Source organism: Lepidothrix coronata, unplaced genomic scaffold (genome assembly GCF_001604755.1).
Source record: "Lepidothrix coronata isolate B3197 unplaced genomic scaffold, Lepidothrix_coronata-1.0 Scaffold66, whole genome shotgun sequence".
Classification (NCBI taxonomy): Eukaryota; Metazoa; Chordata; class Aves; order Passeriformes; family Pipridae; genus Lepidothrix; species Lepidothrix coronata.
This window is the reverse complement of record NW_016690246.1, coordinates 3,571,012-3,642,295: the sequence shown is the minus strand read 5'-3', so window position 1 is coordinate 3,642,295 and position 71,284 is coordinate 3,571,012. Positions and strand designations below refer to the sequence as shown.

Genomic DNA, 71,284 nt, shown 5'->3' with positions numbered 1-71,284 from the left:
AAATCACTGGTAGGTGGAAGAAAAACCTGAAGTAAAAATACACAAACATAAAGAGTGTAGGTTGAGTCCAATGAAACAGAAAAGTGGTGGTGGTGGTTTCAGCTTCAGGTTTTTTTCACATCAGAGAACAAGATAGAAAACAAGAAAACGAAAATAATCCTATAGATGTGCTATATCTTAAAATCTTGAAGGAACTGAAACCTTACAACATCGATGATTAGAGCAGCTTATAAAGAGCATCAAACAATAGCACTGTGGGATCTGCAAGGATCTGTCTGTTCCTAGGTTTTGGCAAGAATTTGAGTCACTGTGAGGAGGGACCAACCTGTAATGAATCATCTCTTTCTACAGCTGTTGTCACAGAGGGGATCCTCTAACACTTCCCCTCAGTATGTGTTCCAAGGCTGCTTACTGTGAGATCTTGGAGGCACACAAGTCTGCTGCCCTCCGAATCTGAAACCATCTAGATTTGGTAATGCACTGAGTGAGGGTCCACATGAGACAGCTGGAGTCTGCCTCTGTTCTACATGACTTTGGAGGGGCCTCCCAGAAATCCCAAAGGATATGACATGGTATCCAATTGATCTTCCCCTTACTAGTTTTTGGATATGTCCATTGCATTATTAAAAACTTGCTGGAGTGTCTCCAGCTGTATGGGCATTTCTGTCTTTTTAATAATACTAATCAATACATTTTCAGAAAATCAATATAACAGCATCAAAATTTAACAGCCCAAACTTGCCCATTTGATGAATATGTGCAGTCCCTAGGTGACTAAAAACTGTTCAGCCTGATAGTCTCTAAAAAGGGACAAAAGAATTACTTTTCAAACACAGAATCTGTAAGAAATGACCGATGTTTGCATCAAGAAAAAATTCATGTCAGCTTTCCAATATCTGATACAATTATGTCAAGCACTAACTTTTTATCACGTGAAAAGGGCCTTCTATGAAAACATGCCCATGCACAATTTTAATCTGAATGACAAGTAGTGTTGCAAGCAGTGATTTCTCCAACCTACCAAACCTGCTTGGTATTTGGGGCCATATTTATGGTATCATCCCACAGTGCAAGGCAGAGATTTGAAAGAGAAGGAAAAAGCAACTTAACAAGGAACTGTATAGTACAGTTCTTTTTGCCAGAAATGGCATTAATAGTAGTGACATACCTGGCCTGTTAAAGTGCAAACATTTCCTTACAGTCAAGCTTTACAAAACACGTAAGATAATCTGCCTGGAAATGAGATGCCTGGGAGCAAGGTGAACAACTGGCTTCTTGTCTGTTCTTTATATAAGAGGCTTTATGTGCTCTACTTATTAAAAAAGTAAAATTAATGGATTCTGAAGCTGGCAATTGCATGCTTTAATTGCAGATGTTTGTTTAAAATACAAGCAATAAACCAGGAAATCCTTACATAAGGGTATTTTGAAAAGTTTCTGGCATTAAGAAGATAAACTTAAGTTACATGATATTGATGTTTTCTTGGGTGCTTTACAATCATGTTTTCACAGAGATGTTTCATTGATCTATTGAATTACTCTATTTTTTCCAAATTTTAAATAGTATTTATCTTATCTTTATCTTTTAAAGTATTTATCTTCTCCTGATTCTTATTTCCTACCAAAAAAGTGCTAACTGGATTTCACAATTCAGATTTACTCCTCCTCAGTGAATGCAACAGGGCACTGTCAGACAGTAAGGAAATTAGAAATATGGTGCCTTGTACTTTGATCTGGTTTCATTTTTGAGCATCCCTGATTTTCATGACATGTCATCAACAAGAACATATATCAGAACAACTCTGATTTCCAGTAAATTCTTCATCACTCCCAGGGAAATCTGTGGCCCAGAACGGCCAAATCATTCCTTCTTGCATTCTCAGCATCTTCTCTGCAGCCTAGAACAGTCAAAGTCCATGTGAGACATGAACATGTGCCTGGTCTGCTATTTCTGACATAGAAAATGTCTCTTACTCCCTTCCTCTGCCATAGAACATTGAATGAGGTAGAAAATGTCCATATTACCAATCCCTTTTCCCAAAAAGGAGATGAGATATTACTAACCAACAATGTACCAGTAACTTAGTACTTGCTGTCTTTCCAAGTATTTACCAATTCACAAATCCCTCTAGACACTAATCTCATTTGTCTTAGAGATAGAACTGCTACTTGCCTTACTAGAAAAACAGAAAGATCAGGTCTGTGCAGGCTGCCATTCTCATGTTGTACAGGCTTTTTCCAGATGAGAACTGGTTTAGAAATGACTGATCAATTCTGGACATCTATGATTTTTATTTATTTGTTTATGTTAATTTACTGCCCCTGTAAAGTCAGTAATCTTCTCTGAGCATTTGAAAGCCATCTAAACTGCCTAACAACGAACACATGAGAAAAGGTGACTGTGTCACTGCCTCCTATTTCTCCTGTGTACACAAATGAGTACATGAAAGATATGAATCTCTTCAGAGCAATGTCTGTCCTCTCAGGGCCAAGCTTAAAGTCAGTGTTCAACAACATTACTCCTTGAATTTGCTTGTATCCTACTGCTGCACAAAGAATTTCACTAAAAGGAAAACTTCTTGCTTTGCCTGTAAAATTCCTGTTTCCCAAGAGCATTGCCCCAGCAAGCAGTGTACTGCAGCAGAGTGCATAAGGGTACCTCTTGAGATGAGACCTTTGGTCTTCTGCTTTCTAAAATGCCTCCACATGAATAAAAGCACACAACTATAAGCTTAAGGCATACTGTTCAGTAAGTGCAGGACAACTAATGCAGAATCCAATAATTCTACTGAAGCTTATTGTAAACAAAATACAGCTGAAATGTTCCAGAAAACATAGCAGCGTACTTTCAAGACCAAGATTCTCTTAACAGGTTAGAATTTCTAACACATTTTCAATCAGCAGTTACCCTCGCCTCTTCAGAGTGTGTAACACATTCCTGTGATACAGAAAATAAAAATGCATGATTATGTTTAGCCATATTCTAGTACGAAAGCTGCTGCATGCCAAGGCAAGGCCTTAAGAACACTTGACTGGTCTGTCACATCTGTTAGTACTCAGTGACTATTGTTTAACATTTGGTTATATTTTTCAAGAGGTTTCATTCAATCCTTCTATGAAACAGTGGTTTGACTGGTGTCCACAATGGGTACAGACTCATCCAAGCTGGTAACCACAGTGAGTAAACCCCAGAAGTGGCATGCAGAGATGCTTCAGTCAGCTCTGTGGGAGCCATCACTGCAACCAGAAGCAGGGTTAGCGACGCCAGCATGTTCTCTTCCCCAGCTAGACAGATTTATATAGGACTCACCAGCTGAGATGTCTGTGCTGGGTTCCTCTGGGTTTCTGCTTCTGGCTATGCCATGGTTCTTCAGTCCCTTTTAAGTGGAAAACAACCTCAGGAATGGGTGAGGGAAGGACAACTGCACAATAGGAACTCATACCACTTCATCCCAAGTGCCTCCACTCAGCACAGCTTCAAATCAGTGAGTCCAGCTTTAGAGTAGGAATAGATGATGAATGATGTACAAAATCTCTGGATACAAATGTTAGCTGACTTGTCCTGAAATGGCTGGATAAGGCAGTGAAAAAAATCACTGTGTTTTGTCTCTGACATAGTGGGACTGAAATTAAGTATTCACCTTCCTTGCAAACAAAGACAGATTGCAATGCAGTGGCTGCCCAGTGGCAATATCCCACACTCTGTGTTTGCTCCTGTAGTTGTTGTTCTTTCCCCCTCAGTTTTGCCTCAGACCTAAAGTGTGGCTATCGTGTACCTCAGTTCCTACAAGTGACCATGTGTGATTAAATACAGGAGTGCAGGATCTGCAAATGTAGACAACTCTGATACCCAGAGAACTGCATATTGGGCATCCTAAAATCATGCCACGAGACAAGTGAAGACAGCAATTTGATGCCCCACTAAACCTTTTCTTCTCCAGGCTGAACAAAGCCAGGTCCCTCACCCTCTCCTCATATATCATGCTCTCCATCTCCTCAACAAAGCTTGCTGATCCTCAGTGAGATGAGTCACAGTTTGTCGTCTCTTGTCCAAAACTGGACACATCCCTCCCAACACAACCTCATGAGTGCCAGAGACAAACAATTCGTCTTCTCTTTGGTCCTGCTGGCTACAGTTCTCTGTGGTTGTCAGACTAGGGAAACTCTTCCAACTTTTAACTTTGGAAAATTTGCCCTGAGGGAAAAAAAAACCAAAACCAGTTTGGTCCAGTTGGTCAGACTGACATCTGCTCTCATAAGTGGCTTACTTGGAGTCAACATCCCAGAAAATGGCATGTGTCACAACCAGAGAGTCCTACATTGCTACTTTCTACACCCTGAACTCAGCCATCTCCCTTAAATGCTGTTGTGGTTCTGCAGACCTCTCCTGCCATGTGCTTACCCCTTCTGACTTGCCTCTGTCTCTCTCTAGCTTTCACTCTGCACAGACCTCAAACTCTCCCCAACAGTGGGTTTAAAAACATCTTAATATCTCTGAGTGGGATAGTGGTATGTCATGGAAGAACCATCATGTTGTGAAATGATGACAAGTGGCAGATAAGAAATGGGACATCAAGATACTGGTTATTTACTTCAAACACACCCAGTCCCCAGAATCTCTCAAAATTGCCTTTTTATCTCTTGTTTTACCCAATGTCTTGCCAAATCTGAACTCAATTGTGGAACAAAAAGCTGTCACATTATGTCTTGGTCTTCCACAGAAAGTACAAACCTGAAGTGCCCTGGAAGTGATTTTTTTTAAAGTATGTGGGCTGTCTTCTTAATATTGTAAAAACTAATGACTTCTGGACTTCTGGATCATAAGTGTTAATACAAGAGTACTGAGGTCAAAAAACATGAAGGCTTTGGCCTCAGTTAATGTGTGTTTAATGAAATAGGCATTTTCAATAAAAGTACAGCCTTAGCAAAAAGTTGATGATAGCACAATTCATAAGACAAATACTCTTGGGAGTAGAGTATCCTGTAGAACTACAAAGGGATGGTTTACCAGCTAGGAGTAGAAACCAGAAAATGTGATGGTTGTGAGGTTGTAATTATGTTTTCTTTAATGAATGGGGAGGGGAAGAAAAAAGGAGAAAAGGTGTAGTAAACCCTAGAACTGTATTTTATATAGATTTTCCAATCTTAAACAAAACTGGAAAAAAAATCCAAATTTGTCTTGGATTGGGATGTATATTATAGCTAAGAATGAGACTTGCAAGGCATCTCACAAACTGCAGGAGTTAGTGCTATTAACAGAATGGATATAAGTATTTGAAATTCTGTATTAAACATTAAGGTTTGTTTTTTTTTTTCTTTTGGGTCAGAACAGAGCAAGAATTTGTTCCAGCTGATTATGTTGCACAGGTGGCTGTGCTAAGTTATGTTGATTATTGGGAACTCAGCACTGAATGAAACCACTCTCTGCTAAACACCCTGACTGTAAACATAGAGTAATAGAATAATTTAGGCTGGAAAAGACCTTTAAGATCATCAAGTCCAATCATAAACTTAACACTGCCAAGTCCACTACTAAAGCATGTCCTTGAGTACCACATCTACATGTCTTTTAAATACCTCCAGGGATGGTGAATCAATCACTTCCCTGGGCAGCCTGTTCCCATGCTTGACAACCCTTTTGATGAAGAAATTTTTCCTAATATCTAATCTAAAACTCCCCTGCTGCAACTTGAGGCCATTTCCCCTCATCATCTCGCTGTTACTTGGGAAAAGAGACTGACACCCACCCTGATAAAACTGCTTCTCACGCAGAGTCTGTGCCCCATCAGAGCCAGGCAACTTGATGAAGCCAGGCAGTAAAGATGCTTCTCTCCATAGTAGGGCTTCTGTCTGAGCAAGGAGAGCATAGGGCTCTCAGAGAGATTTCCACAGCACACTATGCAGGCAAACGTATCAGCAGCCATATATCAACATCTACGTATATATGTATCATATATAAGATATTAATGCCACCTTCTCTCTTCCCATACCCAAGTTAACAGGTTGTGGTGGGGAAAAAAGTGTTTTTTCCCCCTGGAGTTAAAAAAAATGGTAACCCCCAAGGGGGTGGTGTCTCTCTTGGTGTTGACCCAATCAGCGCTCCTGCAAAATTAAAACATATCACACCAAACCAGAAAAGAAGGAGGATGAGGTAGTTGAAGAGGAGAGTGGCCATGTTGTGAAGCCACAAGGAAGGGGCAGGAGCCCCAGCTGGCAGTTGCAGAAACTCGAAAACAGTGTTAAACTGGACCAAGGTCTGTAACTGAGAAGCTGGGAGTTTTACTCCACTGTGAGTGGGCAGCAGGAGCGGCGGAAGAAGCAGCAGTGAGCAAAGAACTGTGGCAGAAAGCCAAGAGATAAGAAAGACAGCAGCAGAAACAAACATGCAGCTAAGCAGAGAGACAGATCTCTAATGGAGAGAGAGAGAGAGAGAACTAAGCTCTACGGACAGAGTTTTGGGGTAAGAACTGAACCAAAAACCCCCCAAACCCCTTTTGAGACACCTCCTAGAGAGGAGGGGTGGTGGACTCCCACTCGAGGGGAGTCTTGGAACGTAACAGTACCGGAGAGAGGAGCTAAGAAGCTCAGATGTCCTGGAAGCTGGACCAGGACGACCAGAAGAAATGCGGGGGAAGTGGCCTGCCCCCCCCTGCTGCTGCCCAGCTGGCAGCCTTAGACAGAGCACAGGAGCTCTGTTAGAACTCTTGAGGTAAAGACTTTCAACTGAAAGCTGCCCGAGACGTTCTGACTCAGAGGTAAACCCCCTGAGGAAAGGGACTGTCACAAAGACCCCTGCGCTTTGTGGTATGACGTGGTGAGGTGAGCTTTTGTCCCAGCTATCGCAGTCCACAGAAGAGAAACCTTCGCTTGGAGTCGAAGGGCTGAGAGGGGCGAGAGGAGACCCCCTTGTGTGTATTGGAAAGAGATCCAACTACAACTTTTGCATTGAGGAGGAGAGACTGCTGTCTTGAATGTGGAAAGGATCTTTTCCTTCTTCCCTTCTGGACTTTTATTGGATGGAGAAGAGATTTGATCCAATGTAAATACTGCTTCATCATAGGAAAAATAGTTAAGATTATGTATATGACGTATTATAATATTTATTTGTATAATAATACAAATATAATTCCCTTCCCCCCATATTGAGTCTTGTGTTGTGTCTGGAAAACCCATCTTACACTGGGGTGAGATGTGGGAGGGGGGCTTGGACTCGGGAATTGGATTTTGGGGGTCTCAAACCACCACACAGGTTCACATGGGCCCTGGGCTTCATGGTTTCTTTAAGCAGTGTCTGACCTTTCTGCCACCAGCAGGGCACAAGGACTGGTAACAGAGCACACCACAAACTTTCTGTGGGCTGATATGTGACATCTGATTAGTGTCAGATGCCTCGACCATGAACCCTTCACTGCACTGGGCAGGTCTGCATGGCCTTTCCAGGCTTTGGAAGGATGAGTGCCCTCAAAGAAAATACAATAGTGGCTGATTCCTGGTGCTTTCATCTGCACTATCCTTGGTGAAATTGTTCATTTTCTAGTAGCTGTCTTGGCCTTTTCTGTGGAAAAAGGACAGCCCTGGTTGAAAACCTGAAGATGCTGTCTGTGTTTCTGCCACCTCAGTCATAATGTCTAATGGCAGAGCCTGGGGCCAGTGATATACAAAGGTATGTGCACACACTACTGTACACATGCACAATCGTGCTTTCTATGCTCATGTGTATAGGTCTCCACTAATAGTGCTATAGAACAAAAGAACTTAAGGACCCTACTTTTGCGGAATAAATTTTATTTAAAGTTCCTGATGGCTTACAGCTTTGTGCTCACCAGCTCTGGAAAAGAGTCCCAGGACTCAGTATTGTAATAATTTGGATCAAGCTAAATATGACATTTAGGGTGTCAAATGCTTTTTAAATCTCATTTGAAGCAGAACAGTATGCATTGAAAACATCTATACACAGGATAGAAATAATCAATGTGATATAAGCCAGGGGAAAGAACAAAAATATTAAGTTCACAGAAATGTAACAACTAATAAGGACCTGACCATTGTACTACAACGTCATAATTAAAAGCTGGAGATGAAGCAGCATCAGGGGAATTACATTAATGAAGTTTAGATGGTACCATTGAGAAAACTCTGAAAAACAAATGGCTTAAAGGCAAGCAATGCTTTTTTATGATAGAAGTCTCTGTGGGCAAGCTGATTAATCTGTGTTTCATATCATAAATTAGAAGCAAACAAGATATTGCACAGGGCAAACTCTGAGAAAAATAGTGCTGTCCTGTTTTTTTAAGGGTGAAATATGTAGGAAGCACTGGAGAAATCTTACTGGCTCCACTGTCAGGGACAGAATGGTGCTTCAACACCATTGCTGAGCCTCCTGAAAAAGCAAAAGAACAAAAAGTGTCTTGAGCCAAAAACTGAGTAATGAATAAATGTGAATGTCATAAGTACACAAGGAACATCACACAGAATGGAAATAAAAGATGACATCCCTGACACACTGGAAGCATGACATATACAACATATGCTAGAAAGCTGGCTTTGAAACAGCACTCACATCTTCATTTCTACTTGTTAGTGACAGCTGTATTAACCAGGTGTATGTCTCAATGGCCTTTACCAGGAGACTTAAAATTAATCTCTGTTCTGCTTTCAAACTACGGGGCTCATTTTCTGGGAGTTTGATTTTCTACCTCTACTCTCTCTAGAAAACATCTGATGACATATTTAATTTCTGATGACTTTGCTCAATGGTACCTTCTAAACTTTATTAACTAAATTATTAATGTAATCACTAGAACTGGTCCAAACCCACTTATTTCCTTGTAAAGTAATTAGTTTAGCTTCTGCCTAAGTTTCCCTGAGTATTATCATTCTAACGAAACAACAGCAACTACAAACAATACCATCACGACAACAAAGATGATATATGCAGGGTGGGGAGGAAGGGCTGTTGCTTTGGTAAGAAACATATCTACTAGAACAATAACTTCTGGAATTATTATTTAATTATACCTTTCTGCCAAATTTTTCATATGATTAAAAAACATAAAGGTGACTACTAGTGCTAGAAAACTACTGTTACTAAAACCAGGCAGATCAAGACACTTCTTTTCAAAAACATATCCAACAAGGAGCTCAGACCTGGAAGGACTGCTTGACTCCTGGGATGTGAAGCTAGAAAAAGAAAGAGGAGTTGGTTCAAGGGAACTCCTAAGGCAGCAGAACACTAATAACTGAGATGAGAGTTACAGATAATTACGCTCCAGGCATAAGAAGTGGAGTTACAGAGGTAGGCGGAAGGGCAAAATGGACAAGAAAGAGTGAACATGCCACAGTGGTGGAAAGTTTTGCAATATTAATGAATTTCCAATTCTGCTTACTCCCTAGTCCTCCTGGTGTTTCCTTTAACAGTTTCAGTGAGCAGATCTATTCAAAATTATGAGACAGGTATATTTAGCTGTTGGATTTGTCCTTTACTTTCATTATTATTTTGGCTGAACTCTGCACTGAAAGTCAAGGTGCTACTGCATTTGGCAAGCCTCCACCTCTATCTCTTCTGAAAGTTTCTAGGCAAGAATGACAGTAGCTGGGATTACTGAAACACAAGCACACTATGCCAAGTAACATGACATAATACTCCAGCACAACTACTGAGAAAAGCAAACTAAAATCGCATATTGAACAGAGTGAAATTTGTGTGTTTGAATCAAATAGAGTTGAGAAGAAATATGTATTTTTACCATTTTGGAGCATAATGGGTACATGACCAATGAAGTATTAACTACAGTGGTCAAAAGTCTTTTCAGACTAAAAGAAAGTATTGAATTCTATTAGTTGTGTGACTTATATTTTAAGTTCCGGACCAATATTTTGTGGTGCTTCAGAACAAGACTGTGGTAAGACTTCTTAGGTGCCCAGATTTTCCATGGATATGCCTTTTTTATTGGAACCCAAAACATTCAATTGGGAAAACACTGCATTTCCTTCTCAGTTCCTATGCCACCTGATTTATCAAAATCTCCTGTAGGTTATTGGATTTAAGAAAAAGAGCATCTTTACTGTAATTTATCTGTGGAAATCTTAGATGAGTACTATTCTTGTCAATGGTTTTATACAATATCAGCTGCTTAATGATAGCACATGATTGTATTTTCCCCAGAAGAAAGAAGATAACGATAAAGAAGATGAATACATAAATAAACATGAAAACTACACTTCAACAAAAGTAACCTTTTTTCTTCTCTGACCTACCCAATCTTACTGTTACTGTTTAAGTTTTCTAATTCCAGGAAAGCCATCTCTTATCTAAAAATTCACAATCAGTTATAGAGGCCATTTTAAGTTCTGATTATCTGTAACACAGAGTTCAGCTACAGTAAATAATTCACGTTGGACAAAATGTCAACCACTTTTGAAGTTTGAAAGATTTGTATTCTTGGCATTCTAGATCAATGTTATAAAATAATCCTTGTTTCATAACAAGAGTCTAATCTTACCACCCTTGTTAATCCTAAATCTCACTTTGTCCAAACAACAGAGCTATTGTTTCTACAACTGCAACACAGCTTGCTCCTATACTAATTTGAATAACCACCAATTTTAAAATTGATATTAGCTTTTCTTAAAAGATGGACTCATCTTTAGTGCAATACGCCATTTTGATGAGAGAATTTAAATTTGAAAGAATGACAGAAAACAAATACATATTCCAGCAAGCAGTAGGTAGCACTGTCCACTCTAACATTTTCCAGTTACAGTCATTCTGGCCATCCAGAACAAAATAATACTGAATCTAGATAAATTTTAAAATTAAAGTAAGATTTGGGCACTGGGCACAAAGAATTCAGGACAACTCAAAGAGCTACTGGGAATCTCTTATTTTGGGAATTAATTAGAGAAGAATGACACTTCTTTCACACATCTACAGAAGTTAATATTGTTAATTCCAGGAACTGGCAATAAACATTCAACTAACAGTCACAGCCAGTCCATGAAATCTTTGATGATATAAGTATACTTAGCATTTACATTGTCGCTGCCAAGGTTTATCCTATTTCAGTGAGGCCAAGAGTGCAGAGTGATGGTTTACATTTTTAATTATTCATTACACTAAGTTGATGTCCTCAGATTCAGACTGGACCATCATACAGACATACACTTGTACGCTTGAAACTTAGTTTCATTCCTATTTTGATATTCTTAGCAACTTAAAACCCGAACAAATTCACTGAATTGCATATCTGCACAAGGGTTTTGCTTGAATGTGTTTTAACGGTGTACTTCATTCTGACTGACTGCTACGTGTCATACAAAGCAATAAAGGTCAAAATCAGAAATAATTTTACTAATCAGTGGAGTAAAAAAATAGCAAAATCATATTCTTGTAAATTTTCAGAGCCTATTGACTCCAATAAAGAATACTTTTTTAATAAACCCAGTGCAACCCCATGTCCCTTTCCCATACTCCCCACAACACCTGTTTTATTGCTTCTATAATGGATTTCTGGAAAAAAACAAAAACAAAAACTACAACGTTCTACTGTCTTTACATTTCAATGTACACTTCATTTCATTTGCACTTAGTTGAACCATGTGGAGACATACAGAAATGTAAATACTTTATTGGAGTTGAAATAGTGATTTATTTTGCTCTTAGCATTTGCTAAACTTCATTTCTCAAGTACCTATAACAACTATACTTTTTGTCCATTGTTAAAATTGTACAACATAATGTTGACTTCCAGAAAATAACAGGGGTTCCACTAATGCATAATTAAAAAAAAGGGACATTTACAAACAAAAATTTAAAAATACATTATGTAAATAATAAACAATAAACATCAGCCCTAAAAATGAAGCATTGTTTTCTCTATAAAGAGAGATTTTAAAAAAATTTCCAGGGTTCACCTGTGCAGATGAATACCCAAATGACTGAAAAGGCTGTTTGCATTGCACTCTTTATCTGGAATGTGATTTTCATAGCTAAACAGCCACCTAATATCTCAAAAAAGGGATGATGTTAATCCCCTTTCCCCCGAGGTTACACCATTCCTCCCATGAAGCTATTAGTCATCTTTTTTACTCAAGATTTCTTGCCCTGCTTGTATTTGTTGGTATTTGACCATTCTCCACAGCTTTGCTAGTCACATTCCTGAGAGATGCCACATCCTGGAGTTCCTTTGTGGTTTCTGGCTCTTTTCTGAAATTCTTCTTCCCCAGTTTGCTGGGGAAGAGGATTTTTGGGGCTATCTCAAACCATGACATAGGGGCATGTCTTTGTGCTGCAAGGTAGAGAAACATGTAAAAGTCGAGTTCACAGGTTTTAAGGACACGGGAAGAAGCAGGAGTGAAGCTCTGAAAGTTCAGGACCCTCTTAAGTGCAGTGCTTGCTTTCTCTCAAACTCCAAATGCAAACACAGAACTGTTGTGAAAAAAAAAAACCAAAATCCTGTAGATTTGTACTGCTATCTGATCTGAACAAACTCAGGATAGCAAGTCTTGAGGGTCCTCCATTTACTCTCAGGTTGTACAGATCTGGCTTCAAAAATGTAGGTGGGGGCACACTTCAGAGACAGATCCTTTGAGAAAGGAAAAATGTCACAGTCTGAGGGCTGTTTGTAGAAACCCTTCTATAAAACAGTCTGTTCCACTCACCCTAAAGTTCACTTCAAAAGTCCAAAAGAAACTTCTGAAGGGCAACGAGCCCTTTCCTTCTCTTGCCATCCCTCGTTAGATCTGATCCTACAGCCTTTGCCACCTTCTTGAATGACAAGGACCCGCGTTTAAGGTCTTTGCAGCCCTGCAAAGACATAATCTGCGACGCACTGGCTAAGAGGATAGGCACATCCTGAAGGAGGGAGTAACAGAGCTGCAGCTCCACCTTTAGATCGAGATCAGCATTGGAAACACCACAGCAGGAAAAGCACCCGTGGCGCTTGAATCCGCCCACAGCAATGGTGGAAAATCTTGGCAGCAATGGGGTGCACGACGCTGGACAGACCCTCAAGCAGCTCCCAGAGTCAGCTTCTGGCATGGCTACCTAGGTGCCCCTGGACCAGACCTGCCCCTCGTGCACTCTAGCAGTTTTCCAGTGACACCATTTTCCAGTCTCCAAGAAATACTCATATAGTGTAATGTCGAGAGACATCTCTCTTGCTCTCCCAAACCTTCTCCTCTTTCCTGCCTCACATTTCAGTGTCTTGGGTATTTACATCACCCAGAAAACCAGTCAGCCTTGCCCCAGGTGTCCCTGCTGCCCCAGAGCCCTGTCTGTCCGTGCTGCCACCACTCTGCAGAAAAAATGCAGAGGCTCCAGGAGAGCAGTGGGACATGGCCAGGCCAGGAGATGTCTTCCCAGCACCTTACCTTCTGAAGGGCTGTGGAGATGCCCGTAGCATTGACACATGTCTGACACGGGCTCCAGAGGAGAAATGGAGCATGGAGAAGGATGCTCAGGTGAAAGTGGTGTATATGAAGGGAGGATTTTCCCAGTGGGGTGCACTCAGTTCTGGAGGAAAGAAGGGAGCTGGAGAGGACAAGGGACAGGAGTGGGGGGACCTCAGCGAGGGGTGGTCGTGCCCAGCAGGCCAGCAGGGACGCGGGCAGCCAGCAAGCAGGCCAGCACAATGCCGATGAGCTGCAGCAGTGCCAGTCCCAGGGCAGCGGTGGCAACATAAGACATGTTGCTGCCGACGAAGGCCGACACCTTGGCGAAGCAGCCGTCGCGGTGCAGCCTGCGAGCGTCGGGCGGGCTGCGCTGGCAGCCCCGACGGGCCCGGCAGCAACTGAGCGGCACCGACCCGTTCTGCTCCAGCCCCCAGGGCGAGGCGAGCCAGTCGCGGTAGCTCTGCACCCCGCAGCAGGACAAGGCGCGCTGCAGCGCGTCCAGGGCGTCGGCCACCCGCTCGTCCTCCCCGTATGCCAGCAGCGCCTGGCGCAGCCCCTCCTGGAAGCCGTGCGCCAGGGTCTGGCGGTACAGTAGCGCGGAGAGCCCGGCCGCCAGCCCGGCCGCCAGCCCGGCCGTCAGGAACGCGCTGTAGGCGCGCAGGAGCCCCCGGTGCTCCGTGGCGGCCCCGAAGCATCCCAGGAAGCCCCAGATGATGACGGCGACGCCGGTGGCTAAGAGGATGGCGGGGGCGCTGGGATAGTCGCTGGCCGACAGCGCCAGGTAGCTGCCCAGAGACACCTTGGCCCAGAGGCCGATGATGAGCATGGTCAGCCCCGCTGCCCAGAAGACGAAGCTGAAGGCCATGAGGGACAGCTTGAGCAGGGTCATGGTGCCCTTGGGCCCTGGTGCCGGCGGGCGAGCGGTGGCGGTCACGGTGCGGGGGAACCTCGGCTGTCGGTGCCGTCGGTACCGCTGGGCGGTGCGGGTGTCCCGCGGCCGTCGGTGCCGTCGGTGCCGCCGGTGCTGCCGGTGCAGTCGGTGCCGCCGAGCAGCACGGAGCAGCGGGAGCCTCGGCGGTGTTCGAGGTGCGGGCGGGTCCCGGCAGTTCCCCGGGCAGCCGTGGGTGCGGGCCCGGCGCAGCTCCCCCGCGGCAGCCGGTGCGAGTCGCGCCTCTCCTCCGCCCCGTCCCCTTTTTGAGGGCCCGGGCGGGGGCGCGGCCGCGGCGGAGGTGCTTGTCCGTCCTGAGGGGCTCGACGGAGCGGGACGAGCCGGCCCCAGCGGGCAGCCTGCCGGGCCAGGGTCCGCTCTCGTCTCCCCGTGCCGTACCGGGGGCTCCCGGGGGCTCCCGGGGGCTCCTCCCCTCTCCCCAGCCTCTTTTAGTCGAGCAGCCTCCTCAGGTTAGTGCGTACCCAGCAAACAGCGGTACCCGCAGGGAAGAGCCCGTACAGGAACTCCTTAGGGCTCTTTCCCGAGGTTTGAGGTGAAGTAAATGGGTGCGTGTAGGTGGACCGGCAGCTGCCTCTGCCCGTGGCACTGCAGACCCTCAGCTGAAATGATTCTGCTGGCGGAAAGCTCGAGATTAAACTTCAGTGGAATATGCTGCAGCCCTGGGCAAGGGACTAAGCTTTTTCTTATAAGCATTAGGAGTAACACCTAAAAAACACACAAATAACCAACAGGAAGCATAAGAAATCTATGAAACGACAGGTTTTGGGTTTATTTCTTATACTGCATCAAGCCATCCTAATAGGACACTTGGTAGAAATAAGCATAGCTCAGTACCTGAATATTAACTAACTACACATTCAGTCAGTCAGTCAGTTTAGATTTTCCCAGATGGAAACTATTTTTCCGGGGACCTGACCCTGTTAAATATTCATTTGATTTAGCCCCTGATAACACTGAGCCGCTGAGAAGGCATTAAAGCACGGCCAGGCGCTGTTATATAACAAGCAGCCCAGGAAGGTCTGAGAAGAGATTCCACCATCGATGCGGTTTCATTGCAAAAGATATGCTACTCCTACAAACCAGATTGAAAACAAACAAACAAACAAACAACAGCAAAAACAAAAAACCACCAAAACCAAAAAATAAGTCAGAGGTAGAGTAGCATCCCCAGTGGTAATTCACTGCTTAATGAGCCTTTGACCATACTAAGAGACTAGTTTCTCTTTAGCCTTTCTTGACAACACCACAAGAGGTATGTAGCACTCTTCAGTTCAAGATTTTGTGCCATCTTCCTTACTATGGGTCTTTGCACTGAATACAGAAACTACTCAAAGCATTGCAACACATAGAGCTAACTTTTATATGTCTTCAGGTGCTCAATGAATTAATTTTGTCATATGCTAATATACTATCAGAGTTCTATAATGTTTCTATTGATAAAATGTTTATTTCATTTTCATTCATTGGTGAAAGATCTTTAATCTCTGCAGTTTACTGGATCACTGTGCACTTCAAATTGTCAGTCTTTTTTTTCTTTTTCTTTTCCCCATAATTCCTTATCCTGGGACAATACTACACTTGTTTGAATTTCCACTGATAAAACTTCAAGTGAGATTGAGAGGTTTAGTTTGTATATGCAACAGTCAGACCAAAAAATCAGGTCAGAGTACCCTGTGGTTCACATCTCTGTCAAACTCCTTTGGGACTGAATTCTGAGGTTTAATTGTGTTTCACTGGTAGCATTTGGTTGGTTTCTTTCTGCTACAGAATTAGGGAAGGAAGGGAGTTGCTTTATGTATCACATTTTAATACACTTGTGTAACATACAACCAGAAACTCATAGTTGCCAAAGCATTAATATAAAATAATCATAACTGGAACATCACCTGTTCCAATTATTAGAGGCCTTCATAATTTAATTAGCAGAAGGATGTTATCATTCCTGTGTTTTGCAGGTTCTCTTTCACCATTTTACAACTTTAGGCTCTTCATCAGTTTCTTGACAGATCAAGTCTGAACTAATTCCTCAGATTCTCAAATCTTCTCTAAAGATTCCCAGATCTTCATGTCAAGATGTTTTAGGAATGATGATTTCCATGCTATAGAAGTGCTCCCCAGTACATTGCATAATATTACTCATTTTAGCACTATGAGTAATATGAGTTATATTGACAGTGAAGAATAAAAGCTCATGGCAAAGACAAACTAGAGGTCTGCAGGTGTGGAATTTCATAACCAAAGGCTAAAAGGTGATAATTTTCACAGTTTCACACCTAAGTGAACATTCCATTTTGGGAGCTCTGAAGGTGACATTCCTGAAGCTGTATTTCTTCTGAAGCAGTGAGTCTCTGCTGGCCAGCCATCTGTCAGCCATGCAGAGAAAAGTCCTTGCTGTCCCTGAAATGGGTTGCCATATTCCAGCCACCTGTTTTCTCTCTTAGGTTTTTACACCTTTCTATAGCAGTGTTTTTTCCTTTTGAATCCTTGAACTGCCAACTAGCCATATCTCAAAACTACCAGCTGCTGTTTTGCGTTTCTTATCTCATGTCACTGTACTTTCTCATGATGGAGCAATTTTTTCAGAAGTTTCTCAGAGCTGGTGCTATCAGAACTAGGTCTTGGATCACAAATAGCTGAAATCCGCAGGAGAAGGGCTAGACTAGCTATGTTGGGCAGTGCTAATGAGGGGCTACAGACCCTTTTCATAGTACAAACTTGTGAATGCTCACTCCAGACACTGTTGAAGCCTGTCTCAGTTTCAACAGGCTTCAACACCAATCAAGAACACCAGTAACCAGTATTTCCTGTTACCCTTACAATTCCCTGCAGTGAAAGCAGATGGGCAAAATACTTTAGAATAGGCTTGTACAGGTATCTTGGGATGCATTACACCAGGTAGAAGTAGTCAAAATACAGGGCATATGGGCATCTACTTTACTATTAATAGCAATGATCAGATCTTCTTTGGATTAATGATTTACTTCTAATGAGTCTTTTAACCTTAAAATAGAGTACAAAATTTTATTTTAGCTGTACCTTCACCATAACTACAGGAAAATACGATCCATGCCTCGAGCAAGTCTGTCGTGGAAAATTCAGTGCACTTTCCAGTTACCACACAGGAAATTATTATGTGCTGGACATCAGATGTGTTTCAACACTACTATATCAAAATGGTACGCAAGCTAGGTTTGTGGCAAAGTATTAAAATACCATGTCAAAGGAATAAAAAAAAGAAGTAGATCTTTAAACTTTTCATTTCAGGAAGCAATGGGAAGACAAGACAAGATTAAACACTGCCAAATTTTACACTTGATCTTAAAAAGATTTGAATTTCTACTAATTCTCAGTTTCCACTTGCTGGATTAGGAGCTGAGGGTATCAAGTATTTAATGGGATCTACATAATGTGCATATTGACAGCAGTTAAGTGTACTTAGCAAGTCATCATTCATATAATACTTATATACACTTATCAATACAGATTTCCATATATGAATGAGATTTTCAAGATTTGCTGTACAAAAACCTCTTCTACTTTTCACTTGATTGGTGTAATTTTTTATCACCTCTGCTGGGTTTGAAAGCTAAAGACCTTGCTTCTTTAAACCCCTTTTTCTTTTCCTATCTTATCTTAAACAAATGCCATGATACCAATCGTGGAGTAGCCAATCCAAAACAGAATAAATTAGAGTAAATTAGGGAGTCATGTTGCACAGCACAACCACTTCTCTGTCTAGTTTTATCATAACAGTGGAGGCTTTCAGCTCATATATGCTGATACAGGATAGTGGTGTAAGGGAGAAGACTGTTCCTCTCTGGATGCATACAATAGACCACAATACACCATGTAATTTTATTTTTATATGTAATCAATGGACAGTAGAATTTTTAGTAATATTCTCAGTGGAGCTTTATAGAATGAACATCTGTCATTGCCAATTATTTTAAATTACAGTGCACGCAGCCTGATGTGTAGAGGTGATCAATATGTTGCCTGTAATGTGTTTGTATCAACAAATATCTACCAGTAGTCCCTCGCTTTCTACTGGTGTTTGACACAAGGTTGATGGGGAAAAGGAATATTTGGTTACAAGCAATCTTTATGCATTCTGGGTCCCTGAATGAGGAACTGGGAAATCCCATGGATAATTGCCATGGCTGAAGCATCTAGCAGAAAACTGAGGTGCAGTGAAAAGGCAGGCATTCCTGCTGATTCCCACCTGCACAGATATCTTCTTTGTCTCTGCTATGTTTCTGTGTTTTGGCAGATATTGCCATCACAGGTAGAGGATGAGGTGACCACATACACTCTGTGTGACTGGTTAAAGAGCACCATGAGACACAGACTCTTATCCTGGGGTCACTGAAACCTGTGTCCTTGCTGAGGTGAATGGTTAGAGCATTCCTGTAACACAACAACAGTAGAGCAACAGAGGATTTTCCAAGCCTTGGGGTCCAGATCCATGGACTTTTACGGCTTCCTTGAATTGCTCACATGAAGTGCGCTGTCCTCAAGCAAGCATTGCTCTTACCTGCTGTAAAGGTCAGAAAAAGCTTATTCAAAGGAAACAGTCCATGTGCAAACAACACACCACACTGGCATTGTTGCTTTAATCAGGGCAATCATTTGTCAGCCTGCCTGTCTTCTCTGATATTCAGATATGAAGAATCTTGTTTAGCTCTCCTGAGATGGTAAAACCTTAAACATTCTTACTATAACTTGCTTTGAAAAATGCCTGTTGCACTATTCATTCTAGAGCTTGCCTGTATGCAATAAAGCATTAATTAACGTGATAGAGATTATGAGAACTACAGGCAATTTTCCTGGAGTTTCCTATATGAAGGACTACTGAAAACTTTCCTTTTTTTTTTTTTTTGTGAGACAATTTTCATGAATTTTTAAAGTTACTGATCTCACAGGTTCATGAGGGAAAACTCCTGCTTAACTAACTTAATTTCTCTTTTATGACAAGATCACCCATCTAGCTGACCGAGGGAAGGCAGTAGATGTGGGTTTTTTTTTTATTTCAGCACAGCTTTTGATACTGCATCTCACAGTATCCTTCAGGACAAAATGCCCAGCACACAGCTAGATGAGTCCATAATACATTGGGTGAACGACTGATGGGTCAGGCTCAAAGAGTTATAGTAAATGGGGTTACATCAGGCTGGCAGCCAAGCACCTGGGTTGCCCCAGGGCTCAATTTTAGGGCCAGTTTTCTTTAATGTTTTTATAAATTATTTACATGCAGGAATAGAATCTACATTAAGTATGATGATGATACTAAACTAGGAGGAACTGTGGACCCCTTTGAGGGCAGAAAGGCCTTACAGAGAGATCAAGATAGACTAGAGAGCTTGACAATCGTTATCCATATGAAATTTAACAAGAGCAAATGCAGGATTCTCCATGTATGGGGTAATCCTCGTTACACGTAACACTGTGCGACAAGAGGCTAGAGAGCACTCCCTTAGAGATCTGGGGGTTTAGGTCAATGATAAGTTGAAATACGAGTCAGCAGTGAGCCCTGGCAGCCAGGGAGGCCAACCATCTCCTGGGGTGGATCAGGCAAAGCATCACCAGCTGGTTGAGGGAGGTGATTGTCCCACCCTGCTCTGCGCTGCTGTGGCCTCACCTTGAGTGCCATGTCTAGTTTTGGATGCCTCAATATAAGAACTACATCAAACCATTATAGTGTGTCCAGAGAAGAGTGACCAAGATGATGAAAGGCCCAAAGGGCGTGACTTGTGAGGGGCGTCTGAGGTCACTTGGCTTCTTCAGCTTGGAGAAGAGAAGGCTGAGGTGCGACCTCATCACAGTTGACACCTTCCTCAAGGGGGGAAGGGCAGGGGGAGGTGCTGATCTCTCTCTGGGGAGCAGCGATAGACAAGAGGAAATGGAATGAAGCTGCATCAAGGGAAGTTCAGATTAGACATAAGGAAAACACTCTTCACTGGGAGGGTGGTAGATCACTGGAACAGGCTCCCCTGGGAAGTGGTCATGGCACCAAGACTGTCAGAGTTCAAGGAGCATCTGGATGATGCTTTCAGCAATATGGTTTATTTTTAGGTAGTCCTATTAGAAGCAGGGAGTTGGACTTGATGATCCTTGTGGGTCCCTTCCCACACAAGATACTCAATGATTCTATGACTCATAACTACCTAAGCTGAAATTTCCAGGGCAGCTATTTATCTGAATCTGAAATAGAATTTTTTTAACTTCCAGCAACTACAGTTCCTCAAAAACTGTTTTGAAAAAGGTTAAGGTAAAAGATACTGTTTTTCTCCTTTAAAAATTGTATTTTAACCACCTCCTTATAGCACTTCCAGACTTTGGACTACAGACTTGAAAACTGGCAAAAGACTAGAAAATTGGGGGGGTAGTTTTCTGTAATTTGTCAGGGATAAGAAAATTACAATATCCAACATTGGAGAAAAAGAGAGTTCTTATTTTACATAACTTATGAATTGAAAATTTTCACTGATCCTTAACTATACATAATTCTTTCTTTACTCTTGAGGAGGAACAAGGACTATTGTAGCCAACTCAGGAGTGTCTAATTCCTCCCTAAAATAAAAAATACAGTAAATCATCCTCACAGAATCTTACATATTCAAAAGATGCCTCTTTATCTTTGAGCTAAAGGAGGATTTCTGCTACACAACAATAACTTTATTCTTCCTAAGCAAGTAGAAACATCAGAATGCACCTCTAGGCATACAACGCTTGATTCTTCCCTGCATAGAAAGGTTACTCATTAAAAACAAGCCCAAATTTGAGTACAGCAGTATTGGGCTGATGCAAAACCACAGTAAACACAGGAAACAAGACCTGTAAACTTTCATAGGAGCTTTATCTTACCTCCTATCATCCTTCAAAATATCTAGATGCTATTGTTATCTGCCCCATCTCTAATTCACCCCCTTTCCCTGTTCTCCATCAGCTTTGTAGACAACTATCTCATTAAAAGAAAAAGACAACTGGGGAACACCTGCCCTTTATCTTCCAAGTTCTTTAGGGGCACTAAACTCTGATTGAAGGGTGGTAACTCTTTAAACCACTCTACCAGGACCACAAGTCCCAGAGCAGGTGAATGGAAGCTGTTAGTTTTGATCATGTAATAATTTTAACCTTTTTTTTTTCTTTAACAGAGTCCTTTTCAAACTTGTTGTCTGTGTTTAACCAGTAAGTTCTCTACCTTCTCAGAAGACATTTGGCTTTAGATGAAATTGCTGTGTCCAGATCACAAGCATGTTTAAGAACCCCCTGTTCCACACCTTCAGCTTAAGCTCAAAAAAGCAAATAAGCAGCATTTATTTATCTTGAGGATGTCTCCCTCCTTCTTTTCACTCTTATTCTTAGGTGTATGCGCCAGGATTTTCTGCAGAAAATTTGAAAGCATTTTATTTTTTGGAGACTGCACCTTTTCATTTCAAGGTCTATTAGAGGACACAGATATGAGAACTGATATTTTTACTCAAATCCATGGGAGGTAACTGAATATTCTGATATGTAATAGGTATAAGTTTGGATTTTAGGTTCTGATTCTGCATTGTACTATTCCCTACTTCTGAAACATGTACACAAACTCAAGGTAACATTAAGGTGGCCTAATGATTTTACTAGCAATTTAATTTTTTTCAGGAGAAAAGCATTATGAAGGGGCCTTTGGGAAGTTAAGCACTTTTCCATACAATTTATGAAGGCAAAAGCAGCTGGGATTTGTGAATCAGACTGTTCCTAGATATCAGTAAGAAATGGATTGTAATCACATGACAGGCTTGATTTTTTTAAAAATCAAGTTACATAAATGAAGGAATACAATACTAGCAGTATCGAGGCTCTCCAGCCTTAGCTGACTCCCAGCAAGCTCCTAGAGCCAGGTCCTGTAGCCACTGAAGTGTGAAAGAACTTTACCAGGGACTTCAGTTGTGCAAACCTTGTCCTTAAATGAATGCATGTACACATAAGGACTCTTACAGCTCATGCAAACAGAGGAGCTGATGAGCAGGCAAGTTGATTACAGCACTTTCACTGATTTCCCATACGGACATTGTACGTGGGGAAATGTTTGCACCACCTGCTCAAATTAACTTACTGTTCTTTGCTTTGAATGATCCCTTGGGGAAACAGTGGAGAGCAGAAAGGACCTGTCTCTTTCAATCACCAGCTCAATTTGTTGTAGAACAAGCTGTTAATGTTTATGTATGCCTCAAGGCTTGTGAGAAGGGAGGAATTTAACAGAAAAAGTACCAGTGCAAAACCAGTGTTTTCAGTACAACTTTAAACCAAGGATCTGGACCCATAATTTTATTCCTTGTGTCCACATCTCACATTGACATTAGCAATGATTTTCAGTACTTCATTATCTGGTCTTTATCTTCAACTCATTTGTTTACTTATTTACAGGGATTACACCCAAAGTCTCCCATAATGCCACACAGCTTTCAAATCTGAGGCAGACAAGTGTGTGTTCAGGATTGCAAACTGGCATTAGCCCAGATTTTCTGCTCTGTAGCTCTAATCCAGTCTGTTATTAGTTGAAAAAAGCACTGCATGACTTAATTGTTCATGTGTAGGAACAAGAGCATATATAATAGCTCTGTTGTATCTCCTTGTCTTCTAAAGCTTATGGGGGTTAGGCTCTGTTGTGGGACTTGTGGTTTCCTCTGGTGAACAGAAAGATTAATTTGAGCAATCCTAGACTCCCTCACAGAGGCACATCTCTGGTTTGCCTTCTTTTCCAGCCTTTCCTGTAGAGAAGCAGAAGCTCTGATTTGCCTCCTGGACGAGGAAAGCCCACGTCTCACAAGCATCTTGCTGTCACAGCAGTGCCACATTGGTTGCTCCACATGCCTCCCACACAAACAATCCCACAAACAGCCCTGTGCTGATGCAGCTTCTGCTACCCAAGCTGTATTACCTACAACTACCAGAGTGCCTTTACATTGCACCGTGCTCTGCAGGTCAGCTAATGGAAAGGGGGAGAGCAGAGAGTAGGAAGCAGAGGAAGAAGAAGGGAGCTGCAGCCCTTCTGGACCCTTTGCCAGCAGCACCATCCTCTTCCACGTGCACGGGAAGGCGGGCTGCACGCCTGCCTGTCCCACGATGCTTCTCCAGCACAGCAGCTGGGGCTGGACCTGGGCTACTAAAGCCTTGCTCACAGTCGTCAGTTTACCACCGAGTTTCCCTTCGCAGCAACCACTCATGATGAACTGGCCCTAAGCCTCATGTAAATTTTAAGGGTAAATTGTAAAGTCCAGAGGCGGTTGAGCTAGTCCAGTGTGTCGTTTGGTTCTTCTGATTCACCAAATCAGCTTCGTTGGAGCCAGTTCAGCCACATACAGCAGCTTAGTTGTTGAAGCAGCATTGAAGGAACAACTCCAAGACTTTCCCAGCCTCAGGAGCAGATACACTGGTGCCGCAGAGGGCACTGGGTCTGTCTGGCACTCTTGCCATGCCAGGCTGCCATCTCTGCACTGCCTGAGGGACAGAAGGGCTGCATCCCTCCTGGTCGCACAGAACTGCACTCCAACTTCCCTCTCGGCACCTTGTGCGTGGTTTAGATGCTGCTGTTTTGGAGAACGTGAATATACTCCGTACTCGCGATCCGAGTGACCGAAGCACGCTGGAGCTGGGCCTCGGGTGCTTTGCTGAGCGATAACAAACATGCAGCGAATGAGAACGAAATGCCAGAAACTTGCGTCTCCTCCAGGGAGGACGGTCAAATAAATTCAGCGGAGCTGGTAGTCATTCTGCCTCTGCTTTCTTCTTCTGCCTCGCAGTCTGGAATGGATGGGTGGTCTCTCCCACAGTCACGCCAGGAAAGGAAAATGAAGCGGAAGCGGGTGGGACGTGGGGGTGCCCCCGCTGCTGCGCTGACGGCGGGCGGCCGCCAGAGGGCGCCGCAGCCCCGCGGCAGCGCCACCGCCCGCCCGAGTCTGCCCGGCCCCGGTCTGGGAACGGCGGAGGTGGCGGGAAGGGTTCTGAGTGGGCCCGGCCCCGGTCTGGGAACGGGGGAGGTGGCGGGAAGGGTTCTGAGTGGGCCCGGCCCCGGTCTGGGAACGGCGGAGGTGGCGGGAAGGGTTCTGAGTGGGCCCGGCCCCGGTCTGGGAACGGGGGAGGTGGCGGGAAGGGTTCTGCGGAACTGGGGGGGAGTCAGCGAGGATGGGCCCAGGGGCGTTTTCCAGGCACTGTGCAGTACGGCCCCCAGCCAAGTGTCCATGAGGGTGGGACTTGTGGAGAAAATCGTAAGGCTCCCTAATGTAGTGAAGGCAAGAGGAGACGTGACAAGAAAGTTGTCCTCCAGACCCACAGAGAGCAGGGCATGAGCTATTGGACTTGGATGCAAGCAAACACGAGTTTAGGTCAGACGCTGGAACAACCTTCTAACGCTCAGTTTTTAATGGTAGAGTTGTTTTGGTGGTAGTGTTGAATTTCTTGTTACTACAAGTTCTTAAGAACCTGTTGTGGCAGGGACAGACCTATGGCCATCCAGGAAACAGCCTGGTGACTTCCCTGGCAATCTGTTCAGAGGCTGATGCAAATGTTGCACCGGGTCTCTATTGCCTACAAATCAGAGATCACTGAAGACAATTGAGCTGCTCTAGCTAATGTCACCATCACTGCTATCAGTTCTCTAGAAACCTCATGTAAAAATAACTTGTCAAGAAAAAAAAAGAGAGAAAAAGAGATGGAAGGGAAAGAAGGAAAGAGAGAGGAAGAGAGAGCAGGCAGAAGTGCACTTAACTTCCTGTCCTTGCTCCTACCCCATCCTGGAAACACCTATGCCGAAGAACACTGGCATGTGCATGAGGAGACTTTCGGACTCGCTACACAATAAAACTACTTCAGATATACTGCGTTGTGGCTGGCAATCATTTAGTGAGGCTTAGCCTCAATATAAAAAAAAGGGCATTTTCAGTAGAGTTGAAACACTGAAGAAATCCATGAATCACCTACCAAGCCCTCTCTTCACTGCTGGCATTTGCCATTGATTTCAAAACAATCCCACGTCAATGGCAACATTTAAAGAAGACATTTGAAGTATTAAAAATAAATATTAAGAATTTACATGTTACACTAGGCTACTTAGCAGACAACAGTGACTCATCCTGCAATTGCTAATAAATGGATCGTTTAATTACTACAACCCTCTCTAAATACAGACCAGTACAGTCACACAGGCTCCCACAGAGACATCACAGCTTTCAGAAGGATCCCTGGCACAGTCCTAGCACAAGGGCACCTCTAACAATAGTGCTGGCAGAGGTCTTCACTGTTTGATAAACTTCCTCTTATCTCAGCACTCCCTTTCCACTTTCAGAAGTGTTGTGCACCACAGACCAGGCTGAAATAGCACAGGCAGAATCTCCAGCCACACTGTTTTGTGTCAGTAGAGACCTGCATCTTGCCTTGGTCCTTGTAAAGGCACGTTCAACCACCGCAGTTCTTGCTGAGCCAGCAAAGGAAACACTGCCTGAAGTAATCGTACATGAAAGCACCAACACTGTTCACATAATCAGAGTGCAGTATCATGAGCTAAAGGAAAAACAGGTCAGCAAGGTTCACAGTATTCCCACACAGACAGATCAGATCAGATCAGGTGAGGTCCTTCCTGCAGGCTAGGGCAGTGCTCCCCAAGCTCTAACTAAAAAATCATTGAACCTTTGCAGCTGAAGCAGTGGGAAGCTTGGGAACACATCTATAGTCTATCAAGGGATTCACAGAGTTTGCACCAAACACCAGCGGTGTGCAGTGGTGGTGCAGCAGGAGCTGCAGCTAAAAAAAAAGCAGAACAGTCACTTAGGACATACAGTTTGAACCAAATATATTATAATGCAAATAACAAATTTTGTGTAAGCCTGGCACACACTGATAGTTGAGCAAGTATGAGTAAGAGAATAAAACCTGCAGTCAGCTGTGTAAGAGACACTACTGCAACTTGAGATCCAGGTTGCTGAGCAGTGAGGCCTCTCACGTGCTGCTTAGCACACGTTCATAGGATTATACCTGCTACGGGACAGCACCACGGTGGATCTGATGCCATGGAAAGCTTGTGGTAGGGCAAGGCCGATGTGTAGAAGAGGTGGGATTAGAAGCAGACTCAGAAGAAAGCAGCTGTGGTCAGCAGGGAACAGCTGCATCTAGAAATGGCACTACGCAAAGGGCAGATGTCCTTGGATACCAAGAAAGCCATCTCGGATGCTCCCCAAAAGCAGCAACCAATTTGTTCTTTTATTTAGTAGTGTCCCATCTTTCTCGGTGGCCTTCAGTGACCAGTTGTGGGGAAAAAAAACCCAAACGTGTTTGTTGGAATTGGTTGAACAGCACTAGATTAAAATGCTCAAAGAGAATTTTTCTTCCTTTTCTGTCAGACACTGGATGGCTTTTTTTCCCCAGAATTGAAGGTCTGCATAGCGTATACCTTACTTGGTGTTTTGATTTCATTATTTTCACAGATGAAATGCCTGCTCTGTGCTTTTACAGCAAACTGAAACTATTACTACACAAAATGGGAAGTAAAATTCCCAACTGTCTCAACATGTCTGGACTTGATTTCTACATACCACATACTTCCAAAGCTCAGCCCAATCCTAAACTAACCCTGGCTGTGAAGCAAAGAAAAGTTAAGAAAAGATCAGAAAACATATCCTCAAATCTGTTCTAATGAAAATGTATTAAGACAACAGATGCGTGCTTAGACTAAATGGGTGCTTTAGCAATAGTCATTGAGCTACCAGAAACAGAAAAAAGAAGGAAAAGGGACAGAGACAACAATCAGTCGCTATAATCAGCTTGACACATCTTTCCAGAAAAAAATGTTTTCTTGACCAGTAAAAGATTTGTTTGTGTCAGCCTGGTAATTTCAAGTATGATTAAATGCCAGCTGTGCTCGAACAGGTGGTGCAACACAGATTTTTCAGGTTTCCTGTGCGAAACATTAACTCTTCTCCAGCAGCAGAGAGGCCTGCTGTGAAGAAAGGGAACCGCCAGAACAGCCGTGGCAAGAGCAGGACTGCACATCGAGGAAGTCACGGATGGCTTCGGAGATGACGTCGACTGGAGTGTGATTTCCCTCCGATTTCAATCTCCATTAGACCCACGACCACGGCATGTTTTCACAGGGACACCCCGTGCAGTCCCACACCTACGGGTTCCCTCACATCTTTACACATTTCCAAAGCACTCGTAAGAACAGCCACGCGTGGGCCAGCACAGCACAGCCGCCGGCAGCCACGGCAGGACCGCCGGCGGGGAGGCGCTGTTGGCTCACAGTCTAGGACTGTAAGGTCGGTACCAAGCCGGACCTCCCGCACCGAGCTGGGCTCGGGTGAGAGCGGCCGCTGAGCTGCTTCAGCTGGCCAGGGAGAGCAGCCTCAAAGAGGACGTGGCTCAATTCCCGGCCAGAAGGCCCCTGCCCCTCAGGGACGCTGAAGGTGCTTCGAAACCCGCTGACGGTACTCCCGCACGCTCCCGCTCCACCTCGGGGCTCCCGCGGAAACTCCAATAACCCGCAGCGACCCCTCCGCGGGTACAGCCCCGATCGGCTGCCGAGAGCCGGGCGGACACGGAGCTGGAACGGAGCGGCCGCCAGCGGAGGAGCCGCGTGGGGCGAGAGAGGGAGGAGGAGCCGGCAGCTGGGAGCTGTAGTCCGCTGCCGCCGCTGTCCCGCGCCCGAGCAGACAGCGGGGACTACAGCGCCCAGGGTGCCCCGCGGCGGCCCCGCCCCGGCGCTGACTCCTGCAGCACGTTGTCCCGCGAACACGCCCCGCGCCCGCTCCGTCCGCAGCGCCTCGGCAGCGGCGGCCCCGCCGCTCCCGCCGCTCGGCACGGCACGGCAGGTCAGCGGGGCCGGGGGCGGCGGGGCCGCGCTGAGGCCGAGCCCCGTCGCGGCGGGTGCGCGGGGGGAGGGTGTGCTGCGGTTCTCCGGGTGCCCCGCGGGAGAGGAGCGGGGTGCGAGCGGTGCGGCCGCGTCCCCTCTATGCGCCCCGCTGGCACGCGCCCGGCTCTGCCCGCCCAGCTGCCAGCCCGGCGGTGCCGCCGGGCAGCGCTCCCTCGGGCGGGGAGGTGGCCGGGGAGCTCCCGCCTCTGAAAGCGCTCCCTGGGCCTGGGAGAGTTGCGGGCGGCGCTCGGCGCCCCCGGGGAAGGGCGGCCGGGGCCGGTCCGGCGCTGCCCCGCCGGTGACCCTGCGGGCGGCGAGGCCGAGGGGCCTTGTGGGCGGGGGCGGCCTCCAGGCGGGCGGGCGGGCGAACTCCGCCTCGCAGCGGGCGGGCTGGGGCGTTCGGCCCCGCGCTCCGGAGGGGAGGAGGAGGCTGGGAGGCCCCTGCCCGTCGCCTCTCGCCGGAGCCCCGCGGGGAGGCCCCCGCTTCTCTGTCCTGCCCTGCCCTGCCGGAACTTGTGGGGAAACGCGGCCCTTGGGGCCGTTTTTGAGGTGCCGGGTTCGCACCTTCGTTACGGCCGTTCCCTGGGTTTGGGCGTCGCGGAGGTGGCAGCGTGATGTGGACAGAGCTCTCCGTGCTGCTGTACCTGACCCAGGTGTTTGGGGATAAGGGCATGGGTTTGTTGGGTTCTGACTGGGAGCTGCGGAAAACCCGAGATTCAGTTTTTCTTTTTTCTTTCCCCCCGCCCCCCCTTCATTAAACAGTTGTGACTTTCTCGGAATTCACCGCTGAAAATAGTTCTAATTAACCCAGGGCTCGAACATAACTTGTGTCCCAGGCATAGCCTAGGCCTCTCTCTTGAGGAAAATACATGTTCCAATACAAGTATTCATACAACAGAGGTGTTTATGTTTTTGCTAGCTTTCAGGAAGAAAGAGAGTATTTTTCTTTGGTAGAACTTTGCAGAAGGTTGCAGCCGATGAGTTGGAAAAGCGAGAGGATGGGATGGGCTTTTACAGGTTAGATGCTGTTTTGCATATATGGTGACAATAGTAGTCCCAAGAAATATCGAAGGTGCCTGGAGTGACCTCAGTTCTCCCTGTTGCAGAGATATGTATCTGTTCACCTACTGTTTAGCTCATTAATGCAGGTATTCCTTCTTGGAAAGCTAACAGATTAAAGCAAAATTTTTTAAAACCCAGACCCAACAGATTTCAGGGGCTTCTCTTACACAGTAGGCGGAAAACACATGCCCATTTAATTATCCTAAGCTAAATGAGTTTATTAATTGAAAATTCTGGGTTGTGGCTGTAGCATTGGTTTGCGCCCTGCTGTTTGTGGCTCTCAGTAGACTTTCAAGTTTCAGTAACTTGAGTTGCTGATTGTAAATTTCAGCTATCACAGTGTTTGGCACTCTTGCATCTTAACTGTAGACTTTAGATATTAGTTTGATGGTGCTAGGAGAGTTAGATTTATTTTTCAGTTTATTCTTTCTTCCATATGGTAAATATGATGAAACATTGCTGCTGCTGCCACTACAGCTGTGAATAAAACACGTGGTATTGGCATATACTTGTTGGAGATTCATACCAGTGCTTTTTTTAAAATAATACTTTTTGGAAAGCATCTTCTTTTTCCTTGTTTGCTATTCAGAAAAAGTGAAGAAAAAGATTTGGGGCAGCCTTTGAAAATGTTGAAATGAGAGCAGGCCAGAGATATGTGTGCACCAGATTTAATGGGAGTGGTGCATAACCGTGTCTGTCTGAAGTGATATCACAGCATGAGCTTTGCCAGCCAGTGCCAGTAGGAAAGAAGGATTCTGCAGCTCTCCTTCTTCTGTCAGGGAAAGTCCACACTGGTTAGCAGTACTGGTTGTCTGTCATAAATTATTTAGTACAAAATCTCACCAATATATTTTCTTGATGAGGGTTGTTACTAGATTGGAAAGCTATTTGCAAATGCCTATGTGAATTGTTTCTGAAATCAGAAACATTTATTGAAGGTTTTTGTGAAGGGCCACTCAAATTTGAGACGTTATGATATTAGTTAATACTGTCATTCTGTATTTGAACTTAAAACTTTTGCAGTGAATATTTATCTTCCTTCCTAAAAAAGGACTCAGGGGCATATAACTTTAATATTAACCATAATTTACACAATTTATAGATTTGTACAAAAACATGCACGCACTCAGAGACAAGTTGTCTTCCTTTACACTTCTTTTTCTAATTCAAAAATAAGTAGAGGAGCTGTTTTGTCCTTCTGTCTTCAGTTGACCTGCTCAGCAGTTTTGATCAAAATCACTGAGGGTTGCAGATACTTAGCACATCCGCATGCAAGAATTTAAGTGTCCTGATGACACCGAATATCAGGCTGCAGGAGAGACTACACTGGAGCTCTAGTTCATGTTTTCAAGTAGCTAAGCCCTACAGGCTATCTGCAGAATAACCTTGTACAGACAGTGCAACCTGATGAATGTCTGTTGAGAGGTCTGTGTCTCTGTGCAGGAAGGGTGTGCATGCTTGTGAGAAGGAGCAAGAACCTGCACCACAGCTGAACAACACCATGACTGCTGATGAAGTTGAAGAAAATCTTCAGTCACCTGCATGGTGCATCTGGAGATCCAGATCTTGTCTCACTAGGGCACATGTCTGGTGTGTTGCACAGCTGGGAGCTGTCCTTCAGAAGGACAAGAATACAGCTGTAGTTACAGTGTAGGCCACAAAGAAGACCTGTGAATGAGGAACCCCTGTCAGGAGTTGCTGGGGGATTTTCTCATTTCTTTGGACAGCAGCAGATAATCATGGAAATAGAGATAATCTTTTGAGAGAAGATTTCATTTTTTTTTTAAACACTGAAATTGTCAGGTACAGGGTGCTTTATGTGTTAAATGAGTGGTGCAGCAGCTGGATGGACTTCGAAGCAAGAGAGGTTTCCTGGTTAGCGTGAGTGTGTCTGTAGTACTGAGGGATTAGCACTATTCTGGGGCTCCTGTGTCTACAGGCTGGAATTTGCTTTCCTGGAGTTTTGTCTCTCTTAGGTCTGTCTTGAAACATGACCCTCTTTCTTCAGTTCCCTGCCACAGTAGAGCTGTGTGTCTTTGCTTGTTGCCAGCACTTGGGCCCGTGTCATGTAACAGTGTTCAGCTTTGTGATCACCTAATGATTTTGAGAGTAGATCAGCTTGTTCCCAGCTATTTTTTGGTGACTAGAATGGAAGGGGCAGGCAAAAGAATACTACTGATAAAATATTGTGCTTGGCAATTGGGCAAAATTATTTTGTCCTACAGAATCCCAATTTTACCTTCATAAGGATTGCATTTAAAAGTGTTTGTAAGAAAAACGAGTGTCTACCAGTACTCTTGAGACCCAGCTTCTGCATATCTCAACAGACAGCCATTGACATGTGAAATATCAGTGTGTATGTGGAATTTAAGACACCTTCTCCAACTTTTGTGGACCACAGTCCTGTATCTTCCAAGCCAATACTTAGTTGTCTATGGCAGAACTTCTTCACCCTTCTCCTTTGCTTGCTGCTTGTAGGTAGTGAGTAGAGTGGAAAACCTGCTTTTTGTAGAACTCCATAGAAACTACACATGCAGCAGCTGTGCTCTTTTCCTTTTGTTCTGCATGAGAGTGTTTTGCAGAGGGTTTCCCAGAATCAGAAGTATCACTTGGTTCATAGCTTTAAATGGCCTGGAGGGAGGAGACATACTGATATCTTAGTCCAGTCTGCTGATTGCAACAAAGTCTAATAAAACTATTTTGGTTCCAGATCTTCCCTGAAATCATATGATTCATATTGAAATACAATAGGAAAGTGATTTGGATTGATGTTCTAAAACTGTCAGTTTCTGAGTTGGGTCCAGACTTGGGCCAGTCATTGTGGTCTTTCTGTCCCACGTTTCTAAATTTAGCAATCTCTTTACAAACTCTTAAAACAGGAAGGATTTGGGCAAATGTTTGTTCTCAATTCTGCTGTGCATTAGCATCCTGATTCACCTCATACTTACTCATTTCATCAAGTAGCCGTAGTCAGTATAATAGCAATAACTTCTAAAACCCCAAAACATATGAGAATGCCTTCTTGTCTTTCACTGGTAAACGTGTTTTCTGTGCATTCAGTGTCCCAGGACAGATATTCTCATGTTCCAACACCTCCTTTCAAACAAAATTAGTGTAGTTGTCTGTGACTTTTATATTTTAGCTTCTGAAGCATGCAAATGGATGTCGACTCCAGTGTGCAGGTACCTGAGTTTAGGCTGCATATATCTACACAGTTCATTTTGCAGGAACATTGATGCTCAGAGGGTAAAACTCTCTTTTGAAATTTGTGAACAACTGAGTCGTGAGAAACCAGAGCCATGCTCTACAACCATCTGTGATTACAGAACCAGTTGCTCAGTTGAGTTTCAAAGGCGTGGGTTGTGTCAAAGAGATAACATGCAATATGTGGAGTAGGTCACCTTAGTGATAGTTTTGAAATACGTTCCAATTTCTGAATTTGTGGCTGTTGCATTAATTGGCAGTCAGGTTTCAGCTGATTCATCCTTCTGGATATGAGCAGTCTATCAACAGAGAAGACATCATTTGGAGCAGATGATTGTTTGTAAACATTTGTAAGACTTCCCTGCGTAAGTATGGAAAACGCCTCATCAATCTTAAATCCTCTCCTTCCATTGCAGAGGATGGTGCTGAGACCTAAGTGGCTATCTTTTAATTTGGTTTTGCCTCTTATTACGTTAAATGTTAAAAATGGAAGGTGCTTTGTTAGGCATTCCAGACAGCAAGTAATTAATGACTGCAACAGTTTGGCAGTGAGAGAAAAGTTGGGTCTGTATCTTCTGAATATGCCTCTTCTGTTTACATAAAGTAAGCGGTCCTTTTAAAGGGTAGCAGCATTCAAATGAGATGTGCTTATGCTTATGCAGTGCATAATAAGAATCTGAAGTGTGCAGGCTATACCAATATACACCAGGCTAAACCAAATATCCATTGCTAGTGAAACTGCAGGTTTAGAGGATGAAACACAGCACACTTAATGCTCGTACGTTTTTATTGCTGCATCTCATGCCAAGCTGATGGGAGCTGTGTTCTGGCCAGGGATACTGGTGTTAGAAGGCTGGCACACGGGTCTGTTTGTGACGCAGTCTTTTGTGTGAGCCAGTGGCGTATGTCCAGCTCAGGTCAGTTTTATCTCAGTTGTAGCATGACCTGTGTGAGGTGTGCTGTATTCTCCGTGGAAAACTCCCACTTAATTGTTCAACAGCTTGCTCCAAAATTCTGTCCTTAGCCTACCTCTCGCCTTTCCCAACTGTAGAGGAACAAGGATGAGTGGTGTTGATGTATTCTATGAGGAAGTGCTATCCTGCAGGGTGTGTGGGGATCTTAGAAGAAGGACCAATGAGTAATAACAAAGGAAAATTCAGACTGAAATGCTTTGAAAGTTCCAGCAGCCTTCTAACTGCTTGTTTAGCTACCAGAGGTCAGGCTTGTTGTAGTAGTTTAGGCCTTCCTTGGTAACCAGTTTGTAACCAAGGAAGTGCCCAGATTACCCGTTATTCCCTACGATTTTTACGTAAGCCAGGAGTATAAGAAGAAAGGAGGAGAGGTCTTCGCTCTCTTTCCTTCCGACGGCTTTGGAGGTGCGGACTCCCTGCTGTTGAGTCTGTCATGTTGGGGAGTGAGGCCTGGTAAGGCCTTGCCGACCTTGGGAGACGGAGGTTGCCGGCGGTCGTTCCAGCGTGACTTTCTGTTGTCCCAAGGAGAGTAGTAAGATATTCTTTTGCTAATTCTTTTAGTTGCTAGATCTTGGGCTATTGATCGTGTATATTTTATTTTGGTTTTGTTCCTTTTTTTTCCTTCCCCCTTCCCTTTCCCTTTTCCCTTGGAGTTGTGCATGGTATTTCAACTGTACATAGCTGTATATGTCATAAATACATTTATTTTCATATAAGTTTGGCCAGTTTGGATTTTTCATAGTTTTTTTCCTTAGCACTGAGCTGGGGGTATTTTGGTGTTGGGTCTGGGACTTGGCAGGGAGCCAAGTAAAACTTAGACACTTGTAGACGCATTTAAGCATTCATACACCTCAGTTCCTCATTTGTAAAATAGGGAAGTACATATAATCTGATCTCAGAGGCTAGAGGATTAATACTTTGAGTACCAAGACATGTAGTTACCTTCTGCAATGCTCGTGAATATTGTCACTATCAAAAGCATTAATAGCTGCATTTAGATTTGTTTGTCGGGGGATCAAACATAAAAATTGTTGCCTGTTCCTTTCAATAAAGGGTGAAACAAGTTGTGGTAGTTAGGTGGCTCCTAGTTTCTTTTCCAGCTATTCTGATATGTGTGCAGCTCATAGGAAGTACAGAGCAATTATAAGATGACAGAGAACTTTATTTTCCTCTTGCAGCGTCAACATGTTGAGGAAAGCAAATGCTGCTTCTGAATTTCTTTATAGTTCAGCAGGAAGAAAACATTCAATAAAAATCTTCTTTTTAAAGAGTAGCTGACTAGGTTGTTTTATAGGTTGAAGCATGAGAGCTTTTTGAGAACTTTTTTATCGATTCAGTTGAATCACTGTCTGAAGAAAGCAAATTTAAACAACACAATAAAAGAAGAAATGCTGTCCTACTGTAGGATACCTTAATGAATTGCCTGTCCATTCCCTGTGTTGTGCTTGAATTTTCTCACTGAACTGCATCATTGAAATGAAACGGGAAAGAGCATTTGTTCTTTTTCTTGCCTTGCTAGAACCCCTGATTTGTGAGTGTGTGTACCTCTTGTGTTCTTGAGACTGCAAGCTAAGAGAGTTTCAGATACCTAAATATGCAGCTAGAACTGAAACACTCTGGTTAGCTAAGACTACCAAGTATGAAAAATGAGCCAGTAGTTCATGAGCGTATTTCACGCAAAGAGGAAGTGCTGCTGAAGCTGTTTTATATTAGGAAAGCTGGAGGGCTGATGTGACATAAGCATGGCGGGGAGGTCTTTCTCACTCTACTTGATCAGCCTCTGCAGGATAAACATTGCTAGAAGATGTCGAACTTGTTCTTTTGGGGGGAAGAGAATAAGGCCCATCTACATGGGAAAAATACAGCTTCTCTTCAGCAGTGCTTTGGCCAATGTGGAATGGCTGTCTTGTGTGTGCTGTCAGGACAAGAAGACCTTGACAGGAAATAGGTGCCTATCAGTAGAGATGAGTAATGGCTAAATTCTAGGCTTGCAGTTCTTTTGGTGGTCTCAAAAATTCCTCTTTGGTTGCCTAGGTGTCTTAAGAGACCACGTCTTTTTCACATCCGTCGCCCTCTGTAATCCTCAGTCATCTCTTTTTCCTGGAGGAGCAGTGCTGAGCATTGCATCTCTAAATGACTGTGAGACTCTTCCTTCCCTGCCAAATCTGTTTAAAATTCACCTATAGGTTAGCAAGCACAAACAAATAAGTGCCTTGTTACCTTCATCATTTCTTTAGGAAGTTAAACTTTCGGAAAAAAGAAGAAAACACAGGTTGAGAAGTCAAGCTCTAAGAAATTTGGAAAGGCATGGATTTAAGTTGTTCAGATGTTTGCCAGGATTTGATCTGAATCAGCACCTTTTCTTGCTGTTGGACACGGTGGAAGGAAGTGCTTACAGATTTGTGTGCTTCAGTTTGTTATCTGTATAACAGCAAGGTATGTTCAGTTTTCTCTCAGAGGTTTCAAGATTATATTTCAAGTATCAAGGCATACAGAAATCTTCTATGAATACATGGATGTACAGGGATAGTGTCTTTTCAATGTGGATGAGCTGGGTTGGCCTAGAGTCCAAGGTATTTGACTAATGCCCCAAATATGGGGGAAGGGACTTTTGCCAGTGCTGCTGAGGAGGATGCTGGCTAGCTGAGTAGCCAGACTTGTCTGTACTCTGGTGAATGCAGAAACAGGTCTTCTGCATGGAAAATTTCACCTCCAGTGGAACTTGAGCAGATCTAAGCACCTGAAAACAAGACCACAGAATGTCCTGGGTTGGAAGGAATCTTAAAGGTCATCTAGTTCCAACCTCCCTGCTGTGGACAGGGACACCTGTCACTGGACCAGGTTGCTCAGACCTCCATCCAGCCTGGCCTTGAACATTTCCAGGGATGGGCCATCCACAACCTCTTTGGGCAACCTGTTCCAGAGCCTCACCACCCTCACAGTAAAGAATTTTTTCCTAATATCTAATTTAAACCTAATCTCTTTAAGTTTGAAGCCATTCCCATTCCCCTTTGTCCTGTCACCCCAAAATCTTTTCCAGAATGAACAAATCCAATTCTCTTAGCCTTTTCTTGTAGGAGAGATGCTCTCTCCCTCTTAATCATCTTGGTGGCCTCTTCTGGACTTGCTCTGACAGGTCAATGTCCTTCCTGTGCTGGGGACTCTAGAGCTGGATGCATCACTCCAGGTGGGGTCTCACCAGAGCAGAGCAGAGGGGCAGAATCCCATCCCTTGACCTGCTGCCCACACTGCTTTTGATGCAGCCCAGGACACAATTGTCTTTCTGGGCTGTGAGTTCACATTGTTGGGTCATGTCCAGCCTCTCATCCACCAGCACCCCCAAGTCCTTCTCAGCAGGGCTGCTGTCAATCCCTTCATCCTCCAGCTTGTATTGATGCCAGGGGTTGTCCTGACCCAGGTGTAGCACCTTTCGCTTGGTTTTGTTAAACCTTATGAGATTCCTATGGGCCCACTTCTTGAGCTTGTCCTAGAAGAAAACAGTGGCAGACTTGCCTGTTATTGTGGCTGCCCAGTCTCTCATCTGACCTTCAAGGTATTGTGCCATGGGTTCTCTGCAAGGCTGGAGCTGGGAACCACGGTGAACAAACAGCTTTGCTTTTTCCAAAGGTTGTACAGGTCAGTTGAAAAGTGGTGCTAGTTAGCGTGAGTAAACTTCAAAGATACCTCACTTTTTCTCCCTGCCTCCCCCCTGCCAGTATCAGATATATAATTTAGTCAGTGGTGAGAATGGGATGAGGTTTTCTAAAATGTCACTTGGTGGGAAAAAATACCACTCAGTGCTTCTGTATAGAAGTCTGTTCTTTAATCAAAACTTGCAGTTTACTATTTTTAAGAGCACTCTGTAGATAAGAGACAAGTTTTCAAACACCAGAAGGCCTTAACCAAGCTTAGAACTTTAGGTTGTGCTTAGGGCCAGCTGATTCACTGGCAGAAAAACACTGTGGTATTTTGCACATAAACCAGTTGAGAACCAAGTCCAGAGCTGAGCATCAGAGTATTGGTATACCCTGGGTGATGATGTAGTTGGACAAGTATGTTCTCAGAGGGCATTTGGTTTCAGCATCTCTGCTTCATACTGTCCCTCCAGTTTTGCTGTTGCAGTTGTTCCTACAGCTGTTTGGTTATCTGAGCTTAAAATGCCTTGGTAGCATAGGAGGGGGAGAAAGAAGGTTGTTCTTTAATCTGAATATGCTCTTCAGTCTAGTTTAGTGACTAAGTCAACAAGTAGTTAAACCAGTCTATCGGAGACGGGACAGGATAAAAAACAGGCTCTGGGCTCACTTAAACTCACAAAGCCACCAGAGGGAGGGAGGAGCCAGTGGGTTGATGTGTCCCATTTAGGTTGCAGGTCTCCTGGCAGGGGTTTCCTTTGCTGTGCTTCTTTAGATTTGTCCACACCACATGTAAATTGTGGAAACACTGAAACAGAAGAGCAGCTCAGCTTCACCTGCCCTTTCAACTTACTCTGACATCCAAGTTTCCTTGACCTGACTCCTTGGAAGATGGCAAGGCACGGTCCTGGTTTGAAAATTAAATTATGCAAAATTATGCAAAACCAGTGGAGTGCTTATGTTGCCTGTGCAGACTTCTCTCATTTCTCTGAATAGTTTGTTTTACTGAACCTCTTGGCACTGTTTGCAGTTTGTATTTTTATTTTAATGAGGTATTTACCTCGCAGCCTGGGAGCTGTGTCTGTAGCTTTTGCCTGCTTGAGATGTGGGGCTCTGTTGGGTTTCATGGGGCTTTTGCTCCAGGAACCATGCAGAAGCCAGGATCTTGGCTGCTCCACTTTTTTCTTGCCCAGCCTGCAGCTGTGATCTCCAGTTTGCCAGCTGACAGCTAGCAGTGGACAGTGCGAAGGCAGGAATCGCTGAAATCCCTCCGAGAGCACATGGAGGGAGGTGTGCCAGTGGTTGGAATTACATTCACATGCTTCACACTGCCCAGGCAAATGCTCTTTTAAAGAAACATATTTTAAGCAAAGCTAGAAAGCGGAACAGCTGACTTGAAAGTAAAGGCCAGAAACCAGGATGCAGAGCACTAATCTGACTGCAGGAAACTGTTGTATTTGGGAAAGGGGGAGGCTTCCCATCACATTTGTGTGCTGAAATACACTGTCATATACAGATAGCCAGCCACCCAGCTTTCCTCCAACATCACCTGAGCATAGGGCAGGAGCCAAACTTGTCCCTCCACTCTTTAGAGCAAATGTGTTGTATGACTAAATTGGTCAGGACTGCTCTCCAGCCTAATGAAATAAAACACTGTTCACATATACTGTGAAAAAAGTCAAAGGAAGATAACCCAAAATGTTGTAATAAAGAAGCAGCACTTTCTTTGAGTGCTTCAATTTTAGTGGGATAGCAGTGAGAATAAGCAGAATGAGTGCTAGTCATGCATTCAGTGTCTTGTGCAATCCCCTTAGAGTACCACCCAAGTCAGAACATAGCACTCTCCAGCTTCAGGAAAAACTCTGGACTTTTAAGGTTCCTTCTTTCATCCATATTGTTAAACTAAGACATGGAAACCATTCACTAAGGGTTTGAAAACCAAATTTCCTGGGTTTTTCACACAGACACAATCTTACTGATGTTCTGACCCTGGCATATTTGTAAATATATGTGATCACATGATGCTGATCAAATAACAATGTGTGTGGCTCTAGTTGAGTATTAAGATTGTGGCTGCTCTCCTATTCTGTGTAGTGGTGAAGTCCTAGAAATACAGATGATTCCTAAAATTTGTATAAAAACTGTCTTGGTGTAGTTTATTTGGATAAGACAGAACTATTTTGCTATTGCAAAAACCCTTTTGACAACCATGACGACCACTTATGAACTGATCTGGAGGAAAAAGGCATTTTTAAGACAGTAAAAAAAGCAAATTCCAAGTTCCCATGAAATCCACCCGTGTTTATTAAGATACTCTCAGTGTGTGTGAGAACAGGACTGTGCTCTGGATTTACAGCCACCTCAAGAACCATACTGAAACAGGCTAGTTCTACCCTACTGATGGGGGGGATTGCTGTTGGTTTGTTTTTGTTGTTTGATGTGGTTATTTTAACACCAGGAGAGTTGAATAAGTGACGTTTGTGCATCTTCAGTTTGCCACTTTTATTACTTCAACCTTTATTTGAAACTGTAGAGACGCATTTACTTTTTTCTTCCCCTTTGCAGTTTTTAAGCAAGTATTCTGGGTGATGCCATTAATTTTTAATTCTCTCTCATTACTTTTACTTCTTGCAGTTCTTGTGTGGTTGGTGAAAATAAGTCTCCGCTGCAGGGATGCAAGAGGAGCAACAGCCTGAGGTAGGGCTTGGAGACAAGTTTGTTTCTCAATATAATTGCAGGGAAGGTCAAGACTGAATCAGCCAGGTTCTTCCACTCATCCTGGGGGAAGTTCTGCAGAGTTGTAGGGTTGAAAATACCAGCATGAGACCCCTTTTAAAACAGGGAGATGGGGAGCTGAGTGCTATTTTTTACCACATTTAGGTTCTTTTCCCTCCAATTGCAAAAGCTAAATAGGGTATTTTGTATTAATCTACTTGCAAGTGAGGAATTGCAGAAAATAGCCTAACCTATGAGATTAAACGTTTAGGAGGAAAAAATGTTTTGTGAGTAAATTAAAGAAATTGATTAGATACAAATCATCTCACTGTACATGGCTTAAGTTCCTTGCCACATTAAAGTGACGTGCTTTTTCTACCCTTCCTGTTCCTTCTCTTCTCCTTTCATATCCGTACATCTCAAAACTTTTTTCTGATATAATAGGGAAAGTTCAGGAAATTTTTATCTTATGAGATATAAGAATGTCAGTTCTTTTGTCCTGTTAATTAATTTAAAAAAAGAACAACAGACTCCTCATGTGGTGGCTTAGTGCTTTTCTCTCTGCGGTGTTGTGATCCTATGATGACAAAGCCAGCACAAGTGACAGAATTAATTCCATATGTTACAGATGGATAAATTTTTCCAAAATATTTCTGTGACTAGAGTTAACGTATGCAAGCAATAGAGTCAAGCCATATGTTGTGATCAAAAGCTGAGCTGGTGTTAAATTAGATTTGTGAATGTAATTGCAGTTTGCAGTGTAATTGCAGTTTGCAGTTGTCAATGAACAGACTTTTGCTTTGTAATGAAAGGATGATCTGTTGCTGTGAGTATTTTAGACTTTGCACTGTAAAGCTGTTCTACTTTTTGAGTTTGCTCCATATGTATCATAAATTTTTTTTTGCATTCAGTGGGGCCACAGTAAGACACCCAGGCTTTATTTTCTGAAAATTCCTGTTTGGCATAATGGAGTGCAAGAAGAAAATAATTACTCTTGTTGAAAGCTCTTAACAATTGGATGTGCTTTGTACAGTCTTGCTTTAAATCTTACCAAGTTAAGTACAAAGTAAATAAAGCAGTCATTTTAGCTAAAAGGCTGGCATCCTTCAGGAGAGCTTGGCTGCCTGCTTGCTGACTCATTAATACTGCCTTTCACTTGGAAAGTACTTGAATAATGATGGATTCACATCCAGTCTCTAACTTTTTGACTCAGTGTTGTTCAGGAATTCCAAATTCTCCCAATAATAATTTTGATTAAACTTTGAATTAATGTAGGTGCCTAAAGATAATTTATGGTTTAGCTTTCCCTTATTCCTAAGTCTCTTTTCTGCACTAACTCTGCCTCTCTGGCTTGGATGACACTTGCTGAATGACTGGGATTGATTGGATTCTATGCATGGGTTTTAAAACTTGCCTGTTAATTAAAAATAAAAAAGGTTTTTGTTAGCCAAAGACCCGCATCATGTACTTCTAGTGATAATACGTAAGAGTCAGTCTTAGGGAATCTTTTCAGTTACCTTCTGATCCTTTAGAGGACAAAACTATGCAGATGCCGTGTTTCTTTTTGATTTTGATTTCAAATATATATATCTATAAAGTCATCGTGCACATAAACTTTATAAGGTTGGGTGTGCATTTTGTGTAATTGCCTTACATTATTCCAACAAATAAAATACTTGGCCTGACTCTTCTAGAATGGATGTGTTTAATCTTGTGAGTGCTGATTAACTTTCAGACTCCTGACAGACTAATGCTGACTGGTAGTTGAGTTAAATGGTATTAAAATAATCAGTGCACATTTTAGTTTCCAACACAGAAAATGCTATAGTAGTGTTAGAGATAAATTTATTCTTTTTATCTAGAATCCAATTTATTTTAAAGCTCCACATCAGGTATAAATACTATCTTGTAAAATAGGCATGAAGTAGTTTTTAATATGTTCTTTCTCATACTTATGCAGCTGGGAAAATTAGTTGTAAAACCACAGATGTTTTGACTTGTGACACTGCTTAAATTATTTACTTGCTTGAATATTATATGTAGGTTCAAATTGAGCAAGCTCACAAAGGGAAAGATGTATTAAAACATTTCATTATAATTCCCAGCCTCCTTTTGAATTTGTTTCATACAGGCTGCTGCAGATCCAATGTCCTCCTCTGACGCACCAGAAGATGGCCCGAAGGAAACGTCCAGTGTATCGCAGAATATCTGTATGTTTCTGGTTTGACTGGGGAGGGTGTATCACATTGGAAGTGTATTAAACTAAATGTCCTTAACTTTTCCTTACCTAATACGGATGTGGCTGTTAGCACAAAGGGAGGTGTGAATAAGGTCACATCTGACTTAATCTGTTCATGATTTGTTTCAAGGCCCAGTTGTGTAAATCAAATTTAGAAAGAGTAATGACTTGTCGATTGTCAGTTTGCTGATCCCATACTTTAAAAAGAAAGTAAATATTTTAAGATTTAATACATACACTCAGATACTGTTTTGAGCTCAGTCATTGCTTACTAAGCCACTGATGCATAAGTATGGTTTGCTTCAGCAGTCTGGCATCTAGTGATTCAATGTTGATCAGTTGTCCCAGATGGAATGCGTTGCCCATGCTAGCATGATAATGTTTTGATATGAAGGCCAAGCCTGCAGGATGTAAGAACAGAAGTATTCCAACCAAAACTGTCCTGTGAAGCCAAGGAAGTGTATCGATCCTTCCCTGTCATTGGTAAGGATCAAATAATGGCAGGCATTTCTTTCTCTGGAGGAGAAAACAAAGGCTTCTTAGGATTTTGATATACAGTATATTGATATACTGTTGTGATATTAATGTATGCAGTGCTCATTTATAACAATAGGAACATTCAGATTGTGCTTTTTGGCAAATAATAGGCTCTGAACCACCTTAGGGCAAATTAGTAACAGCAAAATTACTATAATGCTGAAGTTGCTGAATAATCCCCAGGCATCTCAGCTTTCATGGGAGCAAACAGAGCCTTGACTAAAGCTATGGGAAATATATTCAGACATAAAGAAGCAGATTAATTTATATTACTTTTTTCTCCAGATATAGAAGTTGGTTTAATAAAAACCATTGCTGTTCCTGAGAATGTTTTCCTTGATTGTGTCCTTTTTTAAGGACAAATAAAAATAGTACTGCACCATTACAGCAGTTTTTCTTCACATGAAACATTATTCAGTCCAGTTCTGAGCATATATATGAGGGGAAGGCTTGAAAAATAAGTACAAGTTACATCCTTTAAGGGTTACCGAACATGTAGAAACCGCTTTCAACTGGGGGAATCTGAACCATAAATATCTTTAGGCTAGGAGAGTATTTGGGGCAAGTATGTGCACACATCCCCATTTATCATATTCTCCCTTAGACATCCACTTTTGACCATTGTGGGAGGCAGGATATTTGCTTAGGTGGATTTTGTTTGATCTACCATGGCTGTTTTTATTATTACGTGACTGAGAGTGCTACAAATGCAACAGCTCTACCTCTTCTTCCTTTTTCAGTCGTTTTCCCTACCTTCTCCTTAGCATCACCATCTGCTTTGGCAGCAACATTGTCTTAGCTCAGACAGTACTGATTGCAACACACCATGTTCTTGGGTATTGACCATGAAGTTGTAGGCTGCTGAAATTCTGACTCAGAAGGATGTTGAAAGGTTGCTTTTGTTTTGGGTGGGGTTCTTTTAATTTGGGGGGGGGGTTGTTTGGGGTTTTTTTTATTTGGGTAGGGGGTTTTTGATTTGGTTTGGTTGGTTTTTTGGGGTTTTTTTACGTAAAGTCTTATAAGTATTTGTGGGACAGATCTGGGGCCAGAACCACACAGTTAAACCAGATTCATGAAATGAATGTATGATAGGAGACTAATTTATCTGCATCTTTGACATCCTGCCTGCAAACTGTTCACTAACCTTTTTTTTTTTCCCCTGGGATTATGATCCTATTCCAGGCTTCTGGAGACCACTTGAGACCTCTGCTAACTTGTACAGGAGCTTGCCAGAGAAAGAGAGTTGGTTGGAAACAAAACTCTGCTTTCCTGCTTGATGCTTTTTTTTCTAAGATGCATTACAGCTCTAAGATACTCATTCAAAGTGACTATATTTTCCAGTGATGTAGAGTTGAAGCTTTTCTATCTCAGCTAATGAGGCTATCTGGCATTTAACAAGCAACAAGTGACAGAACTGATAGATCCTCCTATTTTCCATATGGCAGGCTTGACATAGATGGGCTAAACTCACCTTGTACCGTTTTGATCTTAAATAGTTTGTTGAAACTAGGGAAAAATTATCGGTTTCCTGACCTAACTACCTCTTGAGGTTTAATTTTTAATTGTGTACTGATCTCTGGTGTGTTAATCACGGAAAAGGCTAAGGTTGGTACTGTAGGTATCCTGTGTGTGCCAGTATGTGCAGTTGACTGCCAGCACAGTCACACCAGTGTACATGTGTTGCTATCTTTTATATAGATAAAAATCCCAAAAGGGGACAATTTTGTTTTAGAATTTAAAAAATGCTCTTTTTTTTTTTCCTAATTTAGTGTATACCTTTTCTAAGTATTCTTTGCTTCTCTATCCACCTCACCTGCCACACAGCTTCTCTCTTTCCCTTACTGAACTGCGTGGACAACCTGTCCCAGTGTCCACAGGGTAGGAAACCTGGACTGAGACCCATGCTTGGAGGCAGCCTCTCCAGTGATGGCACTCTCAATGATGTAGCCTCAGAATTGAATGTAAGATTACAGTGGTAAATCAATGGCCTTTTAGCTCTGCTCTGCTGTTTAGTGGCGACATTTTTATTTTCTGTTTTACTTACCTGCACTTTATATCATGTGGGCTTTTCTTTTGTTTTTCTATACACTTATAGCTGATGCAGATGCATTTAAAATTCTCCTGGAGATGAAGTTGAAGAAGAGACAGAAAAAGCCTGCTTTACCAAGCACTGTGACTGAGCTTGACACTGAGGATGGTTCTAAAGTGTATGTGGTTGGAACAGCTCACTTCAGTGACAGCAGCAAAAAGGATGTAGTAAAGGTAAATGCTAAGTGTGAGCCCTTCAGCAGCATGTTTATAATGTTGTCAACTTAGCATTAAGTAGAATAAAGTCTAGCTCTCTGACTTGGTTCTGTGCTGTAACCTTCAGGCTCTGTTTTTTCTGGTTGACTGTTGAAAGGCTAACAGCACTGTGGGATGAGAGGCAGACATGTTATAGTAATAATTTTTGATGCAATACATTGCTCTCCCATCTCAAATATTTTTATTTGTCCTTAAAAAAAAAAAGCCAATCCAGTGTCAGTGTTGCAAGTTGAAATCTCACCAGTGAAACTTACGTTGCCTGTATAATACTTGGCTGTAAAACCATGCTGTCCCAAACTTGGATCCAGTCTCAAGAATGGTGCAAGTAGGAACAATTTCATACTGTACCTCATGTGAAATCTGCAGTTTAGAGAGGCTTTATTATCCAGGAGATAGAGGGGGAGAAATCTTGTGCCAGAATCATCAACCATGGTTCTTACTCAGATTGCAAATAATCACAGAGTATGGTCAAATTAATTTTGTGAATGTGAAAAGTTTAACATCAAGTATTTCTTTCCTGCTCTCCTCCCCAGCACAATGTGTTCTTCATCTTCCTGTCCCACAGCATCCAGGAACTAAGGCAGTTTGCTTCCTTAATATTTTTCTCAATACATAGCTATTTGGAGAAGTCTTATTTACTATTCCACTGTTTTTTTAATTGAAAATGATTGTTGGAATGTGCTTTTTAAGTCGCTTTTCTCTTTAAAGTATTGATATTGGCTGCATTTCTGTTTATTCCTTTCTAAAGCAGTGTAAATAAATTCTTTTTTTTCAGACAATACAAGAAGTGCAGCCTGATGTAGTTGTGGTAGAACTATGCCAGTACAGAGTTTCTATGTTAAAGATGGATGAAAAGACATTACTAAAAGAAGCCAAAGAAATAAATTTGGAAAAACTTCAACAAGCTATAAAGCAGGTATGATTCCTACAGTGAAAATTAAAGGTTTATGTTAAGAGCAATTTGTCAAGTTGTAACCAAAACCACTGTTCCCACCAGCTGGGAACCTAATACTGTCGACCTAAGCGAGAATACTGTTACAGTGGCAAAGTTAGGTTTGGGTATTTTCTTTTTTCCAAGCATCAAGGACTTTGTTTCACAACATCATTTTGGCAGGTTGTTTCACAGGATCATTTGGGCAGTTGTTGACCTTGGCAGGGATCCTACTGTATTTAACAGCTGCTCCATTTGCAGGACACAAGTTTAACTTTGCAATTATTATTCCTGCAATCTGCATCTATATCACATCTATTTAAGGAGCACTTAATTTTGGTATTGTCTGTTTAGCTGCATTCCTTCTTCATCCTAGTGTGTTGCTCTTTAATTGCTATCCACTTGTCTTTTGAGTAGTTTCTAATTGACAGTAGATCCTGAGGGAGGTTTTTGAAAAATCTGGGCTGAAAAGTGTGGGATTCTAGTCAAATTGTAACTACCCTGGCAGCTTGACAATGACATGTCTAGCATGTATTTGCAGAACAAGTGTTGTCCTGTGTTTTTTCACTTTCACTCACTTAGCTTGTATTTAAATTAATTTTAAGTTAGGCTCAGTGAAACAGCACAAAGTTGGCTTAAAAATGACAGGACACTTGAGTCCGGTTGGATGAAGAAATTCATAGATTGTTATTTTGGGTGTGTGGTAATTGTATATTGAAATTGTTTTATTGGTGTAATTGGGGAATTTCCAGGACTGCACCCCCAATAGAAATATAATCTGCAGAAGCACTTGCAGTGGCTTGGGGCTGGTTATGTGTGTGTGTGCACACGGTGTTTCAGAGCAGGCTTTCTGACTCAGAGTTAGGCAATAATGCATCGTTCCTGTTTTCTTTATTTATGCCCTATCAAAGGAAAGAACATTGTAAAACACTTGCATATTGCATGAATTGCTGCATCCATCTGTTATTTTAGGTAAGGTGGATTATTCTGATGCATGTAGCCAAAAAATGCATGTTCACAACCACCAGAGCAGCATAGCTGAGGATCTTCTGACCTTGTAAACAGGCACAGAAGTTGTTTTTCTTAATGTCAAAGCTAAATGCAACAATTCTCTGTTAAGAAGAAAAGGACAATGAAAATAAAACACCAGACATTTTTTTTCTCCGTGATGTAAATTCGTCCTGGCAGCTTTGTAATTACCTCTTCCTACCAGCTCGTGAAGTGATCTTGTGTGCAGACAGTAGGAAATACAGACTCTGTTGGCTTCAAAGCCAAACGACAATACAAGGATCCTTCCTATTGTTACAGCTCAATCTTAGTTTCCTTTGTCACCAGGGTTAATCCAAATAATAAAAATTGGACATTGGGCCTTTTAGAGAACATATTTCTCTATTGATAGTCTCAATTAAAAAAAAACACCCAACCTTTTCCCTTTGATTCACTAGCAGCATGGGTTATATAGGGAAAACCAGGAAGAACAGTCCAACTGTCTCATGCAAAAGACTGTTTTTCTCTAATAAGAATCAAAACAGTTGGTAAGTTGCTTAGTTATGCTTTAGTTGCCTCCTCACGTTGAAATGTGCATCCATTCAGGCCCAAAAGCTGCACTGAAAGTCAAAACAGCTGCAACTTTCATCCTGAGTTAGGGAATTAGGAAAAAAAACTAAACAAACTGTCTTTTTGTAATCACATAAATATGAAGCAGCAAAATTGCATTTCATTGCTTTTAACTGAAGATGGAAACTGAGCAGAATGTTAACATGAAACAAAGATACTTGCAATGGATCATTGGCATCCACAGTTTATCAAGCTATTGCTGCTGGTTAAAACCAGATTTCCTTTAGGCCCTCCTTGAATTTCAAAACCGTTACAGTTGTTTGCAGAGAACTACCCGTTTGCTTTCCATTAAGCGAAGCAACACCATGCAAACTGGTATTTGGCTCAGATGTGGATAACTTGAAGTTGCACAGTAACACTTGGCTTGAACCTAACTGGTAAGACAGGTTTTGTCTTATCTTCTCCCCTGGCTTCCTGGTTCCGCTATCCTTTCTGTGTCTGTACAGTGGCCCTGTGTTAGTCTGAACAGGGCTTGTTTTTCAGCTGCATCATCTCCCTGTGGTTTAAGGTTCCTAGTCCTGGCACAGAGGAGGAGTTGAGAAACCTTGTTCTGGGGCAGAAGAGAAAGTGAGCTAGTGACAGCAGAATCTTAGCTTAACCTTTTCTTTTTGTCTGAAGTTACCTTGTGGAGCAATATATTGTAATGTTGGTTCTCATAATGCTTCTGGCTAGTGAAAAAAGCTCTTGTTTTGCACTTTATTATATAGACCTCCATATTTAGGTAACCCACAGTATTGTCCTGTTAAATAAAATTGATATAATATGAATTGGTAGGTGATGGGAACATCCATATGGACAGGAGCAGACTGCTATTCACTTGCTACCTTCACTTGTGTTTTAAAGTCTAACCTCCATTGCACTTGCAGCAGTAGGAAAACAAGTTCCAGGCTCAGAGTGTCCAGGCTGTTATGGCTTCTTCCATGGGAATTAGAGGTTTTAAAAGAATTATGGATGAAAGTATAGATGGTTTGTTTCTGCAGTTGGTGCTGGATCTGTGACTTGTTATGTGGTCAGAGAGTACCTCCAAGGCCCCCTCCATCGGCTGCGTTCCCATACATAGTATAAGCGTTCCTGTGCTGAGTCCAGTGGAAGATTTATGTTCTTCAGAAGCCCTCTGGCAGCTGCCAATAGCGGATGTGTGGGGAAAGGCCTTGAAACCTGCAGTCATACTTTGCCTGGATATTCCTCCCTCTTCCTTTCCTTTTCACTGTCTCCACGCTAGTCATGGTGTCCAGCAGTGTATCTTCCTCAGTCATCTTTTCGCAAGCCTCATGAGTATTTAATGTGTTTAATCTCTTCTCATATGTTTTGTCTTTCTCTGCACATTTTCTAGTTGAAGTATCTTGCTTTCAAGACAGGAGTCTGCCCAGAGTTGTACAGCAGCACATTCATGTTTCCATAATGTTCCTTTCCTGATAATCCCTCTTCTTGTTTTCTGACTGCTATTGAACATTGGGCTGATAAAACTGGTGTTTTGCTTTCTCTTTCCTGCGTGCTAATAGCTTTGCATCCTTCTGCCTGTGCAGTTAAATTTCTGTATACTTGTGCATTGCTTTGTGTTTATGGCTGTTGCATCTCACCTACAAAATTATCGCCATCCACTCAGGATTTAATTTTCTTTTGTGTTCAACTTTCCTTTATCTGACGCTGAATAATCTGGTATTGATAATAACCTCCTTTACTGTTTTGCTCTCATCATTTTTTGTACATTTTTCTCTTTATCCCCAGCAGTATCTGGCTGCTCAGTTATTGCTGGTTGCTGCTACATATGGCTGCTTGTCACCTTTTATCTCCTTGATGCTAAACAAATACAGCAGGCACTGAGTTTCATGCAAGTTAAGAGCACAGACAACTCAGACACACTTCATAGATGCATCCCTCTGTTAGCCAGTAGGATGAATCTTCTGTCACAGTGTAAAAATGCAACTTCAGGTGCACCAATCCTGAAGGGGAGATCAGCCAGTAAATAACCTGAGGCTGCATTATCCTTTTTTTTTTTTTGTGGACATCTTCTCTGAACTTCTGAAAACCCTTGTTCCCCAGGCACTTTTAGCTCGATCTCGGGGATACTGAAAACACTTTTTCTCACTGCCTTCTTTCTTCCTCAGCTCCCCCCAGGAGCCCAGCACCCGACTTTCTGCCATGGTTGCTAGTTTGTGGTGTGATAAAGCAGATAATCAGTTGTCTTTGAAAATAGCCCCTCTCTTTTCCAGTTCTGGTCCTCAGTGACTCAAGTCCATTTAACTGCAGAAACTGCCTACAGCCTTTGGAGCGGTCACACAAGCATTAAATCTGGCATGGGGTGGGTCATTTGAGCAAGGAATGAAGACCAGGACCTTTCTCTGATAAGGTCCAGCAGCTACATTAACTTGGGCTGTCCTGTGCAGCCTCATCTTCAGTTGTGTGAAGCTGGTGATGTTGCAGGAAATAAACCTTCGCTGAGAGAAGGGGCAGTGCCCCTTTTGGTAGCATTATGGGCTGATGCCAAATTGGAGGAGGTATGTAACCAAGGTGCAGGTTAAATTTTGGGAGTCATCCACTCAGTTTTAGGATTGAGTTGAGGACACCCAGAGCTGGACAGAAGGGACATCTCTGAATGGATGTTTTTTCATTCTTTTTGTAAAAAGGTCAGGGAAGAAAAATTTTGCATAAGCATACATAGGAGAATTTTTTTTCTTCTTAAAAATAATAGTTTTAATTTTAAGTCTCTGTTCAAAAAAGTAGTAGAGAACCTTCAATCTGCTTATGGGAGTTAGTCATACTCAGAACTGTGAGGTCTCTTCTAAGGTCTTATATGCCAAAGTCATGCACTGCAATTTCTTGTACAATGCTAGATTCTCTGTTTCTGCATCCGTTAACCTAACCAGTCCTCAGTCCAGTGTTTTCCAGGATTATGGATGTGTCTGTGATTAGCCCACTGGATATTTACTTCAATATCTTGTATGACGTGGTGTTCACTGTGCATTCAATGGAATATACTCTTGTGATCCCTTTATTTTTTTGTATCCAGAAAAGTTATTCAGATAGTTTCTTCAAGCAGGCAGAGTAAATATAGACTGAATTAAGTCTGGCTGTCCTCCTTTCTTTTCTTAACTCTGCCATACATTTTTGTTGAAGGTGAGAATACTTTGGCTGCACAGTGAGGTAAACTGATAAAAACTGAAATATGAACTGAATTGATCAGTGAATTGGCTCCAAAGATAGCTTCAGTGCTGCTTCTTCATAAAAATAATTATTTTTTTTCATTACTGTGAAAATTCTTAGAAATCCACACAGGTTATTGATTTATCTTTTTTGGTTTTCTTCCTCTTCTGCCAGAACGGAGTCATGTCTGGATTGATGCAAATGCTGCTTCTGAAGGTTTCTGCTCACATCACAGAACAGCTGGGAATGGCCCCAGGAGGAGAATTCAGGGAGGCTTTCAAAGAGGTGTGAACTTGAAATGGCTTTTCTGAGGTCAGATTACTGGCCTTGTGCTCCCAGAGTTGAACTAAATAAAATCATTTTGTCGCTAACTCGAAAGAGCACTCTGGCCATAGCTCTGCTGAAGCCAATGAAATAGTAAGAATCATTTTCAGCTTCAAAGTGCACTCAAAGGTACAAAAGTTTGTAGCCATAAGTGGTATGAAAGCAACTCCAAAAAGGCTTCAAACAATAAGGGTTTTTCTCGATGATATTTCTGATGATACTTGTTTTCATTAATAATTTAGTTCCTTTAAAGTAATTGGTTTTGAATTCTGAGTATTGATCGTGGTCCCACTGTTGGTGGTGTCAGGATTTCAGGCTGTGAAAACCAGCTCTAAAGTATTAATGAGATCTAACACATTAATCTGGAAAGATTGGGGAAGTGAAATATCTGACTGGTCTGTTACTCCTATCTGGTCTTCTAACGTTCCCTTTTGTACTACTGCCATCTGTGATACATGGAATTAAATAGTAGCTATGTATCACGCTAATATTTTTTTTTTTTTTTGTCTGGGAGCACTGGGACACTATTTTCCATGTACATATCCACCTTGCAGAATGCATCTTGCTGGTTTTAGGGAAATTATGTATTAATAAGGAAATCTGAGATAACATTGCCGATAAAGAATCTGGAATAATTTAGTGTATTTATCCTTAATAAAAAGAAAACTTTTTCAAGGTGTATTTTCTTGAGCATTCTAGACCAGAATGAAACATTTTAAGTGGGAAAGAAGAAAAAAGTAGCTCTGTCCTATTCTAAAGTGATTGCTTGAAATTTTTAAACAACTGTGCATAGGAAATAATTTTCTAGAAAGTCTGTGCTACACTAAAATTTGTCAGTATGAGCTACAGCCAAGTCTCAGCTCACGTTATCTCGTGGTATCTGGTATCAGTTCTTGTTTCATAACCTCCTTCTTGAATATATTTTACCATGACAAACTGAAAAATTAATGATCCTGACAAATCCTAGGTAAAAGTGAAATGATCGGAGTTGTTTCACCTCAACTTTATTCAGACCCAGATAGATATTAAGCCCCATTGCTCACCTTACGTAGTAGTAAGCAGAAGCTTTCTGCTTCAGTAAAATTAACCTAAAAAGTGTGGCATTACAACTTAATGTTTTAACTGTAATACCTACTACATTGTGTAGCTGATTTATTCCTTTATGAAGTAGTATTTTGTAAATTTTATTTACTGCAAAGCCAAAATATTTTTTTATGTTGAAGTATGACACTACTTGCTCTTTTTCAAGGTACCTTGTATAACACAATAAAACATTAACATTCCATTAATAAGGATGTACTGTGCTGCAGTATGAAACGTTGACTAGTGATTTGTATCTTCTCTTTCAGGCCAGTAAAGTACCCTTCTGTAAATTCCATCTTGGTGACCGACCCATCCCTGTTACATTTAAGAGAGCAATTGCTGCACTTTCCTTCTGGCAAAAAGTCAAGCTTGGTTGGGGCCTTTGCTTCTTGTCTGACCCAATCAGGTATGAATAAGCATCCCATATGTTTGTCAGGGTGAGTTGTTCAGTTCCTCAGTTTGACTTTAGTATAAGGGTACACAGCCTGATGCAATAAAATCTGAAGTTAGCAAGAAGGATAAATATACAAACTACCCTGCAATAACAGGTATTTTTGAAAAGAAAGCTTCTTTCCTGATCTTGTTCCAGCTCTTTCTTTAATTGTTGTTTGATGCCTTACTTCCCGATGAAGCGAAAGATTTGGTGCTGGAGAGTTCCTAGTGAACTTAAAAAAACTTCTTAAAATTCTTGGTCCCTGAATCTCAGGGCCTCTCTCATACCCTGTGAACTCTGCACAGCTCATGCAGTGATATATGGCATTTTTTTACAGGCTTTTAAAGTTGGACCAGGGTTCAAACTGTATTTGTGTCAATCAGACCTGTTTTGCAGTTTTAGCATTTACTTAATTGTGATTTCCGGTAAATACTTGCTGTTACATTAATCTGTAAAATGGGTTTGACCCTCTTTCAAGCCATTAAGTTCATGCACGAATTTAAGTTTTCTTACTACCTTTCACTTTCTTACTACTACTGGTCTAATACCAGCATGAGACTGTTCCAAGCTTTTGGGGGACATCAGAGGATATATTCCTGCGCATTTTCTCCCATTCTTCGTCCATCCTAAGAACATTTTGGTTTTCAACTGCAATATTAAGATAATTATGGTATATACATGCCAGCTTCCCACTGAAACTTGGCCATAACATCTCAGTTGTTGTCATACAATTGATTTTTAAACATAACATGTGGATAGAGGTTGAAAAGGAAAGGTATTTATAATTGGGAAATCATTGGGGAGGGTGTGGTAGGGGGAGGAATACTGTGCACCCAGCCATCCACATGAGATTCTATGGAAAATGGAGTAATAATTCAACATGATGTTTCTGTGATCTGTTGGAAGCTAGCAGTGCATTTCTGCTTTCAGTTCCTCTGTTGACATTTGTAATGTCCTTTTCATCTTGGAAACTAAAGGGAAGCGTGTTTGACATAATTCTTCAGTAGACATGCAAAACCAGATAATTCTGTTGCTCCAAGCTATGGCTGTACCACAGCTGTGGGTGCAAGCAGAAGGGTTTACAGCACCCATGAAAATTAGAAAAGCTCCTTACATTTACTCCTGCAGTTCTTACTTTTCATTTCCTGCCCATTTTCTATTCTGTTCTGGGAATTGACTTAAAACTTTGACTTCTCTGCTGAAGACCTGTGATTGACACTAGGAATCTGCACATATCTTTCCATCCCCTCAGACTGTGCCTTATGGTGTGCTTTTTTCGTTCCTTAAGAAGAGCCTCTGTGTGTTCAGTGATCTGCTTCCTCACGAGTGCTCTCTGTTGGCTCTTCTAAGCTTTTAACACAGACTGAAAGTGGGCGCCATAAGTGTTGCTTTTGAAGCCCTAGTGGTCTTGCTGAGTTGAGTTGTCAGCTTTTAAAGTGGGAAGGGGAAAAATCCAGTTGAACTGGCTAAAGGCAAGTGACCTTTCTTCTTTCCCTTTGCCTCACTGTAGAGGCATTGTTAGGTATCCAGTTTTACAGGTTTATGGAGATTGTTTCCCTTTTGGAAAGGATATCGGAGGTAGGAGAACTGTAGAACATGTGTTTAGGTAAATAATGTGTATAATGCCCAATTGTTTTTATTCATTGATTTGTCTGTGTTGGCCTCTAAAAACATAACAGATACTGAGAAAACTTACCTTTCTTTCAGTAAAGATGATGTGGAGAAATGCAAACAGAAGGATTTACTGGAGCAGATGATGGCAGAAATGATTGGAGAATTCCCTGATCTTCACCGAACGATTGTCTCAGAACGAGATATTTACTTGACATACATGCTGAAGCAAGCAGCAAAGCAGATAGAACTACCTCGAGCTTCAGAAAGTAATTGTTTTAAAACAGATATCATAACCAGCAAGGTGTTCTCTGTGTACTGGTCTGAAGTTCAGTTCTCAGGAAATCTGGGATGTTCTATTCATGAATGCCACACATCACATAAGATACAGTGCTTAAAAACATTAAAAATGGATGTTAATCTCTTCAGTTGATACCACGTAGAGCAGGAACAATATTTTGATCTCCACTGGGTGTTGTGAAATTTGGATGGTAGCTGGGAGGTGAGGGTGAGAATTGGCACATGTTGCAGTGGTCTGAGGATGACTGGTCAACTGCTGCATGTCAATGGTCTGGGTTTTGCAGTTGCTGAGGCCAGGTCTGTAACAGTAAACTTCACAGACTCGAGCATTGTTCTCAGATTGTTAGCCCAGGTGTTGTCACAGTTTGGGTATGTGCCAGCTGCCACTGTCCAAAGTGGTGGAGAAAGCTCTCTGTTCAGTAGACAGCAAAGACCAGGGCTGATCTTGATAAGCAGTAAAGAAACATGATCTACCCAGAGAAAGAAAGAAATGAATTTACCTTGCATCTGCTGAGCCTTTCACCCTGAGCCAGGAGTATGAGCACCAACCATGTCTATTTACAAAACAAGTGATTCTTGAAAATCTAAAAACTGTGCTGATTTTTTCAGACTTCCAGTGAAAGAGGCAGTAGGTGAGATGAGTATGTAACAGGGTTTCAATATCTGGTCATAAGAGTCCTCGTGTCCTGGAAAAATGAATTTTGTATTCTCACCCATTGCTATTTATTTCTGGCTTGAAATGAATTCTTTTATGAGTGTGCTCCCTTTTCTCCACCTCTCTTTCTCAGATGAGCCTAGAAGGTATATCCCAGCTGTTGTAGTTGGTGTTGTTGGCATGGGTCATGTACCTGGAATTGAGAAGAACTGGAATTCTGACTTAAAGATCCAGGAAATAATGAGGTAACAGTCGTCCTTTCCTACATGTTGATGTAACTGCTTCTCTTGCTAAAAACCAGTAGTAACTAGTTTCTTTGGAGGTTTTTTGGTTGGTTGTCATGGCTTGAAGAAACATCACTGCTGTCATCTCTACCCTGTCAGCTCAGTGACTTGCTGGGCAGTGCTTGCACATTGTGCTTACAGCAAAGAAAAATATCAAAGGAAAAAAGTAAATAGTTGAATATGGAGGGAAGTAGAGATGAGAATGTCCTTATCTAGAAAGAAAATTAATTGGTCCTCATTAAAGTCTTTTAAAATGAGACTTCAAATTGGGGCTGTAGAAGATGGTGAAAACAAAACCAGGCTTCCAGTCTACCTTAGGTAAATATAAACTGTTGGATTTAAAGCTTTAGTTGTGTCAGGACACTGCTGGCTCTTGCAAGCTTAGTGTCACAGTTGCTTGTAGCCTATTCTTAACTGTATATGTAAGCAATGACTTGTTTTAATGTGTATACCTAAATATGGGCTGATTTAAACCATGTATCTGGTGAACTCTTGCTCCGGATACCTATTAAAATAGATGCATGTGCTTTTTAAAAGACAGAATTGAAGAACAAAAACGTTCAGACCGCATATCCTATAAAGCTGCAAAGGTCAGGACTTCAGAAATACAGAAGGTATTATAATATGACCTGGTAGTATTGGTCTGTGGTGCTTTAGGGTAATAGAGCCTTTCAAATATTGACACTTTACCTTATCACATGTGTTTACTGTGTTTATGTAACCAACTCACCCTTCTCTTCAGTCTGTGAAAATCAGAAAAAACAGGGACCTGCCTAGATGGTGTATTTAGGTGTCTAAAATATGATTTAGAGAGACTAACCATTAAGAGTGGCATCATACATAAATAGAAAAGGCTTTAATATTGTTGTTATTTAATTTGTAGGTAGCCCTTGAACATGAAAGAATACACTGTTAATGCATGATGCATCTGTTACCTGAAAATTTCCTGCACTATAAGGGGGAAAGGGAGAGAAAAGATCCTTTTTTTGATTGGAAAATGCCTGCTCTTAGCAGCCGTGCAAATATTAATATTGTTTTTTATCTTTTGTTTCAGTGTGCCTCCTCCATCAACTTCAAGTAAGATTTTCAAATTTGTCTTAAAAGCAACAGTTTTTGGACTGCTGGGATATGGCTGCTACCGAATAGGTCACAGGACAGTTCAGTTTGTTCTCTCGATGCCAGCAGCACAGAGCTATCTTCAGAGGCTGACAGAGGTGCCTCAGCATTGAACATCCAGTGGAGGCACTGTGTGAAGAAAGGGGCTGAAAAAAGGGTGATAGAGGCAACTCGTGAACTGGACTGAAAGAAAATGAGGATTTCAGTCAGAGCTGATTGATGCTGAGCAATGTCAATCACTATATAGTAAAAGATTTGATACTAAAGTCACACCAGCTATGACCTAATTAATAGTTTTGATTCCTGGTAAGTGTGTTGCATGAAACCAGATGATTCCAGATTAAGCTAAAAGAAATGTGTTTGCAGATATATATATTATATATGCATACTGTATATATAATATATATATTACTGATGATGTAGTACAGGCAGCTTAAAGAGTGTGTGTTCATGACTTCTTTTCCAGAGGAACAGAACAACACCAAGTAATCTAATCGGCTGCATCTCTGCCGAAGTTCAGGGACACTTGTCTTGAGTGATTCTTTGCTTTTATTTTCTTAGGTATAATAATACCAAGTGGTTGTTTCTGGTGCCAGACACTTTTACACATAATTTAAAAGGACATCTTCTCAATGTGTGTTTTATACGTAAAACATGTAGGCTTTTTTTTTAAATTCAAGAGCTTTCCAGGAATTTCAGAGTTGTACAGGCTGTCATACGTACACTGCTCAAATTTTTTACAAGCCTTATTGAAGAACAGGAACGTTGCCTTTAGATTGCATCCCTCATTACCGTCATCAGTTGAATTGTCTTTCTTCTGCATAGAGAAGGAATAGCCAACCCATCAGAATGCAATGTGGTTTGTGTCAGATGTTTACAGGACACTCTGTTCCTTTAGATTAGCTTATTTAAACTGTATTATTTAGCCATATCCTGCTGGATTCAGTATTGTAAATTTAAGAGGCTAGAACTACTGTACAATTTACTTTTGTTTCTCAGACCTTTCATATTTGGGTAAGAAGTCTGGAATTGATAGTACCTGCCCCTCATTTTTGATACATGAAAATATTTTATTTATCAATGTAATTTCTCGGTGGATGAATATTTTAATCTATTTAATAGGAAAGCAATGTTCAATTTAGTTTTTCAAACTAGCTGTAGCATTTGATTTGTATTACCTGCTATTTATACATAGAATTATGGGTACTGCTGTTATTTTCTTTGTTAATTATCCAGAACAGTCATCCATCATCAATCTTTCTTTTTTTTTTTTTTAAATTCTAGTTTAATATTTTATAGGAATTTTTTGTACCCTCTTTTTATACAGGATTGTCAGTGATTGTAAAGTGCCCTCTGCAATCAGCTAGTCCCAGTTCAACAATACAGATAATTTTGACATATCAAAGTTTTAACCTGATGTATTTGAATGGAAGTCCCATTTGCTTCTCAGGCTCATATACAGTTGCTTAAAGTGAGGTTTTTATCTGTATTAATTTCTTTTGGGAATGAAAGATGGGAACCAGTGTGTGAGGCAGGAGGAAGAAAAGGTGATGTGTTTTGTGTTTCTTTGTTGTTTTCAGTTGGCTCAATAAAATCAACAAACCACTTTCAGTGGGATGTATTTCCAAAGCCTTGTGTTGGAAATGGTCCTGTACAGTCTTTTGTTTGCTGAAAGTATGTACCTGTATCTTCTGTGCAGTGTTGTCTTTTTTGAGCTTTTAAAATTAACTTAAGAGTCTGATGCTCCTCTCTGTGATGGCATTGACTTTGCTGGGAGCTGGTCTGTCCATGCAACCTGATGCTTTTCTGCCTTGACACTTTGAAAATTTTATGAGTTCCAGTGCAGCAAATTATTAAAGTGCATGTTTATCTTTACACTTACTGAATCTAACTCGATCCCGCAGAGCTTTTAAGATGATGCTAGGTGCTTTTCTGGGCCTTACAGTTGTGTGGGGAATAAACCTTTGCAAATGAGAATGACAGCAATTCATGCAATTCATGCTTCTTGGACACAAAATGTAAATGATAATACAGAATACAGTGGGGGCAGGTCCTTTTATTTTCTATCTTATCAGTGCTTAAGAAACCACCAGCCATTTTTTGCAAGAGGAAAAGCAGCATTTGTAAACAATTTATAGAAGAGTGACTGCCTGAATTTTGATTCCTGTTTTTAAAAAACATTTAATGTATTGTTTATAATGAAGCAGTCCTATTTGAATAATTCTATTACATTTTATGTACATTTTTAAAAGAAGAAAGCAAAAGCTTAAGCTTACTCTTCTCCTGGCTTTACTGACTTACCAAAATGTTGTTCTGTTGGTTGTTTTTTTGAGAATATTTAGCTGGTAGAATTCAATATATTGATGTTTTTGCTTTAAGTTATCTACAGATTTTTAAAGTATCTGCAGATATTTTAAAAGTTCTGTAGATCTTTGATATCTGTGCTCAGGTACTTTCACAAGAAGGAAAACAAATCTAAGGTAAATTTTAGATAGGAGCCTTAAACTTGGGTGGGACTAATGCTAAATGATTGTCATGGAGCATTCTTGCAGATGTAATGTTTTATGCTTTTTAGCCAGAAGTGATTACCATCTAAGTTGTCTGTTTGTTATTCAGTTATTCTTTCCAGTCAGTACCTTTAGTCTGTTGTTTTAGTTTTTTTTCTTTACAAAGCATATCAGCAGATTCTTCAAGGAACCTGTTTGTGCATGGAGAATTTGCAATTTATCTTCCCACTGTTGCAAATTGGCAGATCATATGCATGCACTGTTTACTCAGTGGCACTGGAAAGTGATGAATTTGCAGAACTAACAATTCTATGAATCCATACACAAATTCTTGATGTTGTATATTCAATGTGTTGTACCATTTATATAACATAATCAGTGTTTTAGGTCCATTCTCTTCTGTTCTAGTCAGTCCTTTCAGTGTTGACAGCATCCTGTAAAATTTAAATATATGTTGAATTGTCCCAGCCCCGCCTCAACCTTACGAAGCCATATTGTATTTTTTTTGGTGACATGTACATCTGTTTTATGCATTTGTACATGTGATGTAAATTTGAAGTATTTTTAACAATGTGTGCCTTTACTCTAAAGTGATTTAAAGTAAACAGCAGTATGTTCTATTATATAAAAAAATAAAATATTTTAACCACCCTTTCTGTTGAAGGCATTTGTTTTACTTATTAACCAGTATTTTTACTAAGAGCAAACACTGATTAGCTAGAGCTAGTGCAGGTTAATTTCACTAACACATTTTTCTGAAGAACATTAGTTGAACTAATTAACTCCTGCTGAGGGGCATCTGAGTGTAATGCTGAAGTAGGGGAACTAGTTTCCTACCTACCACATATAATGGGTTAAGTGAAGAAAGAATAGTTTCCCTCCCCTACTGAACACGCAGGGAGACTTGACTGCTCAATGTGAGTACTTAAATTCAGAGTCCAGAATTTATCACAGTGAGTTGATTTTGTTGTTATTGCTTTTCTTTTAATGTCTCCAGTGCTCAGTCATGCAAGGAGATGTTTGCCTTAGTCCCAGTCCAGTAAAGAGCTCCAACATTGGCCTGACATCAGGCACAGTCACATGTGCTTAAAGTGCTGTTCTCTACGTGGGAATTAAAGACTCTTTAAGTGCAAAAGATGTTGAATGAGTGGCAAAGAATTTAATCTTTCAAATTGAGCCAGGTAAATCAATATGACCACTTTTTAAAAAAATGTATTACTACAAAGACCCTGTATTCATACTGAAAGTATATGATAAGCTGTATTCCATACAGATAATGTATCATCTGAATATTCCCCTGATTGTACCCTTTGTCAGTCAGTGGTCCGTACTTCGATTGTTTGTATGTAAAGCAAAGTGCAGCCTGATCAGGCAAAGTTCCCTTTGGTTGCACTTGGAGCTGCGTCTGGAAAGAAGTACTGGGTAAGCCATTCAGGTGGAAAGAACAACTTTAAATCCTGCAGTCAGCTGCTGTTCCTGGGACTGACGGACGACAGGCTGCACGGCACCTCTGCTCTGGAGCAGTGCTGGGTCCGGCAGCCTCAGTTTGCCACCTGAGGTGGAAGGCAGCTGCCTGCTTTAAGAGTATCACTCACCAGCCTTACAGGCACACTGCTGGCCCAGGTCATGTTTGAGGTGTCTTTTCTATACCAAATACTGAACAAAATTTAAAAATTGACCTTCTGAGGTGGATTACAATTTCTGGGATTCCCACTGGAAGCTGTATTTTTGTGTGTATTGTCAAACATCTAAAAGGCACTGAGAAATAAGTTATCTCCAAGTGCCAGGCAGTGGGAACTACACATGGAAAAGAAACACATTATCACTTGTGTAACTCTTAAGATACTTATGTACATATTTCCCTGTTTCTTTTTACAGCTGAAATAAACTTTAATTTTAGACTTGAGTGTTTTGAGACTGACATTATTGTAAGATATGTGGACTTTTAAATATTTGCAGAAGGGTCTGACTGATGGACAGACTTCAGTGTGGTGCTGAGCCCTTGCAGTTGGCTGTGGAAATGCACATGGAAGACATCAAGCACAGGACAAAAGTAGCTCCAAAGATACAAAGCTGAAATGGTCTACTGCCTGTTCAGGTGAAAAAATGCACCATCTGTGTGTGTCCCCACAGCAGCAGGTCTTATGTACATGTCAGTTTGTACATGAGGAGACACCAGGACTAGCAGAAGCAGCTGTCCAAAGAAGCTGGCAGGGGGATGTCTCAATATCCCTTCTCTTGTCACTTGCCTTCTGCTGTAGAAGGAAGCTTTCTATCTCTACTCTGAGGAGGCAGCAGCAGCAAAGGTGGGGCTACCTTTACCCTCAGTCCCTGTAGGGAAAAGTGGGGAGGTGCGGGGTGTTTGTGCACTGTTCCATCACAAGATCTTGTCCTTTGGGTCCTGACACTTGGCCTGGCTCTGACTCCTTGGTAGCTCCCTGCTGGGGATGGCTGTGCTGCAAAGTGAGGAAATGCTTTTGCTGGATGCTTTGTCAGTTTGTGTAGTACTACACAGGAAAGCTTTAGTGGTGTTAGTTTGGTGGGGTAAGATGCAAACAGCCACTTTAACACCTTATCCAAGATCCTTGGTACTGATGTATCATGACTGATGCAAGAGGGAAAGTGGGAAGGATCAGACTTTAAAAAAAATAATCAAAAACCTGTTATATACTTCTTGCGGCTTCAAGAGGTTGTGTCTCCTCCCAGCTAAGTGACATTCTTTCAGTGGTAAGATGTCCCTGCTTTAGGCTACAGAGATGATTCACAAACTGAACAAAGTAATGAAGAGTGGTACTTGATTACAGTGTGGTGGTTATTAATGTGATGTGTCTCTGCAGTGACTAAACTGCACGTCTGCCTTCTCCAGGGCCAGCAGGAGTGTTTGTTCCATCCCTGGAGTTGTGTGTGGGCAAGGCTGGCAAGACTACTCAGGGCTTCACCTTTGTGCAAGTGCAGCAGGGTTCTGGGTGTGCACCACCTGCCACTGAGCATCTTCTCTCCACCTCCCTGCTGCCATCCCCCTGTTGTCTCTCACCTCATGATTACAGCCTGAGTTCTTTGGAGCTGAGACACACTTGCATTTAGCTGGAAAGCACAGGTAATAGTAATGATTTGGTGCCATCTACTGACTGCATATGGTTTACCCAGTATGTCCAGTTTTAAGTGGAGGCAGCTAATGGACTCTGAGGCTATTCTAGAGAAGAAGGTTAAGTGTGCACACTTGGAGAGGTTTAGTCTTGACTCACCATTGTGGTACCTGCTATTAACTGAAATGACACAAAACAGGAACATCCTGAATAAGTATGACTTGTGGTATTCATTCATTTATCTTTTTTTCTTTTTGTGATTGTATTGATGTTTGAGAGGCAGATTCTTGATGAATCAGCAATACCATTTTAACCTTCCCTTAAAAAAAGTAAGTATCTCCATAATTATATTGATTCGAGGGTACTTAATGGAAAAGAAAGAATTACACTGCTAATTACACCATCATTTTACTCTTGTAAGAATCATGGGTTTAAAGTTACTTAAATTGTTCTGAATTTTTTAATTTACCCCATTTCAAGGACAGACTTAATTTGCCCATCATGTAAGACCCAACACCTCAGCAGACCATAACTCTCATTCTTCTAAAAATTTTAACATATTTTTGTTTGTTGCACTGAGTGACTGCTGCTCTTCCAAGGCAACTGGAGGCTGTGGGCATCTTACCCAAAACCACATCTACCATGACCACCCTGGCAGGCTGTTGGTGCTGCTCTTTAATGTTGGGCAAAGTGGGAGGACTTGGGGAACCCATAGCAGCCTTGATGGTTTATCGTGGTTATCAGCAATTTCTGCTTGGCCACTACATACATGGATTTCTGCCTCTCTGACTGTGCACAGGCAGGCTAATAATGGTGTTCCTGGGCAAGTGATGGTCAGACCTGGTTCTGGGCCTGTTAGTACAGGATTAAGTGCTCCCTGGGACACTCAGGCCTGTTAGAGGAAGGCTCGTGGCAAGCAGCACTCCCATGGCAGCTGGACTCCATGGACCACAGCTCTGTGACTGTGCTGAGGTGCAGCTCTCCTCTTCAGACCAGTTACCCAAGACATAACTGAGGCACGCTGTTTATTGACTGGTGAACACAGTAGAAGGAAAACAGCCAAACAGAAAAATAACCTAAGTACCATACACTGATCAAGTTACATATTTATGAAAACTGTAAGGCACAGCTATGAAATTACAAACTCTCAATCTCAGATCTAATAATTCTCACACACAGCCAACAGTCAACAGCAGGCTTTTTAAGTCCCAAGGTGCAGGTTCATTCCTCCATGCCACAACATATGGCCATAGACCTAATGGAGTGAGTCCAGTGGGTTATCCTAGGTGATACCTTCCAGCCTCCCAGGCCTAGAATCTGCAGGTCGTCATTGTTATAGGCCATAGGTGTCCACACTTCTACCATCAGCTGGAGCCCTCTGGTCTTCTTCACTGGACTTCACACCTCATCCTTTCTTCTTCAGCATCACGGCCCACCTTTGCTACCTCCTCCACTCAATCCTTCCCAAATAAACAAACTGCCCCCAGTTACTTCCTCCCCGTTGGTCCTGGTTTTGCTACAGCCATACCTAACTGTGCTATTTCTGATGCCTTTACCCAGGCAGTTCCAGCCTTATATGGTGTTACTGGCAGGGATACCAGATGCAGGCAGCCTGGTTTCCCAAGACTCTTGGTTGTCCCCTTGCGTTTATTTTATCTCCTGCTGTTACTAGACTACCCAAATTAGCCTTGATCCCTATGCAAGCTGACCAAGCACTGGCAGGATCTTATCTGGCAGTTTACATACTGGAGAACAGCAGCAGAGGCACTTGTTTGTCTCCCTTCTGCCAGCACTGCTGGGGCCTCAGCTCTGTGGGGCTGTGTGCTCCAGCAGGACCTCTTGCTCACAAGCCACCCCCTGGTCTGCCTGCCTTCCTCCAAGGACATTCAGACCACTCTGGGTGCTCAAAAAGCTCAATCCCTTCTGGCTGGAAGCCACCACAGCTGTTAGCAACACAGGCAAGATGTTCAGCTGGGCACCTACCCACACTCTTTCCTTTTGAAACAAAGTATATAAAAATAAAGAACAATGTGACTTCTATCATAACTAATAACAAGTACAGGATTAAGTGCATTAAGTGCTGCGTAGAAGTACTTTTGGAAACCAACCCATGGATATGTCATGCCAGCAATGTACAGTTCACAATTTCAGTCCCCAATTCTGACAGTTCCCTACTCGCCGCCAAGGTGGTCTCAGGCTTGCAACTTCTTGTCTATTCTCTGGTTTCTTGGCTCTCTTCCATGTTTTGTCACGTTGACCTCTTCCCAGCAAGGCCTCTCAGCTCACAGACAGACATCATTAGTCCCTCAGTCTGTAACAAAATCCTGCTTTTGAGAACAGGCAAATGAACGTACACCAGCAATGGATGTAATATCACATCTTTGGTCTTCTCCTGGTGGAGCCATAGGTCCATGTGAGCCTCCCACTCTTCCATTACTGGTAAGGCAACACAAACACAGCCTGCACTGTTACCAAACACCATGCCAGGCTAACATGCTCCACTGATGAGCAGCAACATCCTCAAGCAGTCCACAACTGACTATACAGAACGAGCACATATGGTTCATTTAGTTGTCCATTTGCACCAGCAGCTGATGACACTTCCCTTGTAATATGGGATCTTTTTGTTGTACTATCCATAAGAACAGAGATGATCCATCTGAAAAAGCTGTTTTAATAACTAAAAATTGAGTTTGAGTACAACAGATATTTAATTTAATCCCTTACAGTTTGTTGTTTTGTTCGATTGGGTTTTTTTAACTTGGCAGTTGCTTTTACACCACATGCTATATTTGGTAGTTATCACTGCTATTGCATTAAACAGCAAGTTTGTTACCCATTTACCTTGTCTATGATTCAAAATTACTGCCAATTTCCATAGACAGTCACAGAACGGTTGAGGTTGGAAGGGACCTCTTGAGATTATCTGATCCAACCCACTGCTCGAGCAGGGTCACCTAGAGTTGGTTGCCCAGGACTGTCTGCAGATATTTTTAAGTATCTCCAAGGATGCAGACTTTGCAATCATAAGAGATGCACAACTCATGTCACATTTCAGAGTATTCCAGAATAGTTACATGCCTCACATATCAATTCTTCATCTCTTTCCCCATCTTAGAGGATTAATATGGATACTACAGGGTTTGTGGATACTTGTGGATGGTGTGATTTTAGTTCTAGACATGCTCAGTGTCCAAAACTAAAACTGCACCACCTGAACAATTAAGAGCATATCAGGTGATACAACTGCATCCCCCATCATCACACTGGTTTCAAAGGTACCACTGGTATCATGTGCAACTTCTGTGGCTGACCCACACTAGGATCCAATCTATCAGTTCAGTCTTTTTGTACAGTCCATGCCATCTTACCTGTGGAGTCAGATAATTCTGGAAGAACTAACAAATGCTTATTACTGGGAAACCAAACATCTGAGGTCATCTCCAGATCTCATTAAAATTCCTTTGACATATTTCCCAAAGGAAATAAAATTATTAACAGCAGTGGTGATGCTCCCATCCAAACCATTGCTCTTACACCTAGAAGCCAGCAGAACACAATGAACAGCATCTGCAGTGCTTTAACAACATTCCTGATGCTGTTTTAAAACAACAATAAGCATCTTGAAGACAACTGTTCTCAGTGAGGCACTCCATGGTTCACACCTGTGATTGATTCCACAGCCATTTCCTGAAGACCAATCTTACTTCACCTTAGACAGAAACATTCTCTTTGATTTCCTGGCAGTGAGTCTCATCTATCCATGAAACCCTCCCTTCTTTGTCTCCAATTATTTCTGTGTTTCCCAACCCACAAAACACAATCAACTCTAAGTTTTCTCTGGGCCTTCCCCCTTGTACCTGTGGTATGGACAGGACCACATTTCCCAGTGGGGGTGGATTTTCATATTGCTTTATATTGGTGTGCTGCTCCTCAGCTGTGTGTTGAACCTATTAGCTCTCTCCAGCACCCTGCAGGACTGTGGATGGTAGGAGATGTGAGTTTACTGATGCACCCCTATGCCCCCCAGGAACTTCTGGTCTGGTGCATCTGTCAAGTGGTTTCCTTTATCTGTACCCTTTAAGATTGGAGGACCACATCCATTCAATACTTCACATAGACACCAACGTATGATGTAGGCAGTAGCCACACTGTCCATTGCCTCTGTCCAGCTTGCTGTTCTGTCAATGGCAAAAAATGTGAACCGACACAAACTCTCCTTCAGCTTCTTGAACTTGCAACTGTTCAAGTGGTGCCCACTTCCAGGAGCCAAAGCCACTACCCAACACAGCCTTACAATTCACAGAATGGTTTGGGTTGAAAGTGACCTTTAAAGACCATCTAGTCCAAACTCCAGGGCTGCAAGGGGTTTCCAACACCCATGTACTCCACATCCCTGGACTTCCACAGAAACTGTGAAAATAGGGATTTCTGTGCCATATGGGTACTGGGATAGGAAGAGGCAGGTCTTTGGCTGGAACCACATCATGCTCTTAATTTACTACACTTATTACTCTTTTACTTTTAGATCAGCACTTCACTGCCTTCAGAACTCCTGCGATCACTTCTCTTTCTGAGGCAGTAGCAGAACAATTTTCCCTTGGATAAATCTACCTTGAACTAAACCAGGAGATTCATTCCTAAAATGCTTGCACCTGCTTTTACCAGAATAATCCACCCATTCAGTTTATCCTACCCTACCCACAATTAAGCTTCTACTTCTTTTCCCTTTCTTTTACCCCTTCCTACTCCCAATATCCCGACTGATTTAGCCAGGAGCAGAGGACCCTGATAATCTAATAATACTGTCTCTTATCACATAGCAATTAAGAAAGCAACTCCCCCAACCCCCCTTCAACAGACTTCATACCTCCACGCAGCCCCTTCCCCCTGCACATCCGGAAGTTAATTCCAGTGACACCAGGGGTTGGGACTCCTAATCTTTAGAGTCCCCTGAGGGTGGGTATAGCTTTTTCTTTGGGATAGGGGGAGGAGCCGATAGATTCATCTGCTTCAGTTTTTCCCAAATCTCCTCTTGCTTCATCCCCTTTTCCTGAAGGATTTTCTTCATTTTGGCAAGTAAAACTCCTGTGGGCTGACTATCTAGCTCTCCTTCATTCACCCCCTGGCTTATTAAATATCTCCAAATTGTCCGTCTAGGAATGTATTTCCTCCCCTTTGCCCCAATCCTGTCCTTGTTTGCCATCCCTTTCCCCTGAGGTCCCATCAGGGTGCCCATGTTCTCCAAGGTAGCCATGCACTCACCCAGGGGGCGGCCAATTAAAGTAGACCCCATGCTGATGAAAAACCCCTTGTGCAGCTCAGGAACACGGCAGGCCAGCACCCCCACATCCCCCTGCTCCACGTGCACCTCAAAAATATCGAAGTCAGGGGTCACCGGTTTCTCCCTTTGCTTTAATGCTCGGAGTAAGACATTCCCACACACGTAGGCTGACACCTCCTGGACATCTCTCCAGGGTGCCCCTTCCATGTTGTCTTTGAGAGGCTCATACTCTCCCAGATTTCTGATCACCAGCCTTAAAATCTCTCCTCCCAATATCTCATTAGCAGGCAGGGCTCTGATAATGGCCCCTACCTTGGGCCAGGGCAGCCCGATGGCTGTCACCACCCGCTTCGCCGCTTCGTGCGTGAAGGGAGTGCACTGCTCCAATGTCCATATTCGGTTCACCCACACGGGCCACCCCTCCTTCTGTTTCCTCCAAACCTCCTCTTTCCTGGACATATCCCCCTCTCCCTGGCCTCTATCTCCCTCCACCGGCTTCACTTTCCTCGCAGCCCCAGCACACACGCCTTGCACGGACGACTCTTCCCGCATCTCCAAACTCCAGCCGTCCCCACCCCACGCCTCTGGGTCCCAGTCTCCCTTACTGAGAGCCGCCACCTTCCTCCGACCCAGACCCTTCCCCAAGGACAGCAGGGTGCCCAGGCACTGCACCTTCCGTCTCAGCCGGGCGTTCTCGGCCGCCTCGGCCCGCAGCTCCTCCCGCAGCTGCTCGTCCTGCTCGCTGAGCCGGGAGCTGTCGCACCGCAGCGCCAGCACCTCGTCGCGGGCCAGCTGCAGACTGTCCTGCAGGCTCTGGATGCTCTGCTCCTTCTCTTCCATCGCCGCCTGCAAGGCCCGCGCCAGGTTGAAGAGCAGCCACTGCAGCGCCGAGCACTTCTTCTCCCCTTTGGGATGGTACAGGGACACGTAGTTCAGCCAGTGCCGCTCCGCCGCTTCTAGCGTGGGGTCCTGCCCGACCACCTTACAGTCCCACGGGTCCCCGCCGTGCTCCAGCATGGCTTGAACCAGCAGCCCCCGTTCCTCCTGGCTCGGGGAGCTCTCCGGTTCCTCCCTTTCCTTCGATTTCCCCCCCCTCGTTAGCCAGGACATCTCAGTGCCAGCCAGCACCGGCAGGCGCCGAGCCGGGACTGCCTCGGGCGAGACCACGGGTGCCGCCCCCGCGGCTGTCTCTACCCGGCCGGATCCGGCGCAGCTGAGGAGAATGGGCCAGACGCTGACCGAGGACACGGGCACAGCGGCACCGGGGCTCGGGCACAGAGCACCGGGGCAGAGCACCGGGGCAGAGCACCGGGGCAGAGCACCGGGGCAGAGCACCGGGGCAGAGCACCGGCAGCGCCCGCCACGACGCGGTGGTGGCTCCAAGCGTCTGCCCTTCGCGATGCCCCCAGACGGGCTGGGTGCCGAGCCGCACGGCCAGGGCTTATACATGGCCCCTCCCCGCACCCACTGCCCAGTCCCGTTCCCTGCTCGCCGCTGGCCGGGCGGGGCTCCCCGCGACACCGCCCCCGGCCGGCCCGCCTGCCCGGCGGGGGCGCATGGCCGCGGCGCTGCGCAACGCCCGCCGCTTCCCCCCGAGGCTGCTGCCGGCGGTGTCGGGCCGGGCCCGGCGCGGCTCCGCGGGAGCGGCCATGGAGCAGCCCCCACGCGGCCCCGAGCGCGGCGGGGGCTGGTTGGGCGCGCTGCGCTTCGACAACCTGGCACTGCGCTCGCTGCCCGTGGACGCCTCGGAGGAGGGCGGCCCGCGGGCCGTGCCCGGCGCCTGCTTCGCGCGGGTGCGGCCCAGCCCGCTGCACAACCCGCGGCTCGTGGCCATGTCGCTGCCGGCGCTGGCGCTGCTGGGGCTGGAGGCTCCCGCGGCCGACCCGGAGGCGGCGGAGGCCGAGGCCGCGCTGTACTTCAGCGGGAACCGGGTGCTGGCGGGCGCGGAGCCCGCGGCGCACTGTTACTGCGGGCACCAGTTCGGCAGCTTCGCGGGGCAGCTCGGCGACGGCGCTGCCATGTACCTGGGCGAGGTGCTGGGCCCGCGGGGCGAGCGCTGGGAGATCCAGCTCAAGGGCGCCGGCATCACCCCCTTTTCTCGGTAAGGCCCGGGGGGAGCGGGGCGGGACCGTGTCGGAACAGCCCGGCGGGGCGCGGGTTTGGGGGAGCAGCGTCCGGTGTCCCCTGCGGGGCGAGCTCGCTGTGCAGGGAGGACCGGGACCGGCTTGCCGGCCCTCAGATCGCGTTAGCAAAGGGCTGGCTCCGTGCTGAGGATCGTTCTCCGGGCAGAGGTCATCCCTTAAGCCCTCGTGGTTTTGTTTTTTTTTTTTTAATCTTGGCATCAGCAAGTGTAATACTTAAATGCCAGACCAGGAGGTGGCAAACTTTTCCTCTGGAAAACGAGCGTAACGGCGTCTCCTTCAGGTGGCGTGTTACTTCAGTCTCTGGTTATCCTGTACGGGTTTTCCCCCTTTGGGAGAACAGAGACCGTGATGACAGTGGGGATGGCGCTGTGTAATACCACACCTGGCTGCTTGCTGCCCTATGGCTCACACAAATGGTATTTAAATGTGGGTGTTTGGTTGTGCTGCTGGTCCTTCTCCCCCATTCTTCCCGGCTGTGGGAGGGAATAGTGGAAAAGCCCCCAAAGTGGCATACTGACCAAATTCCTGCAAGGATTGTGTATCTTCATTAGTCGCATGAGCCTGCACTACTTTAAATATTTCATGTAATTTTTCCCACTTGCATTTTCCATATTTTTGTTCCATCTGTGCACAGGCTCGGTAGCACGTTAGTTTCATGCATGTGGTCCTCTGACAGCCTTCTTCAGGTCTGTGAAGATTAAGGAAATCACAGTAAAAATCCCAGATATGGTGGTAGCATCATAGATCTGCCCTGGTCAGCTCTACTGCTTGCTTGTGGCTTTCAAAGTGCTGGGAGTGTGGGCTGAGAACCACCTGCATCTGTTCTCTTTACTTAATATCTATTAAATATGCTAGTTTGCTCTTTTTTGCCTGTTTAGGTAGGGATTTTTTTAATACAACTGCTATGCATGCCCATATTTAGCACCCCATTTCTAGAGTACGTACCCAGAAAGATAAAAAATAATATTTTTCATTTTATTAAGAGGAAACCATTCACTTGATATACAATAAAATAGCTATACTTGTCCAAATTTTTTTCGTTTTTTGGAAAGACTGTTACATTAATGAAACCAACAGAGTTAATGGTTAGAAGGGATGTGTGTAACTGGAAGGTTTATTTTCTTCTGTGCGGTCTTCATTGCAAGGCTGTTTTGTCCATCTAATTGAACTTTAACAGAAGTTTGAACGTCCAGCTTTTGTTTTCAGATATGCCACTACTTTTTTGTTTGACTGTGGGCAGAGCATGACACTTTCAGGCTTTTGTTTCTCCACTGCTACAGAGGAGACAGGAGTTCCTGCCTTTATAGCCTAAAAACTATCCATGTCTTCTTGCTGCAGACAAGCTGATGGTCGGAAAGTCCTGCGGTCGAGCATACGGGAGTTCCTGTGCAGCGAGGCGATGTTTCACCTGGGAATACCAACAACAAGGGCTGGGACATGTGTGACGTCTGACTCAAAAGTCGTCCGTGACGTATTTTATGATGGGAATCCAAAAAATGAGAGATGTACAGTTGTTCTGAGAATAGCCTCCACATTTTTAAGGTAAAAACCTATTTAGTTGATTGTTTGTTTGTTTTTTTTTTTTAATTTTAAAACCAAGCACAGCAGTCTTTTAAAATACCGTTTTAAGTGTATTTTCCTGACAGTGCTGTTTGTGTGTTTCTTGTTCTGGAGGCTTGGAACTTCTTTTGCTGGGCTGTAGGAAGCTGTTTTTCTTGCCCAGCAGATGGGATGAGCTGGTCTCTTTGCACAGACACAGATAAAACACTAGGAATGCTAACCTGATAGAAAGAAGTAAGTTCTGCAGACTTATTAAGAGATTTTTCATGTTTTTACCTGCACAGAATACAGGGGTTTTTTTGATGATAGCAGT

At 43.1% G+C, this 71,284-nt stretch overlaps 3 protein-coding genes across 6 annotated transcripts in view; 2 read left to right on the top strand and 1 right to left on the bottom strand.

Annotated features, from left to right (window-relative positions):
• Window positions 1-12,269: 12,269 nt before the first annotated feature.
• Window positions 12,270-14,315, bottom strand: LOC108498892 (tetraspanin-7-like). The gene is made up of 2 exons (XM_017818150.1): window positions 12,660-14,315; window positions 12,270-12,286 (listed from the first exon to the last, which is right to left on the bottom strand). The coding sequence occupies exon 1, from the start codon at window positions 14,278-14,280 to the stop codon at window positions 13,564-13,566; it is 717 nt and encodes a 238-aa protein (XP_017673639.1). The 5' UTR covers window positions 14,281-14,315; the 3' UTR covers window positions 12,270-12,286; window positions 12,660-13,563.
• A 13,813-nt stretch (window positions 14,316-28,128) lies between these two features.
• Window positions 28,129-59,549, top strand: TRABD (TraB domain containing). 4 transcript variants are annotated; one of them, XM_017818210.1, is made up of 10 exons: window positions 28,129-28,187; window positions 39,732-39,794; window positions 41,944-42,022; window positions 44,684-44,850; window positions 45,668-45,808; window positions 50,759-50,869; window positions 52,258-52,397; window positions 54,132-54,304; window positions 55,124-55,235; window positions 56,329-59,549. In XM_017818210.1, exons 2-10 carry the CDS (start codon window positions 39,771-39,773, stop codon window positions 56,501-56,503), a joined length of 1,122 nt encoding a protein of 373 aa, XP_017673699.1. In that variant the 5' UTR covers window positions 28,129-28,187; window positions 39,732-39,770; the 3' UTR covers window positions 56,504-59,549. The 4 variants fall into 4 exon arrangements, with proteins under 4 accessions (XP_017673699.1, XP_017673697.1, XP_017673701.1 ...); XM_017818208.1 differs by lacking the exon at window positions 28,129-28,187 and adding an exon at window positions 28,712-28,881; XM_017818212.1 differs by lacking the exons at window positions 28,129-28,187; window positions 39,732-39,794 and adding an exon at window positions 44,413-44,549 and having other exon boundaries at window positions 41,955-42,022.
• A 9,367-nt stretch (window positions 59,550-68,916) lies between these two features.
• LOC108498927 (selenoprotein O) overlaps window positions 68,917-71,284 on the top strand; it is a 13,592-nt gene continuing 11,224 nt past the window's right edge. Inside the window, exons 1-2 of the mRNA XM_017818241.1 lie at window positions 68,917-69,368; window positions 70,750-70,953. Of these exons, the coding sequence (XP_017673730.1) occupies window positions 68,917-69,368; window positions 70,750-70,953 (656 nt within the window). The remainder of the gene's footprint in view (window positions 69,369-70,749; window positions 70,954-71,284) is intronic.

What these genes read in the sequence shown, in the direction of transcription:
- LOC108498892 (XM_017818150.1), bottom strand. Translation starts at nt 14,280, where the DNA reads ATGACCCTGCTCAAGCTGTCCCTCATGGCCTTCAGCTTCGTCTTCTGG.
- TRABD (XM_017818210.1), top strand. Translation starts at nt 39,771, where the DNA reads ATGCAAGAGGAGCAACAGCCTGAG. An exon ending in TTCTTGTCTGACCCAATCAG is followed by an intron (nt 52,398 to 54,131) that starts GTATGAATAAGC and finishes CCTTTCTTTCAG; the next exon opens with TAAAGATGATGTGGAGAAAT. An exon ending in ACTACCTCGAGCTTCAGAAA is followed by an intron (nt 54,305 to 55,123) that starts GTAATTGTTTTA and finishes TCTCTTTCTCAG; the next exon opens with ATGAGCCTAGAAGGTATATC.